Genomic DNA, 51,228 nt, shown 5'->3' on the forward strand with positions numbered 1-51,228 from the left:
CTCGGCCCGTGAAGATCCAGGGTAGAATAGGTCTTCAGCAACCCATGTTTTCCCGTAAAAGGTGACTATGCTTGTCATTAGAGGTGACTAACGGGATCGGGTGGTCAGGCTCGCTGACTTGGTTGATGCAATTGCATGGATCGATGCTCGTGATCAATCACTGGATTGTCTGGTCCAGACACGAATATTAACAGACCGTCGTCATATACCTGGAATATTGCTGAGTGCGCCATTAAACAAACAAAAAAACTAATAGGTCTCCACCACTCTTGTTGTAAGAAGGAAGTACATTGTATCAAGCACTGGTTTGTCCACATGGTCCAGCCCAGGCTTGAATCCAGCATCTGTCAACTGGTGTAAAACACAAACATGTACTTCTGTCTGTCCATCTGAATCATGATGTAGTTGGTTGGTTTGTTGTTCAACGCCGTACTCAGCAATATTCCAGCTATATGACGGTGGTCTGTAAGTAATCAAGTCTGGACCAGACAATCCAGTGATTGATATCATGAGCATCGATCCACGCAATTGGGATCGATGACATGCATCAACCAAATCAGCGAGTCTGACCACCCGATCCCGTTAGTCGCCTCCTACGACAAGCATAGTCGGCTTTTACAGCAAGCATGGGTTGCTAAAGACCTATTCTACCCCGGATCTTCATGAGTTGCATCATGATGTAAACTAGGTGACAGCATGAAGCTGAGATGAGCAAATTGTGGCTCAGGCATTATTATTATTATTATTATTATCCAATTCTTTAGCCTAATACTAACAGTCAATGTAGGATGTTGAAAAATGTTTTTGGAATAATTTTCAACTTACAGATCAGTACTGCTACTAGTGAATGAAAAACAAACTCATAGGTCACAATCACAGAAGTAAGATTGCAAAGCAATACTGAAATATATTGATTTTTATATACGTTATTCATCATTCCTTACGAACAGCAGTGATAAAATCTAGTGTTATTTCATTTGATTGTAAGACAGTTGTCTCCTAAACATATTGTGCAAAGTTATACATTTTTTGTCGTCAGTCTCCTTACCCAACTACAATATGATATATTGCCTAATGTCACAACTTCATCGACATGCTACATGTCTGTATAACTGCTTGGTCATAGGTTGTGTGGGGAGTTCAGTATATAAGCCTACAATTTGATCACTGAATATGGTGTATAATGATACAATATGTAGTCTGATGCTATATCATTGTCGGCCTTTGTATATACATGTTATGTACGATTCAGTTATGTGAACTTGAAGAAGTGTGAAACTTTCTAACCTATTAATGAAATTGCACAGGTTCAAGTATTTATGACATACTCTCTAACCAGCTGATCGGAATGGCCCTTCAAAATGTCGGCACCATTTGTATCAGAATTAAAGGGACACACCGTTAAGTCATCATGAATTGGGCAGAGTTAATCAGAATTTATGAAGTATACTACTCAAAAGAAGTTAAGGATCACCCCATTCTTTCATAATGGTAAAGTTAATCTGTCATGGCATGAGAGATTAACTATTGTATTATGAAAGAATCAGGTGATCCTTAACTTCTTTTGAGTAGTATATTTATTATTAATTGATAAAGATATGAAGATGAATGAATCTACACCAATAACATATATCTTTAAATGCACTAACCACCCACCATGACTTTTCAGTTAATATACAGTAATGTGGACAATTATGGGAATATCTGCGCTTTAAGATGACACATAATATGATGTCAGCAGTCCTGTTGTGTAGATACTGTATTGATGGAGTGTGGACCACCCTCCCTGTCATCTCCGCATGAGGAGTCTCAAAGAGCTGTAGCTTTAGTAACTGACTGGTTTGTGAACACCTGCTGCAATAACATTTACATCCAAGTGATTCTGTGATGCTCATATTTTGCTTATACTTCTTTTGTTACTGGAGAATGATGATAAACAAATAAATATTTATGAATGAATTGTTTATTTTTGTTTTTTTCAGCTGTTAGGATAAGGGACTGAGCATTTATTATTAGTATAAGGGGTGACTGGGCCGGTGGAATTGGCCATAGGACTGTATCATATTTACTGACCCCTTCCCGTTTAATGTAACATATCTTTTTTATGCACACCTGCGCCCTCCCCTCCCCCCCCCAAAAAAAAAAAATTACCAGTCTCAAAATAATGTTCAAATATATAAGTTTTATATCTCAAAACATAGGACTGTAAACCAAAACTTGTAAGAGGCCACTAATGGGATCGGGTTCTCAGGCTTGGTTGATGCATGTCATCATGTCCAAATTGCGTAGACTAATGCTTTTGATGTCAATCACTGGATTGTCTGGTCCAGACACGATTATTAACTGACCGTCTGAGTCTGAATATTGCTGAGTGCGGCGTTAACAACAAAAAACCAAGTCAAACCACAGGTTTGCCCTGTCCACACTTATTTGTTGAAAGATCACCATGATACAGCTACAACTCTTATGTCTAAAATACACATCAACTACATCCAAGCATTACCTGGTTATGTCTGCAAGCGTAATCCTGTAGTTGGAAATGTTTTATTTTTATTTTGTTTTTTTTAACCTGGATATGTATTGTACTACACGCAGCAGATCTTGTAGGCAGGTTGCAATACAGGACATGATGTACCACCGACACTGGTGATAAGTAATTCTTATGTCCCATGGAATCCTGTGGGATAAAACAATCCAGCGAGTCTGTCATGCTGCAGATGTATGATAACATACTTGTGGGCGTGTCAGGGGGACCCAGGTCTGATTTCCCATGTGGGTATGATGTGTGAAATCAGTTCGTGGGGAGCCTGCCCTGGGTATTGTGGTATCATGTGCATCAAAGGTCACGAAAATAAAGTTCTAATTTGCAGACAAAATAAGTTAGGGATAATGAATATTTTGGGGATATATATTTTTTGTAGTGAAGACTGAGCACACAATTTCATAAACATATTCCCCAAACTATTCATGATCCCAAATTTATTTTGTTCAGTGTATGAAACTTGATGTTTCACAATCTCAATAAAATCAGCTCGTAGTGCTCACTAATGTTACACATAGATCTGCGGGCAACCCAACTGAAGGTCACTTCAGAATGTTTTTTAATCATGCAACCTCAAAAAGATTGACACAAGTTATTCCAAACGACAATTACGTGCAGCACAACTAATTCCGTAAAAATCCTTGTCTATCTCTCGCTTCAATGGGATAAACATTTGAAACGGTAGGGACTTTCCATAGCCCATGGGAAGTACTGCCATACAATCTCCATTAGACATTCCAGAATTTTTGTTTGTTCAGTTTTCAAATTTTGCATTAAGAACTTTGTCAAAATATATTTCAAAAGGTAGTCTGGAATGGGAGTCGCCTCAATGAAACTAGTGCCGTAATGCTCGAGAAAGCTGCTTTCTAATTGACCGTTGACTTCCTGTCAGTCATTTCATTGGTTGGTCAGTTATCGAAAGATCGTTCTGGCGTGACCTGTAATGGCATGTCCTCAGATATTTGTGTAGCAGTAGCGAGCAAAATTATTTAACATTACAGACCCATACTTAGTACTCCAACTTCTAAATGCCGAACAAAGAACATAATGATGTACACAAACAAATAAATCCTTCTGTGTAACTTACTCCCGCATCTTCAGAACAAACCCCCACAAAAGTGTGATGTTCCTTGTATAGCAAAAGAACATTTTTTATTCAACCAAAGCAACTATTGATTTCATCTTGTCAATCAACATGTACACTCTTGAAACCCCAGGTACATGTACATTGAAATATAACTGGAAATGTAGCATTGTCTTAAATGGATCACATCCTTGCTTTGACAAGTTCTTTGGTTGTGTCAACTGTTAAGTGCTGGAACACACAGTGTTCAAACATACCTGAACATAACACACTAACAAGCATGTTGGGGTTATCACTGGGATACAAGGAGTTGAGATTGAGCCATTGTGACCATGTTAGCGAATGAATTGAGACCATTGTGCAAGTAGATGCATCAACTGACTGGAGTGACCGATTGGCTTCTTGATGTTGTCATTGGACTACTGAACCTTGAGGTGGACACATCAGTTTGAAGCAGCTCAGGTCATGAACCATCTTCCCGAGGCAAGGGAGTTAACTGACTGTAAAAGTCCAGTTTCCACACTTGCCGAACTAGGACGGAATTTCTGGGTTTGATCGTAGCGCCAACAGAGGCTATTATGAGTTAAGTCCCTTCTATGTCTCTCCTCTGATTGACCAATCAGATACCCCCTCTGACATAACTTGCTGTTGCTTTAAAAAAATGGCATTGCCCAGTGAAGACAATACCATTGATAATTAAAATCTATATTGTAATAAGACAGATCTTACTTTGCGAAATCACATCAAATCACCTGAGCATCTTAATTAAAAACATGAAAAGATTTGGACAATATCTGTTGACACTAAGTTGATGGTACACATCCTTTGCAAATCTCGCAATTGACCGAAATCTGCACAGCAGTTTACAAACCGGATGTGGATTTCATTTGTGATTTTGATTGGACTACCCTTGGACTTGTTAGTCCAGCCAAAATACAACTCCATAACTCCAGCCTAGTTCGACAAGGGTCTGGACTTTTATAGTCAGTTAACGCCCTTGTTTCAGGAAGATGCTCTTGAACTGGAAGGACGTCCATTTGACACATCAAGGCTTCAGCAGGCTCACAGTCACCTCACGACTTGACCGCTGCCCATTGAAGGACCTGAAACAGAAACATGTAGTGACTATTGACACTAACTATGATTGAGTCTCCTTACATCCACTCCTGTCATGGTGTTTACAGTAAGTATTTAACTTCCAGCCAGGGAGCGTGTCTGTCCTATCAATCTCTCACCTTGTAATCAGGGTGACAGCCGTGGAGTCGGAGGGCACATCAACTGGCTGTGAGTAGCGGTGCCAGGTGCTACGGCCGTCCCAGCTGTAGTATATGGGTAGGCCAGGGTAGGCACAGTTGGCTGTCATCACTCGACCAGCTTCCAACAGCCTGCAACACATCAAACACATCAGCACTTACAGCTGCACCCGAGGTTATCCAAGTTCTGTTACTGAACTAGCAAGAGTGAGTGAGTGAGTATGGTTTTACGCCGCTTTTAGCAATATTCCAGCAATATCACGGCTGGGGACACCAGAAATAGGCTTCACACATTGTACCCATGTCTGGAATCGAACCTGGGTCTTCTGCGTGACGAGCGAATGCTTTAACCACCAGGCTACCCAACCGCCCCTAACTAGCAAGAACATCATGACCTTGTATATGCTGAGGGACGCAGTCCCAGGGACAATCCAATTTCTGATCATGATTGTTTGTTTTTGTTTGTTGGCTGTTTAATGCTGCACTCAGAAATATTCCAGTGGTCTGTAAATAATCCATTGATTGACATCATGAGCATTGATCTACGCAAATTGGATACGATGACGTGCATGAACCAAGTCAGCGAGCCTGACCACCCGATCCAGTTAGTAGCCTCTTACTACAAGCATAGTCACCTCTTATTGCAAACGTGGGTTGCTGAAAAATATTCTTTACCCGGATCTTAACGTGTCTTCTGTTCATGAAACAGAATTGTAAATATTCATCTGTTGAAATCCTTAGCTGCCATTGTAGCCATTCCCTAACTCATCTGCCAAACAGATACTGGCATATTGAAAATTTTCTTATGCAACAATTTTGTAGCAAGCATTTTTATTTTCAATGAACAATAAGTCAAAGCAGCCATCAAGCCACTGGTGTAAACATCAACCTCATGCCAAAACGTTTACCACAAACATGGAACCAAAATCATTAGACAATCGTGAAATGAAAAATGAAACCAGACTGATAAGAAGTTCATCTTTTGCAGACAACTACAGTCACAGTAGAACAAGTTTCATTTGATTATGTCCATACCAAGAATAAAAGCCGCAATTTAACATGTTCAAATTATTAAATACAACCCAATAATGACAAATCAGCTTCCTTGAATTCCAGTTGTATTGTGCTTGTCATTAAATACTGTTCATGGGCGGATACAGCTTTTTTTAAAAGGGGGGGGGGGGGGGGGGGGTGCACAATTAAGATCTATTTATTGTCTTTGGTGGTAATTTATACAGAAATAAAGATTTTTTTCGAAATAAAAAGGGGGGGTACACAACCCCGCACCCCCCTCTGTCTCCGCCCATGCTGTTGATGTAGCAGCCCTGTGTTACAGGATATTTCCCTCACTTTACTGTACATACATGTTAGATCCGTAAGGATTTGGGGTAGAATAGGTCTTCAACAACTCATGCTTGTCGTAAGAGGCGACTAACGGGATCGGGTGGTCAGGGTCGCCGACTTGGTTGATGCATGTCATCCATTCCAATTGCGTGGATCGATGCTCATATTATTCACTGGATTGTCCCGGTCCAGGCTCGATTATTTACAGACCACCCTCATATAGCTGGAATATTGAGTGTGGTGTTAAACAACAAACCAACCAACCAAATCCTATCTTCAATTTAAACAGTTGAGGGAACCTACCTAACTCCTGGTGGTGGCAGATAGTAAGTGATGTTCATGTCCTCAAGTGTATGCAGCTCCTTGCTACCTAGGGTGCTGGCAAAATCTGCCCAGTCCTTCTGTCTTAGAACTTCCAGTTGGGATCGGTCTGTGACGTCCTCCCAGGATGCCTTGTGCCATGCCCGCTCTGCCAGTGCTATGATGCGAGGTGTGATCATCTCCTGCAGTTGGCCTGGTGTCCGCACCAGCTCACTCCATAGCTGGCCCTGTAGCCCTGCAGGAGGGAGGGAGTGTTATAGAAACAGCATGGGGTACTGTGGCCCAGCACGAGGGAGGGAGTGTTATAGAAACAGCAGGGGTTACTGTGGCCCTGCCTGAGGGAGGGAGTGTTATAGAAACAGCAGGGGGTACTGTGGACTTCTACAAGGGAGGGAGTGTTATAGAAACAGCAGGGGTTACTGTGGCCCTGCCTGAGGGAGGGAGTGTTATAGAAACAGCAGGGGGTACTGTGGACTTCTACAAGGGAGGGAGTGTTATAGAAACAGCAGGGGTTACTGTGGACCTGCACGAGGGAGGGAGTGTTATAGAAACAGCATGGGGTACTGTGGACCTGCCTGAGGGAGGGAGTGTTATAGAAACAGCAGGGGTTACTGTGGACTTCTACAAGGGAGGGAGCGTTATAGAAACAGCAGGGGGTACTGTGGACTTCTACAAGGGAGGGAGCGTTATAGAAACAGCATGGGGTACTGTGGCCCTGCACGAGGGAGGGAGTGTTATAGAAACAGCAGGGGGTACTGTGGACTTCTACAAGGGAGGGAGCGTTATAGAAACAGCATGGGGTACTGTGGACTTCTACAAGGGAGGGAGCGTTATAGAAACAGCAGGGGGTACTGTGGACTTCTACAAGGGAGGGAGCGTTATAGAAACAGCAGGGGGTACTGTGGACTTCTACAAGGGAGGGAGCGTTATAGAAACAGCAGGGGGTACTGTGGACTTCTACAAGGGAGGGAGCGTTATAGAAACAGCAGGGGGTACTGTGGACTTCTACAAGGGAGGGAGTGTTATAGAAACAGCAGGGGTTACTGTGGACCTGCACGAGGGAGGGAGTGTTATAGAAACAGCATGGGGTACTGTGGACCTGCACGAGGGAGGGAGTGTTATAGAAACAGCATGGGGTACTGTGGACTTCTACAAGGGAGGGAGCGTTATAGAAACAGCAGGGGGTACTGTGGACTTCTACAAGGGAGGGAGCGTTATAGAAACAGCAGGGGGTACTGTGGACTTCTACAAGGGAGGGAGCGTTATAGAAACAGCAGGGGGTACTGTGGACTTCTACAAGGGAGGGAGCGTTATAGAAACAGCAGGGGGTACTGTGGACTTCTACAAGGGAGGGAGCGTTATAGAAACAGCAGGGGGTACTGTGGACTTCTACAAGGGAGGGAGTGTTATAGAAACAGCAGGGGTTACTGTGGACCTGCACGAGGGAGGGAGTGTTATAGAAACAGCATGGGGTACTGTGGACTTCTACAAGGGAGGGAGCGTTATAGAAACAGCAGGGGGTACTGTGGACTTCTACAAGGGAGGGAGTGTTATAGAAACAGCAGGGGTACTGTGGACTTCTACAAGGGAGGGAGCGTTATAGAAACAGCATGGGGTACTGTGGACTTCTACAAGGGAGGGAGTGTTATAGAAACAGCAGGGGGTACTGTGGACTTCTACAAGGGAGGGAGCGTTATAGAAACAGCATGGGGTACTGTGGACTTCTACAAGGGAGGGAGCGTTATAGAAACAGCAGGGGTTACTGTGGCCCTGCCTGAGGGAGGGAGTGTTATAGAAACAGCAGGGGGTACTGTGGCCCTGCCTGAGGGAGGGAGTGTTATAGAAACAGCAGGGGTTACTGTGGCCCAGCACGAGGGAGGGAGCGTTATAGAAACAGCAGGGGTTACTGTGGCCCTGCCTGAGGGAGGGAGTGTTATAGAAACAGCAGGGGGTACTGTGGACTTCTACAAGGGAGGGAGCGTTATAGAAACAGCATGGGGTACTGTGGACCTGCCTGAGGGAGGGAGTGTTATAGAAACAGCAGGGGGTACTGTGGACTTCTACAAGGGAGGGAGCGTTATAGAAACAGCAGGGGTTACTGTGGACTTCTACAAGGGAGGGAGCGTTATAGAAACAGCAGGGGGTACTGTGGACTTCTACAAGGGAGGGAGTGTTATAGAAACAGCATGGGGTACTGTGGACTTCTACAAGGGAGGGAGTGTTATAGAAACAGCAGGGGGTACTGTGGACTTCTACAAGGGAGGGAGTGTTATAGAAACAGCAGGGGGTACTGTGGACTTCTACAAGGGAGGGAGTGTTATAGAAACAGCAGGGGTTACTGTGGACCTGCACGAGGGAGGGAGTGTTATAGAAACAGCAGGGGTTACTGTGGACCTGCACGAGGGAGGGAGTGTTATAGAAACAGCAGGGGTTACTGTGGACCTGCACGAGGGAGGGAGTGTTATAGAAACAGCAGGGGGTACTGTGGCCCTGCCTGAGGGAGGGAGTGTTATAGAAACAGCAGGGGTTACTGTGGACCTGCACGAGGGAGGGAGTGTTATAGAAACAGCATGGGGTACTGTGGACTTCTACAAGGGAGGGAGGGTTATAGAAACAGCAGGGGGTACTGTGGACTTCTACAAGGGAGGGAGTGTTATAGAAACAGCATGGGGTACTGTGGACTTCTACAAGGGAGGGAGTGTTATAGAAACAGCAGGGGGTACTGTGGACTTCTACAAGGGAGGGAGTGTTATAGAAACAGCATGGGGTACTGTGGACTTCTACAAGGGAGGGAGTGTTATAGAAACAGCAGGGGGTACTGTGGACTTCTACAAGGGAGGGAGTGTTATAGAAACAGCAGGGGGTACTGTGGACTTCTACAAGGGAGGGAGTGTTATAGAAACAGCATGGGGTACTGTGGACTTCTACAAGGGAGGGAGTGTTATAGAAACAGCAGGGGGTACTGTGGACTTCTACAAGGGAGGGAGTGTTATAGAAATGGCATGGGGTACTGTGGACTTAAGTGGAAACGTGCTTGAACAAAGTTTCCAGCTTCTCAAAACATTTTGCCAGAACACATCCTTGCATCATCATGGGCACCACCCCAACAAATGGGTCACCCACTGTAATCCTGTGGGTTGTGACCTTACACTACCTCTGCTATACCATTATCTCTCTTAGAGCTGACAGGCTAGAGGGGCTGTGATGTGGTTATGGTCAGGTGTGTGAGATAGGACATGTATAAAAACATACAATTTAACGTAAAATTTACAAATGTCTAAATTTATCCTATCTCACACTATGCATTTATCCCACGGCTAGATGGCCTTGCTGCAACTTTGATGTTAAAGACCAGAGTCTCTACAGATGAGGTAGCTCACCCTCCACTGGGTACCCAGTCTGGGAACCCGAATAATACTGACAACAAACATGAAATACTCATCATATCCCCACCATTACGACATGTCCAGGTGTGTTCAAGGCAAGAAATATAGTACGGTTTTCAAGATCTGCTCCAGAAACGAGCACTATCGCCATTTTCAATTTAGTCAGGTGATCGATTCGTGTAAGGTCATATCAGGATTGCAGTGCATGACTCATTTGTGGGGGTTGTGACCATGGTGATGTTGGGATGTGTTACAGCATAATGTTTTTTTAGAAGTTGGAAACTTTGTCAAGCATTAGGATTAAAAGAAGGAAGAAATGCATAATGTGAGATTGGAACACTTTAAAAATGATCCTTTCAATAGGTTAGGTCAAGTTTTTAAAAAGATAATCTTAAAAGTCATTTCTATTTTTTTCCCTTCTACCGACCACATTTTTTAACACAAAATGTGCAAATCAAGTTGAAATCATCCAGCCAACACACTTCTTACCAATGATATTCTCAGGTCTTGTAAGCATACACTCATTCTCAAGGGAGAGTTTCTTCAGCTCCGCCTCCGTGAAAGGCTCCCCGGTCATCTTGCGGTCAGCGTTGGCATACAGTGTGTCGGGCATGAAGCTGAACACCTTGTGCGTGTCCAGATAGCGCCCTGACCAGTACAGACCCCTCTCCTCGGGGTGGGGCTCATAGGGGTGGTCAAAATACAGATGCGTAGCTTGAGACATCACCACCTGGGACAGATACACGACAACATCAGGAAAGGTTATTGTAAAACAAAGCGTAGTGTGTGCTGTAATCTGATTGTTTTTTTAAATGGGATCTGATCCTGAAAATATTTCACACTTTTCACTGCATATGAACACTTTTCTTGATTGGTGTCTTTTCTTTCTCAATTCCAAATTTGAAATAAGTGGTTAGGAGAAATGGATGCCATATATATTATATCAATATTCACCAGAATAACTTTAATTTATTGTTTTTTACCACATTCTGCTAATCAGGTGGGTTTAAGCATGATGGAAGCTAGCATTGTATCGTGATGTCATAGCATGATTTCATAGCATTGTATCGTGATGTCATAGCATTGTATCATGATGTCATAGCATGAATTCATAGAATTGTATTTTGATGTCATAGGTTTACAGCATGATTTCATAGCATTGTATCGTGATGTCATAGCATTGTATCGTGATGTCATAGCATGATTTCATAGTATTGTATTGTGATGTCATAGCATTGTATTGTGATGTCATAGCATGATTTCATAGCATTGTGTCATGATGTCATAGCATTATTTCATAGCATTGTATTGTAATGTCATAGCTTTACAGCATGATTTCATAGCATTTTATCGTGTTGTCAAAGCATTGTATCGTGATGTCATAGCATTCCAGTGTGACTTCATGTCTGTTTCACAACTGTGAGTGTTCACCAAGTGAGGGAGTGCTATTGACAATTACTATTTAACTTTTGTTACCTCCCTTGCAGATACAGGCCAGCGAACATGTGGCCAATTCATTGGCTTGTTCTTCAGCACAACTAGGAAATACAGCTTACTTGCATTATTTCGAGATGGGACTTTTAAAAGAAAATTTGAGGGTCTCAGTGAACTTCAAAAAGTGCTAGGGGTGGAAAAGGGGGGCAATGGCATGTGGAATACAATATTTGACTACCATTTGACTAGGAATATTAAAGGATTTGGGTGGGTTTTTAAAAAAAAATGGAAATAAAAACAAAACGTGCAGTAAACTTTGATGATGCAGGCGATGCCTGAGAACCAGGACTTATTTTTTTAGCCTTAGCTTTACCCTGCTATGAGTACAGGACATTGTTGGGATCATCATGCAAAGTATCAGCTGGTGGTTAAAAGTATAGTGGCAGACACTGGGCAAAAAGGACATTACCTACAAATATACATAACAAACCTTTACCACTGAATAACTGACTTTATAGATATTTATAACCACAAGTAAATGTAACAGACAAAGCATGACAGTTGTTATGACATCAGCAGTACCAACCAGTGGAGACCGATGAGGACACCCTGCTCACCTACCTGGTAGCCTGCATTGGCCAGCTTCACCGTGTCCGAGGCCATGCCTGTCTCCCAAACATTCTTCCAAGCATAAACCACAACACTGTCATTGTCAAAATCTGATCGATCAAACAGCTCCGTCTTCTTCATCACAATCCCATCCTGCCACGCAGCAACATCTAGGCCATGAGACTTCACGATCTGAGCCACTCTCTTCACGAAGTATCCCATGAGCTCTGTGACCGAGGACACTTCCCCCGCTGTGATTCTTGCCTGACAGGCTGGGGATTCCAGCCACGCTTTATACGGAACCTCGTCTCCTCCAAGGTGAAACATCTTCAAAGGGGAAACACCCTCATGCATCGCCTTCACTTCCTTCACGATCTTGTCAATGAATGTGTATGTTGATTCACGCCCGGGGTCAAGGACATTGTCTGAGAACATCTGTACCGATTGAACCTTGAATGGGTTCTCAATATCAGACAGCAAATACTGACAAACTTCTTCCTCAGATCTACCTTCCTTCCTCAGACGGCGACATCGGGCTGCCATGGCAACAATTGCAGCATGACTATGTCCAGGCACATCAATCTCAGGAATGACCTCGATGTGTCGGTGTGCCGCTTCCTTCAAGATCTCTCTGTAATACCACATTTCAAAACACTGTCAGATACCTCATCCCACCACTGTAGACATTTCTAACATCATCACAAGTGAGTGAGTTGGGTTTAACGCCGCTTTTAACATTATTCCAGTCATATCACGGCGTGTCAGCTTAATGTGGGAGGAAAGCCCGAAGTGATGCAGGTCTCAGACGTTTACCACTTCGGTGAAACCCACGAGCACTGGTATAGTGCTGACAAACCTAGAAACATAACTGGGGCGAACTGGTATTTGAACCCACAATCATAGGTTTCTGGCGTCCCCAAGGGACGCAACTCTGCACAGCAAATCGCGGCGCCTAAGACGACTGGGCCACCCGTGCCCCTCATGGATAAATAAGCCAGATGATGCACATATGAAATCAGATCTGACCAACATAGCTCAACCCTACCTGTTAGGGCTAGGGACGGGTAACTTGGGTCAGGTGGGCCCTGAGTAGGACCCGGGTACCCACTGTACTACCCGGACCCATGGTTAGTCACGTGATATACAATCTCATTAAAATCAGATCTTAGTTCTCGCTACCACTTGTTTAGCAGTAGCAAGTACTAAGATCTGATTTTACTGAGATTGCTTGTAATATTGTTTAATGACCAAATCTCACAAGTCGCTAATGTTCTCAATTCTTTCTGACGATGCACACATTCCTTTGACTTTGTTTGAGTTAAGGTAAAGCTTCAGTCAACTTCAGTGTATGCATTATCTGATTGTTTGATACATGTATCTAAATAGTATTTGCCACGGCTGCAGTATGACAGTTCCCAATCAGACATTTTAATCCCAACTCTTGAGACCTACAGCGGGTACCCGGGCAGGGTCGGGTAATAGGGGGTCGTGTGCCCGGCTAGTAACATTGGACTTGTCCCAGCCTTCCTACCTGTAGTCCTGTACTGTGTAGAACCCCGAGCCAGGGTACAGGTCAGGAGCAGGACCGGAGCCCAGGACTGGAAGCAGGAACTGTTTTTCCTCCAGGTCATGACCTCGGCGACCTCCGACCTGCGAAGCAAAACTGCTTGTTATGATTTTTCTCCAAACCATCACCCAACATGAGTGTTTAGAAATCAACTTCCCAACCGTGCTTTCTGTATATTTTTATTTGTGAATACATGCATATGTGCGAAAGTATTGAATATGATAATATATTACAGGCTCGCCAGTTCCTGTGTCATTGACCAATAAAACAAATGCCCCTCAATTCCTCAATTACTTCTCATACCTCGGACATGATTTCCGCAGTAATTGGCAGGTTGGTTGCTCTGATGCTCATGTGGATCGGACAATGCACTTTGAATGTAAACATGTATATTACCCTATCAACATGATAACATATGTGAATACCAGGTACTTAAGGGCCATGGAATCCATTACTTGTGAACATGACTAGTCTTAGTCTGCACATATCACAACACTAGAAGTCCACTAGTCTTAGTCTGCACATATAACAACACTAGAAGTCCACAAGTCTTAGTCTGCACATATCACAACACTAGAAGTCCACTAGTCTTAGTCTGCACATATCACAACACTAGATGTCCACTAGTCTTAGTCTGCACATATCACAACACTAGAAGTCCACTAGTCTTAGTCTGCACATATCACAACACTAGAAGTCCACTAGTCTTAGTCTGCACATATCACAACACTTGAAGTCCACTAGTCTTAGTCTGACTACATCACAACACCAGAAGTCCACTAGTCTTAATCTGACTACATCACAACACTAGAAGTCCACTAGTCTTAGTCTGCACATATCACAACACTAGAAGTCCACTAGTCTTAGTCTGCACATATCACAACACTAGAAGTCCACTAGTCTTAGTCTGCATATATCACAACACTAGAAGTCCACTAGTCTTAGTCTGACTACATCACAACACTAGAAGTCCACTAGTCTTAGTCTGCACATATCACAACACTAGAAGTCCACTAGTCTTAGTCTGCACATATCACAACACTAGAAGTCCACTAGTCTTAGTCTGCATATATCACAACACTAGAAGTTCACTAGTCTTAGTCTGACTACATCACAACACTAGAAGTCCACTAGTCTTAGTCTGACTACATCACAAGACAAGAACTCCTCTAATCCTAGTCTGATTACATCACAAGACAAGAACTCCTCTAATCTGAGCCTCAGAGAGCTGAGGCACCTGAGTGAGCTCCTCCAGTCCGGGAATCTGCAGTCTCCATCCCTCATCATCTGTCAGGTGGAGATGCAGGCGGTTCAGCTTGTAGCAGCCCATGACCTCCAGCAGGGCCACCACCTCGTCCTTGGTGTGGAAGTTGCGGGACACGTCAACATGCATCCCCCTGAACATGAAACACATCCCATGATTCAGGTTCTAATGAACATACTGTTATACATTTAGAAAATGCATTGAAGAAAATCCCCGGAAATATAACGTAAAAATAATCTTGCCTCATGATAAAATGTCAGAAAGATTTACCAAAGTCAAATACAAATAGACATATGACAATTTTAAAGTTCCTTTAATAATTTGAATGTACAAATATATATAGCAAACAGGTGATTATTAATTATTAGCCATACAGAGCTCCAAAATATTCCCTTGCTGAATGTGGGATAGACCCAAGTGGGAGATCTTCAGCTTGACAAGCATTTTACCAACTTTACCCAAGCCCCCAATGTACATGATGTGAAATACACAGCCTTCCAGCATCAGGGGAGTCACTGCTGGCTGAGGCTAATACTCTATGACCTACCTGTACTGGAACCTTGGAAAGTCCACCACAGAAACAAGTGGAAGAGTTCCATCAGAGCTCCGCAGACTCAGGAGAGACCGTCCTGCATAGAAGATCCCTGCTGATGTTGGAGCCAGGAGTCTCACGCACTTGGAGCCGATGTCCAGGCTATAGGCCTCCTGGTTGTCAGCACACTTGGGATCCGGAGGAGCCACGGAGCCCAGCATCACTAACACAGTTCTGTCACGCCCAGCTACCTCCGCCTCACTACACTCCACCAAGTTCAGGCCAAGTGACTCTGTAACAGTCCATGAGTGAGTGAGCTGGGTTTAACTCTGCCTTGAAATTTTTCAGTTATCATAGTTATATCACATGTCATTTTAATTACAAAATCGGACTGTGATACAAAATCTGAAATCAAAGTCATTGATATACCGTATTTTCTTGAGTATAGTGCGCACCCAAGTATACATGGTATAATGCACATTCCCCTCAGTATTCAGTAATTCAGAAAAAAAGATTTTACGAGTATTATGCACAGAAAAAAATTACTCCATACACCTTCAGGTAAACGAACGGGCGATAAGAAACTTGGTTAGTAAAAATTTGAATTTTGAGATAAAAAATCACCAGAGATGTTGATTTACCATTTAAATTGTATTTTCTGTTCTTCTAGGCATTGTTTTACATTCAGGGATTGATATTACGTATGTACTTCCTCGTAAACTAAGCTGGAGTCTTTGTGTTGATGGGGGGGGGGGGAGTAAAACCCATCAAAACTCATTATGGCGTGTACAATGCGCACCCCCGTCAACACTGCCGATGAAATGGAGACACTTATTGGAAGTCTACTACTTTTCAGTCAGTTTTTGGAGTTTTCCCAAAAACATTAAGTTCAGTAGGAAAAAACAATGTTTTTTAATACTGACAAATTTTCTTTTTCTTTTCTTTTCCTGGCACTTTGGTCTGAAAAGGAAACGATTTGCATCTGAATGTACAAACTTGAGTCCTCCGCCATTGTCCCTGAGATTTACTACCTCTTACCGTCAACACTGCATAGTGAATTTTGATGGCAAAGTCATTGCATTATTGAATTGCAAGATTCTGAAAATATATTTTCCTATTCTTTACAAAAGTTTTTTGGTTAGCAGTGGCTTTAAACAAACCAATAATATCTCACTAAAACTGCAATGAAAAATCTACAATGTCCTGCCTTTTGGAGTTTGGGTGAACATCACTGTCACGTACAATGGATGAGTCGACCTGGGATGAAGACTTGATATCTCAACTAATATGTCGTACCTGACAGGTATCGTGCTTCATCTCTCACTTGGTCATGTGACCAGACGATCCATCCCGGCTCCAGCAGGTTGACGGGGTCACCTGGCCTGACCTCCAGCTGGTACGGTGTCGGGACAATCAACTTCACGTCTGTTAAAAGATAAAACACAAACTCACATTAAACATCGGTTTCAGTTAAATAATCATCATCTGTATATATCCTAGAGGAGTGCTACATTTTTAAATGTGTGTAATGATAACAATTACATACATGATCATGTAGGAAACAACCACAGGTGGAAAGTTGGTTGGTTTGTTGTTTAACACCGCAATATTCCAGCAATATGACGGCAGTCTGTAAATAATCAAGTCTGGACCAGACAATCCAGTGATTGACATCATGATCATCGATCCACACAATTGAGATATAATGACATGCATCAACCAAGTCAGCGAGCCTGACCACCTGATCCCGTTAGTCGCCTCTTACAACAAGCATGGTCGCCTTTTACAGCAAGCATGGACTGCTGAAGACCTATTCTACCCCGGATCTTTCAGGTGAAAAGGGATTAATGGCGTGTTCAAGAATATTTCACCCGTACAGCAACATGCATGCAAGTGCCCATTTCAGAGTGCTAGGTATCTCTAAGATACCATGCCCAAGTTTCAATATGGATACTGACTATAAGCCGACAACTCCATGTTTTATCCCCATAATGCAAAGCACAGGTAACAACAAATTCCATCTTTTAACATCCTTTGGTCTGACATGGCAGGAGGATCTACCAACGAGCGTCCACTCTCCAAATGACCAAAGACTTTAGTCAATAATAGAGTTGAGAAAGTACAAATCCACAACGATACCATGTCGATCAGATCAGCATATTCTAGTGTAACGTGTGGGCAACTAGTGTTAACATTAAACACACCTGGTTCTCCGCCTCCTGTATTGGCCTCATTGTTCTTGAAACGAAATTCCGCACTCCAAGGATCATACAGGTCCGTCCTTCTCTGACCATTGCTCAGCTCATAATCAAACCTCTTCCACTTGCTTGGGGTGTCAAAGCTAGAGACAAACTCCAGACTCTCGCCCACTGTTGACTTGATCAAGCGAGGCTCCAAACCCTCAGATGTGAGGTACCAATTGGGGAATACATCCGTCTTGGCAACCGAATAGTACTGGGCCTTAAATTGGATTTCAATGGTTTGTCCAGTTTTCAGTGTGGCAAATCCTTTCACAGGTTCAAGTATGAACAAGCAGCCATTGATGTGTTTCACTTGCATTTTAACATCTTCGTACACATGTGAGTCTGAGACGGGCATAAAATCAGGCTCCATCATCCGTAAGTGACAGAAGTATATTCCCCATTTACCGTATCCCAGTTGACTGGAGGAGGTGTTGGTGATGTGGATACTGCCACGATAAGCACCTCGGCCATCACTCAGATTGTCTAGTACAGAGTAGCGAATGTCTAATGTGTCTGCAAATGTATTTAACAGCGACTGGTCCATTTTGTTGATAAAAGTGAAGAAACCCTGAAATATACAAGTACTGAGTAAGACAAGACATGAAAACAAGAAATAAATTCAAAGAGGAAAACCAGTCAAAGAAAAAAACAGATTTCAGCTTCGGGGCAATATTTACTTGTTTTACTTCCTCAAATGCAGGGTGACACCAAACTGAGAGACACAAGTAATATAAAACATATTTGAGTGGTATTCAGAGGCCAGACTTGTAACTAATAGATGGTATAGATGATCACATCATTTTGTACAATTGTAGCTACAACTGTATTTATATGTGTAACAATAAAGTTGATCATTCATATATCGTCATCAGTTAATTAAAAAATGGATATGATGACACTAGACAGTTGTTTTGAGGATTATCTCAGTCAGTGACTAGTCTTAAGAAAACATTGATTGATATTTTTCACTAAAATATTTAGAAGCATGACTTGTTAGCACCTCCTCTTCTTAATTTTTGTATCTGTCTGGAAGACACTATATATGATTTTGAAAAAAGAGCAGTGGTAGAAACTAACATTTTTGTCCACTAGTCCTTATAATCATAGCATATAGCAAAACTCATAACAATGGGAAAATTCTACTAGACCTTCTGATAGGCCTACCTATAAGGGTCAAGGATCGACTAACCACAGGACCATGTAACTGATAATAATAACAATTAAGAATAATTTTTTAAAAATCGTAGACGAGCAAGTTTTTTTGTTGTTACTATTATTAGTTAGATCTACCACGGACCTATAAAACCGGTTATAAAAGTCTGTGGATCTACATGGTCCTGTGGACTAACATTTAAAGGGGCACTGATCTAACGCAATTCCCCGGACTGGTTGTTGCCTTTGTTATTGTTTTTTTCCCGGTGAGTACCCGGATGATACGCAACACAACTGAGCGTGACCAGAGACTGGGCTACCGTCTGCAAGGACATCTAAATAAACTTGGAGGCTGGAGGCAATATTTGTTTTACGCATTTTTGAACACTGATTAGTTTAACCGTGATCTATAAAGATTTCAACAAAAAGCGCATGTTAATTAATTTCTTCAGCCTAAACAAACAGACAAAAAGAACGGCGGAGCCAATCGTATGTCGTCATTTGGAAATACCCCAGATGGCATTTTCGGATTTTTGGATTACATCGATAATACGATTACTACTCACTTGTTGTCATCCGCGTTTTCTGGTATAACCCTACACTTGTGTATTTGTCGTCATTCACTTCATGCTCAGTTAATGAATTTATTACAGGTACAATTAGTGGTAGCACCACTTAGATTACCTGACAAAGGTTCCCATTTGGCATTTATTGTGTCTGGGGTAATTATTCAATCTAAATCCAGGTTTGAAGTGAGGTGAAATGTGTGTTATGTAATATGCACGTGTCAGCCAAGCAAGAGGTGAATGATCAGTTGATTTACTTTTTTTGTTCCTAGTCATCAAAGGATTAACAGAAATTACGTTGATTGCTTAATCACTGTTATCTTGCACAGTGGATATGTCAAAAGGGAGTGTTTACACGTCTAGGTTTACTAAAACAAAGGGAATACACTCATATCATAGCGTGAAGTGTCGATGTAAAAACAACATATTTTGTTCAAAGGGTTAGCGAATAATACGTTGATTGATTGCTCATTAATTGTTATCTATCACTCAATGGGTTTTTTAGGAACCATGGACGTTATGTAAATAGTTTTCACGTGGGCTTTCTCTGCCGACCCTTGAGACTTGACACCTATGTGAAACACCTGAAACAATCTAAGTGATCAGTTGAGAAAGGAACACGGGTTATAATATCCCGAAGCGATATATATCTTTAAAAAATATTTGATTGTTACAGAGACACGTGACATCGAATAAGTTTCTTTGTACAGCTGTAGACGAGTGGGATATTGTTCCTTTGTGTGGATATTCACGGATACATTCCTCGAACAAGGAAGCTGCCCAAAATTTATACACATAAATTTGGTAGGTTGTAATTGTGCTATTTGCATTTTGTTTTCCTTCATTCGCTGTAGCACGGACTTGTATAGGCCCGTGGCTGTAGCATTGAACCGATTCGTTCTTGTTCCTCTACGTCTTGGTTGGGAAATTCTTCAGATTGACTAAAATTGATTAAGACGATCAAAAGGGCCTAACAACATCACAACAGATTATTATGTTGGATTAGAAGCCAAACAACATAGACATGTACTTTTCAACGTAACATTTTCAGTCTCTTGGTGATGACATTAAACATCAAAAATCGTTATCATAATAATACAGACGGAAATGTTTTTCAGTCACTTTGTAAAATAACTGAATATTTAGGTGTTTAGTAAATTTGAAAATGTAACACATTTTGACAGTAAAAAAATATAAACACTATAAAAAAAAGCAATGCTCAGGTGAAATATTTGTTGCAAGTCAAAATAGTGTAAACGAAAATCGCAAAATTACCAAGCAAGTGACTTATCAAAATTTTGTCACCATTACCGATGCTACCCGCAAAGATACCTACATTTCTTTATTATCTCGAAAACTGTATCTCATTTTGTTGATCAATGTGACCATACGCCCTTATTACTACCCATAAAAGTGACTAATGCGCTTACAAATGGCGCAGCAGAGATCGCGAACTAGTCTAGATTTCTGCTATACATCCGGGTACTCACTGGGAAAAAACAATAACAAAGGCAACAACCAGTCCCGGGGAATTGCGTTAGATCAGTGCCCCTTTAAGACTAGTGCCAATTTCTATAGCTGAAAAGAGGTATCTGAATTAATCATACTTGTTAATTATACTTCATGTTGAATTGTAATTATAAATACCTTTTTATTTTGAAGGACACTGCGTGTGTTTTTACCAGCTGGCTCACTTCCACATCAGCCTGTTAGAAGCCTATGAGACATTATCTGTCTAAATCTAGTAAATGGTAACAAAGCGCCTGACTGACAACACGTATATCGTAATGATCTTTCTACTCCGATAAATGACACTGCAAAATGTTGATTTGCTTAGCAGCAGCCTTGCTTCAGCTTCACAAAATTGATGTGAGATCTTACCAATCAAGAAAATGCCGCTACTTCTGAACGGCAGCGTTTCATGTGCGACACATCAGTTCAGCCACCATTTTGTCCCATACTTGGTCATGTGACCCAGGACTCAATTCGAACACAACAAGGGATCTTTTCGGGCGCAGGTGTGGGCCCTAAATGCTACATGTAATACATCTGGCTACCCAGTATATTATTCTAAGGTAAAAATTCGACATAATTATGACGAGGATAAACTAGTATAATCTGAGGAAGAGAATATATGGATGTCATTTTTTTTATTATGAGGAACACAACATTTCGGAGTATATGCTTACTCCTCCATGAGGTGGATAATCTGGCTATATATTTTTTAAACAATAGAGCAAAATTACTGCTTTCGCAAAGTAAAATCACATAAACTCAAACATACAGAGAAGGATACACTGATAGTGATTTTGACGCTCGCAATCCCCATGGGTGATTTGGGTTAAAACGTACATATTGAACCACGGCAATACGTGATCATACGTACGTATAACTTCTTTCAGTGGCATTTAGAAGTTGGTGTGATGAAGTAAGACGAGTTCTATGGATGAACAACTTCTTTATTACAATTAGTGCGACGTTTCGGTGTAGATCCTAACACCTTTATCAAGCAAGTGATGGATAGTGCTAAATAACATAGGTATATATACTTATTAACTGGCTTCCATCATCTCTATCAGTCTGCTTGTTGACTCTGTGTTCATTAGTCATCCACTGGCTTCCAGTTATCTTAATCAGCTCTCTGTGTCCACCAATCATTTACTGTATAAACATTGATGTTAATAAGTATATATACCTATGTAGTTTAGCACTATCCATCACTTGCTTGATAAAGGTGTTAGGATCTACACCGAAACGTCGCACTAATTGTAATAAAGAAGTTGTTCATCCATAGAATTCGTCTTACTGCATACGTACGTAGCTGTACACAAGTAAACACAGACGTATTGCCTTCGGCCTCGTAGGATATAAATGCGTCAATAAAAATATGTTGGTTTTTTGTGTGTGTACAGCTATGTATTCCTGTGAACACATTAGCACAAACATCTGCCGCTCTCAAAGAATGTTAATATCAGAGACCATACACCGGTATGTGTTCTCTCTTAATATCAAAGCGACTCCGGCTATTATAATTGTAAGTGTGATTATTACGTTAAGTATATTTTTATTTTGATCAAATAATATTTTGAAAGCATGGAACATTCACTAATCTACTACTACAACAGGTAACCCAATAATCATTAGTGCATGAATAAAGAATATTCTGCAAAAAAAAGGAAACGCAAAAATAGTAAAATAGTAAAATCTGACAGAGTGTTGCCGACATCCATACAAAATTAATACCAAAAATGAATTAGTCATTTCTGCATGGATCAGGATTGATATGTATGGAAAGAATGAGGTAGGTACTGCAGTCGACCGGTCGACCACGTATCACTACTAGAGCACAGGGCAGATTCATACCTCTACGTCACGTACGTGAAGGAACCACCACGACCACCTCTACAACTACGGCAATATCAGGATTGCGTGGGATGTCAGTCCAGACAGTGAGGAACCGTTTACGCGCTGAAGATATGATAAGAAATGACTTCCATATCCAAGTCAGCAAGTTGACCACCCGTTCCAGTTAGTCGCCTTTTGCGACAAGGGTGCTGAAAACCAATTCTTACCCAGATCTTTATGGGCCTTAGTGCTGAATTCGTCGGCTGCGACGTCAATAGAGACAAGCCGGAGACATGCGATGGAGAGACGTCGTGATCACAAACGTCGCAGGAAATGTTATGCACAAAACTGCTTACAGGAAGTGAACAAATTCGGTGGTGCATGGTAGTGTGATGACGGTGGCAGCCATCTCCTACACCAGTAGAACAGTACGTCTTGGTGCAAGTTCTGAGGAATTTAACGGCACAACGTTACACGGGTGAGATTCTTGGGCCACACGTCCTTCCCACTTGCGACTAGCGAACATCATTTTCCAACAAGACATTTACGGGATGCACTTGATCAACGACCGCGAGCAAGTCAACAACAACCACAGAACCTCCGACAGAAAGCACAAGCACTACAAACAGAGTGGGTGAGCATTCCCCAAGGCACAATTCGGGATCTGATTGCTTCCATGGGACGACGATGCCAGTCGGTTTTGGGCTCTATTGGTGGCTATACAAGATCAGAATAGATGAACAGATGACATGATGAGAACAGATCTTGAAAATCTACTGTTGCATGTGTGTCATCTCAGTCTGGAACCTTGTTCAATGACAATATGATGTGTGCCAATTTTGAACAATCGATTACCATCTGTTGATAATTTATATCATATATAAAACATACATCTAAAATCACTTTGCTTGTTGTTTTTTTGCATAGTATATGTGATTGTGTTCTAATTTAAGCACGATGTAGTATTTATGGCAACAACATTTAATTAATTTGCCCTATGCAGTATATAAATCAATGTGAGGTCTTATCATGCAAAAGCATTACTAGTTTTAGAATGAGGACGTATTCAACTGGTTAAATAGGATGACAAAATGAGTAAAAACAAACAAAGTGGATATGGGTATAAGTGGTTTCGAACGTAATACATTCACTTTGTATGCTGCACTTTGGACAAATTGAAAATTACTTCCCCTTGACGGCCCTGACCTCAAGCTCCTTCCCAGCGCGTGACACCTTCGTTACACTCTCGGTAACATCGCTGCCACCAGTGTGGGCACGGCCATTTCAAGAATCTTGAAATTTGCCCTCCAACCCCATATGTAGTAATGTTTATACTTTTGTTTATGTCTTTGGGAATGCCATCATATTTCAATTTGAAAAGGTTTACGACTGACCATGTTTTCCAGGATGAATTTACTTTGTTGTTTTGATAATCAGATTGGTTCGCGATTTCAGACTAACGGAAAATCAACCAACTTCTCCCTTACATTCTTACTATATCAATAACACGATAGTTTTAATGAAACAGAAATTCAAATCGACAATAGAAGAAATTTATTTAGCAGCGATAAGTGTATTCGGCGTCACGACAGTTGTCACATGTTTGTAAACATAACGGTCATTCGGTTGCGAGTTCAACTCCAAGCATGGTTGTGGCCACCTATTCACAGTGGGGAGTTTTGACTGGTGGCAGCGATAGTATAGAGAGCTCCGGGAACGTAATATCGCTGTGAGGAGCATGCCCTGACCTGATATTTCACTACTTATTCGGTTACGAGTGTGGATTTAAATACAAAACCAAATTAACAGGAAACATTTCACTGAGAACATTAATTTATATATTCTGAAATATTTTTAAAATTTAATATTAATTTGTTTTGCTTTGATCTGAAGCCTTGGTGCTCAAAAAGTAAACATATTCTACATGGTTTGTAGGTATTCGTTTGGAAAATAGTAGTAACCTAAATTTGACCCTAGCGAACGAGTTTCCAGAGTTTCCACCACTACCACCGCAGACTGACAGCAATGTTATCCAGGGCATGTTTGCAGGGTGTACGGAGGGGTGTAAGCATATTTATTCGGTTATATTTTAATAGTTATACAACACGTGTAATATTTATCGCTGTTAGTGACAACAAATCGGACCAGGAGCAAAGCTCAAACAGTGCCTTTGATCATCTCTCCTTTTTTATGTGTTATGAAACAGAACCTTTGCCGTTTATTTTCATGCTTGCATATATCTTGATTCAACAGTAGTTTTCGGTTTGGTATAGCTCACTGTATTACGTATACTTTGTGTAGTGTGGTAAAAGAATATTTTAACGACATAGACTTTTCAAAACGTAGATAATTTATGGTGTTTCAGGATGTCTTCGAACCTCGGACTTTGCCCTCCAGATGAAATACGCATTTGTGTTTTTTTTCTAGTTACCTAACAGATCAAAACATAAATCATTTAATATACATTCTATTCAGACAAAGCATTGTTATTGTATTTTTAATTTTCCTTCTGAAATGATACTTCCTTATTTTAAAATAAAAAGATAGCAAAAGATCAGAACACCTTTAGAATACAGCAAGACAAGTCCTCATGAAGATTATCTCAAATGTCACTAAGACAGGCAACAAGTTTTTGTGAGAATCTGTCGGACACAAGCTCGCAGTCTTAGAATTGTTTGCCCGACAGCTAACCAACTGAGGGAGGGAACATTGTAAGGATAATGTGGATCATAGTAAAGATACATTGAAGGTATTAGCATGGCTAGTGACGCCACAAGGTTAGGTCGACTTTTGAATCATTACTGAAGAAATGTAGCTGATGAAAATGGCTTGTGTGGATATTCCAGGACAGTTTTCAGTAGCCAAAATATTTGACACTAAACCAGTCATCCTGATTTCTCAACGTTTTTTGTCTATAGAATCTAGTAATAGCCACTAAGTGGGTACCTAACCCTCATGATCTTAAAGGGGTGTTTGATTGTAAAGGGAATACTAAGCATAATGATAGAGTTCGGGATAACCTACCCCAACACAATTAACTAACGGGTACCTAACCCTACTGACTGTAAACATGGTAAAGGGGTGACTGAATGTAAAGGGGATCCAAGGGTTAAGGATGGATACACATTATGTCCCATGGTAGATAGTGTTCGGAGCGGCAACATTTGGATGAATAGTGTTCGACATGACAAACGCCCAGTAATTTGAATGCGGCACTGAAATTTACGCACACCTTGAAATGGGGTGTTGCGTCCGGACCTGGCTTAGGTAACTGTGGTATTAATCAGGTGAATATTGATGTAACGTTTTTGGACAGCGTTAATACTGCTGATAGTGGCAAAAAAAAAGAGTTTTGATAGGTTTTACTGTCTTACATAGTCATACAACTACTAAATAGTGTTATTATAAGTGATATATTGGTTTACCTTGAAAAACTGCTAAGTGTAAGATAAGAATTTTCTGCCTTGAAGTGGCCTCTTTCTTGGGCTCACTTGGGATGTTACACTGTATTGTAATAGTTAACTTTGAGACAGAGCTCATTCCAAGCTGTTCAGCAGTTTGAAAAAGCATGACTTGTGTGAAAGAAACAGAAGCAGAATAAAGAAGAAACATTGCTGTGTTCAGTATTTTTCTGATGAAATAGGATTTCAAAACCAATTCATTGTGATTTTTACCAAGTAAAAACTATTACTATTTAATGACTGAAGGCAAAGAACCTAAGTCTTGCTGTCTGTAACCACAGACGTATATAACGCTGAGAGATGCATCTGTAAATTATGAACATCATTTCCAGGTGCATGTCTTCAAGAGATTCAACAGTACGCTTGTTGTTGTGGAACACAACAATGAAAAACTGACGCCAATTACTCTCCATGCCATCACAGCTGCCACCAAACTGGGTGGTGAGGTCTCCTGTCTTGTAGCCGGATCTCAGTGCGCTAAGGTAACCCTTGAAAATTGAAACCTAATACATGTTTTAATGTTAGTGATAAAATGGCCATCATCAGTTATGTTTACATACACTATCAGCATAATCATGACAGTGTACTTTCAGTTTTGTATACAGAATTCCAACTTTAAAAATCCCATTAGTTCAGTCAGTAAGACCTTCACAAACTGTTATATGTGAGTACAGGTTTAACGTTTCACAGCTGAACATGTATCCATGGAAGGAGATATGTCCACACTGCTTGTTGTTTCATTTGTTGGTGTACATTTTGTGGTCATACACACCTAGAACCCTTCAGTGGTTATCACTGGGAATGGGAGCTTGAAAACTCAACAGTTGAAGACAAATTGTGTACGAGATGGTACCAAAGCCTGTTTTCTACAATAACAATAGTTTCATTATCAAGACTTAACATCAATAAACTTGAAGAAAATATCTCCATTTGACTGTTAATTCAAATAATGATCCCGAAATCAAGTGAAAAATCCCTTGTCTGACAGGTCACGATATGATACATGTCTCGATACCCCGGAAAAACAATACAAAGGCCAATGTGGAGGAAGAGGCTTAAATGCTCAGTTTAACATCATTGCATTGAATGCGATGTTGATGTTCAATGTTAGAATACCTCTGAATTTCAGAAAATAAGAAGTTAAGAAAATGTCAATTTTATACAAAATTACAATTTTTCCTAATTTGCCTTCCACTTCTAAAATTCTACATATAATACTGCCTTAATTATTCCAGACATTCGGTGAGTGTCCTCACAGAGAGGGTACAATCCAGATTAGCAGGGTTTCACTATACTAAGTGTATACAGTCAAGTCTCGTTAATCCGACAATTGGCTTTATCCGACACAAATGATGAGAACCGATTAAATCAGTGCTATTTAGACCTGTTAATGCGACAGTCTCGCACTCCAACTCCGACACACCAATTTGTATATAAGGTCAAAGACATACATTTGTTGATCTTTAAAGATACAGTGTAAATGTTGATCATTTAAAGATACAATGTGTTGAGTATTTTTCCTTTTCTGCCTGAGAATGCTGCTGAGTGGTGCCTGTTTGTTCACAGGTTGCAGAGGAAGTTAGCAAGGTAGCTGGGGTGAAGAAGGTCCTCTTGGCAGACAGTGATGCTTTCAAGGGGTTTCTTCCAGGTCAGTTTGTAGAGTAACTGTACTATTCTATACTCTGCTATGACATGTGTTGTGGTCATTGCATCATGAGAATAACATCCATACCTAAACATGCTGAAGTTTCATCTGACATTAATCACGTTAATAGGTCACAATGGAAATTCTGTTTTGGGTAGTCATGACAGGAATTGCAAAGAGATGTTTAGTTGACAAATGTAAGTAAATCATTCATCTATAAAACTGGAGGTTATTGCATGTATGTGGTTTGTGTTTATGTCCAGATACCAGCAGCATGATGTTTGTCATTGGACACATCTTAGTGTTCATTCATGCTACACAGACATAGACATTGATTGGCTTCTTATTTATTGTAAACTTCATAATTATGTATTTATGCAAGTGAATTAGTCAGGGTACCAAAATAGAGCAATTTCTTATCCACTAGAATAGAACCTACACCGAAATGTCGCTCTTAATTGTAATAAAGAAGTTGTTCATTCATAAATTCTTATCCTTACTTAGTACTCCAACTTCTAAATGCCTATCAAATGAGTTACTTATACACTGGCGGGTTGTTTAATTAGTCATGCATATGCAGGTAGATATCAACACTATAAACATAGCAGTGAAAATGAGCTTACCAGTTTTTAGTAACTTGTCTGTTGAACAAAGACGCAGAGAAAACCGTTGGCAATGTGTAGGACACTTATTAAGTTTTTAGAGTTTTGTTGTGGTTAAAGCATTTGCTCGTCACTCCAATACCCCGGCTTTGTTCCCCACATCAGTCCAATGTGTGAAGCCCATTTCCAGTGTCACCTGCCATGATATTGCTGGAATAATGCTAGAAATGGTGTAAAACCCATCTCACTCACTCACTTGTGAGAAGGAAAAATAAAAAAGAATGTTTATTCTTGAAATTCAGGTGATTCCTTGTTATCAATGTAGTTGATATTGTTTTTATTTCAGAGGCCTTAACTCCCCTTGTGCTTGCAACACAGAGCCAGTTTAAGTTCACACACATCTTGGCAGGGGCAACAGCACTTGGAAAGGTAATGTTTCACATTGGCAGTATTCATGCATTAAGCTGTTCATATCATGAAACCCATTTAAGGGAATGCTGAATAATGGAACATGAATAATACAGGATATTAAGACCTTAGTCAAGAGCGATTGGACTCACTCACTCTCCCACTCACTCAAAAGTCTGTGCAATTAAACTGTCCTGGTTGATCTGGCGATGATGTTTACCTATATACTGTGTGGACATTGTACTTCTTGGTTGTTATCTTTTCTGTTTGTGTAGATAAGAGTTTTTTCTTTACAGAGCTTAGCACCAAGGGTCGCAGCTAAACTTGATGTGTCTGCAATCTCAGATATTATTGGTATCCAGTCACCTGACACGTTTGTGCGCACAATATATGCAGGTATGTTGACCTGCAACATTAGGGTAGGGGAGGTTCATTGTATAAACATGCACAACAATTCAGTTTTAACAATTCAACATATTTTAACTTATCCTGACTCATACTAATTGCTTACCTCATCTTATTTCTGAAAGGTAGTGGAAATTTCCTGAATCTATCCCCAGAGAACAGAAATAATAGCTCAACCCGACGCACCCTTAGCTCAGCATGTGCACCCGAACCACGTGACCTAGCCAGAAGACTCATCACTCTCCCATCTGTGTAGTTGGAATAATAATTCTGAGCTCTGTAATCCGAACCATCCTATCAACCTCGACTGCTTTAGCTGCTCTGGTTGAATATCCTCTTCTAGTGATGCTGGGGGGCACAGGTGGCCCAGTTGTCTAAGGCGCCGCGATTTGCATGCCAGAAACGGACGATCGTGGGTTCGAATCCCGGTTCGCCCTGATTATGTTTATTGGTTTGTCAGCACCATACCCGTGCTCGTGGGTTTCATTGAAGTGGTAAACTTGCATCCCTACAGGCTTTCCTCCCACATTAAGCTGACACGCCGCGATATAACTGGAATACTGTTAAAAAGTGCCGTTAAACCCAACTCACTCACTCTAATGATTTCTTATTAGAGGCAACAATTGACACAGTTATGTAGATAATTGGAAAGTCTTTTCAACTTAGAGACGATCACTCACTCACTCCAGTGAGGCTGATTGTAATATGTTCCATGCGTGAAGCTTGGAGAGATCTGGTCTTGGATGAACTTGCTTTGTGTGAGGATGAAGGTGGTTTGACCAGTTTGGGAGTGTTTAGGATTGGTTTCCATGCTGTTGCGGTGAGGTCTGGAAAGCAAGTTCTTGTCGGCTATTAAGGCGCGATCAAAAGCAGTAGAAGGTACTTCATGCTCATGATCTTCCGCTCTATCAGAGGTATCACTGCTGATGACAATATATTGAAGAGTTAACTACCTGCTCCGTCCTAACCGTGTGCATCAGAATCAACTTACCAAAGTTCCTGAATTGATAGCATGAAGATGATGACTTGAAGATCAACAGAAGAAATTCAGAGCCCCAGCAGGGCGCCTGAATATACTGCTACAACACCTTACCAGTGTTGGCTACAAAACTTTAGAACAAGCTGACTTCGAACATCTGATGCAGAGAACCTTGTTTCTCCTGTCAGATGGTTCCAATGCATCTGCACTGCTATGGTACTTTCGGGTGTGCAGTTCTTTGGGATCACAGTTCAGGAAGTTTCCACTACCTTTCTGATATGAGATGAGATAAGCTATTAGTAGGAGTGAGGATAAGTAGTAATGATATTTTTACGCTAAAAAATAAATGATCTACCTTCAGGTTGATCACTGTTATGGTACTGTAGTACCTCAATACCTGTAAATATCCTACATGGGTTTTTGTTAGATACTTGGTGCAGTGTATAATACATGGTGTACAGGGCTCCTGTTAAGAAACATTTAACTTGAACCAGGTGCATGTGGACATGAAAATCAAGTTGCACCAAACAAAACCAGGTTGCACCAAACAAAACCAGGTTGCACCAAACAAAACCAGGTTGCATCAAACAAAACCGGGTTGCACCAAATAAAACCAGGTTGCACCCCAGTCCCATTAATTCATCAAAGTTGAAACATAGGCTGGTCTGCAGCCAGTGTCACATAAATTAATGATGCAATGCTGTAAAACATAACAGGGACATGTGCACATTATAATCTTGACGTATCCACAGTTTGATAACATCACACCCAGGAAAGCATGACAAATTACCCATAACACAGAGATTAGTGATGCAGTATGGTAAATAACCTTTAGCAGTATTGAGTGGGTTTTAATATCAATTTTGTGTGGACAAGTAAGCGTTAATCAGAAATTTTTACATGCATGTAGACAAAATACTGTAGATCTTGAAATTAACGCAAGCGTGAATTAAATGCGAAAGATGTGAGTGGTCTTTGCTCATATTAATTAACTTCGCACTTTTGTCTCCAAATGACTATCAACAATAAGACAGCCTCACTGCACACTTTGGATAGCGGAAATACCAACTTGAATATAAACACAAACACAGTCTATTTAGCAGCAGTTGTAACAAGTATATAACAATGTCAGTCAAAGAATAGGAATTAGGCATCCAGTGAGTTATCACTGCTGTAGTCAAGAGTTCTACCCACTCGTGTCAAGCTTGTTGACACCTTCTCCACATACCAATCACTGAACTGTTGGTTCAATTATTTTATTGCCTTTGAACTTTCTTAATACCAGTCAACAGAGTAAACATATGAACTGTGTGTTGTTTTTCTGAAAACATTGTTTTTTGTTATTACGGAAGTGCTTTACTCAGTGCTAATATAAAGGCTTCCGCATTTGAGGTGCTGTGTGCTGGTTGTGTTTGTAGGCAATGCAATCCAGACCCTCAAGTCGAATGACAGTGTGAAGGTGATCACGGTGCGAGGGACGGCCTTCGATGCAGCCGATGCAGACTCGGGCTCGGCAGCACAAGAGGAGGGTATTAACATCAACACAGTGTTGTCGTTTCGTAACATATTGTGTTTTAGGTTTTGATCAGTGCATTGAAAAACATGTTTCATACTGCTGAGTAATTTATAACAAATAACATTTAGCAATCATTAAACCTAAAAATATTAAAGTTTACCTTTCAACCATAAAGATCAAGAAATTACTTCAAAGTCTAGTCTAGCATACTTTCATAGGACTACTGTCTGCTATTGATTTCAGTGAATGAGAGGTACCTGATTCTGCCTTCCTTCCTTAAGCAATGTATAAGAGCACTCTGTCTTTCACTTTGCAAGATTTTTGTATGCATTTCTTTTTCAATAACACACCAAAGAAACGTGAGAAGTAAGTTGTTTGATATTGATGATCATCGGCTTCCTATTTGCTTTGTCAACCAGCTCCTGCCGCCACGCCTTCAGCAACATCAGAATTTGTGTCCCAGGAGCTCAGCAAGAGTGACAGACCTGACCTCACCAGTGCCAAGTCGGTCATCTCAGGAGGTAGGAATCAGCTGTCTTGGAAATGATATATATCTCACTTGCTTCTGGACCCCAGCTAGAAAATAATTCCCAATATGTTTTTCTTTGGATGCCTAAAATATAGTCATACCTAATCCATTGTAATTGAAATGAAACTACAGTAAACTACGGTTATAACGAACACGCTTATAACAAACTGACGGATATAACAAACTTACTTTTTGGTCCCGACTATTTGCTGTAGTTATGCTGTATATATGCTTATAACGAACTACGGTTATAACGAACTAAAATTAGTAGTCCCTTTGAGTTTTTTATAATGGTACTTTACTGTATTTTGTTTAAAATTTTGTCCCTTTATTAGGTTGTGAATGGAATTTCCAATGTTTGTCTTTCTGTTCCTCAGTATCAGCATACTTAGATTCTGTGTACGTTGTGTGGGACTTCAGTGGGGATATTAGGGCTTAGACGGGTTTGGTGGGTACTGAGGAGGACCCGGGTACCCACAGGACTACCCGGACCTGTGGTTAGTCACGTGATATATTGTTTACTGACAAAAAGTATCTAAAACTCTATGTTTAAACTTCAACTCACTACAAGTTACTCATGTTCGCAGTTCTTCCTGACAACTACACCCATTCCTTCTGACTTTTATATGTTTGAATAAAAATAAAACTTCAGTCAACTTCAGTGTATATACCCGATTGTTTCATACATGTATCTTAACACATTTTACCAGAGCTACGGTCAAACTTTTCTCAATCGGACAGTTTGTACCTACCTCTTGAGACCTACAGCGGGTACCCGGGTAGGGTCGGGTAATAGGGGGATGGGTACCCGGGCCGTAAATTTGGACTTGTCCCAGCCCTAAATGATATAATGCATGTTGTGATACCTGAGTTACCTCCCTTGCTTCAGGGCGTGGTATGAAGAATGGTGAAAACTTCAAGATGCTGTACGATCTTGCTGACAAGATGGGGGCAGCCGTCGGAGCATCTCGCGCGGCCGTTGATGCAGGCTTCGTCCCTAATGACATGCAAGTTGGACAGACAGGAAAGATTGTTGCACCAGTGAGTGGAATAATTGAGAAATAAAGAGCTGAAATTTCTGATAAGAATTTGAAAACTGTGGAATCACAATTCATTGTTGGAAATATGTTTTTGAATCTGATATTGTAGCTATCAAGTTGGTGAAGACTATGATCAATTCTCTATGAATTGTGTTTTCCAAAAATTTGCAAGTAAGTTGCAATTTGAAATGCATGTCTACTGGTGTTGATGACTGACCACTCTCGCCAGGACCTGTACATTGCTGTGGGAATCTCCGGGGCTATCCAGCACTTGGCAGGGATGAAAGATAGCAAGATCATTGTGGCCATTAACAAGGACCCAGAAGCTCCCATATTTCAAGTGGCAGACTATGGCCTTGTTGCCGACCTGTTCAAGGTGAGACAGACAGAGATACTATCGGACAGTGCAACCCATCCTGTCTGTACCGATCAGTGTTCCTTTATCGCCCGTGAATACACTGGGTTGATAAGCAGTTTAGTGGTGACACAATGTATTTTTAGTCAAGTAGTGAAATATGGCTGTGTATAAATAAAAAATCCAAGCCCAGCTTCATGCATGAATTGTGTGCGTACCAAACTGCTGCCTGACATAGTAGCTATGAGGAGAGTAGATGGCCGCAGTGTCATAGCACATGTGATGTAATATGAGTGCTCATTGGTCTGACCTGGTTTCCAACTGGCTTGAACCACGTCGTGCCTGGATTTGTTGGTTAAATGTAGATAGGACATGGCAAAGAGGCTGTATCCCCAGGTGATGAAGGAACATAGTGTATACTAATCTTATTGACATCCTTTGTACCATTCAACTAAAATAATTGTTTGATAAATGCAAGATTGATGATGACCATAGCCTAGTGGTGGTATCTTTGAAATTAAAGTCTTCTCTAGATGTGATGTACTGGATGTCCTTGTAATTCCAGTCCTTCCAATTAGTCGATTCACCTTGATATTGCTATGTTTAAAATATATCTGAAATTATGTTCTAGTTTAAACACTAAATGCATTGGCGCAGGTGTGATATCAGTGCACTGAGTTAGAGGTGACACACCAGTTATGTGATTGTAATTTTGTACTGTAGTGTATTCAGTAAAACAAATTCCTTACCGTATACAGGAACAGAAGGGGCATTGATAACATTTGGCAAGTCATGAAGGCTTCTACTATCACCAGTACTGTTACATGTGATATCAGACCCATTTACCTCATTCTTGGGACCCGTAAAGATTGAGGTTAGAATAGGTCTCCAGCAACCCATGCTTGCAGTAAAAGGTAGTATGCTTGTCTTAAGAGGCGACTAACAGGATCAGGTGGTCAGACTTGCTGACTTGGTTGATGCATCATCATATCCAAATTGCATGGATCATGCTCATGATGTCAATCACTGGATTGTCTGGTCCAGACTCAACTATTTACAGACCGCCATCATATAGCTGGAATACTGCCGAGTGCGGCGTTAAACAACAAACAAGCAAACAAAACCCCATTCTTGTCATCCATGTCATAACAGCTGACCAAAGCGGGGATAAGGTGGTCATAATGTAGGACCAGGCTGATCCTGTCATTGTCTCTGATAGCTTGGATCGTTGTTGGTTGGCCTGGCACATAAGTTGTGAACAAGTTTCCTCTGTATGGCTGGAATATTGCCGACTGACATGAAGCAAATTCACTCATTCACTAGATGTCATAGATGAAATCGAAAATAGCTTCTGAGATAAGTCAAGTTTATTCTTGACAGTACTTCATGGTTTGTGTTGTCTCTCACAATGAAACATCTCTCCTGCAGGTTGTTCCTGAGATGTCAGCGCTAGTTGACAAGAAGTGAGCGATGCTGCGGTGGTGTGGAAATAGTGGGGTTGTCACTGCCAGGCTGTGATACAGTTTATGCTAAACATGTTTGTGTGGGAATCATAATACTCTGATATGTGTCACCGATTTAGTCAGAACGTGTACAAGTCACTATGTGAATGTTGAGTGAATGAAATAAATTGTAATAATCCTAGAACATGCTGGTTTGTTTTGTGTATGGCATCCTTCTGATTGAAACACTCTTTGGTACTGCCATTACTTGGTGAGCTGTGCCTTCATCCATCCGCCGGCATGATGCTATGTGGCGCTGACAGGTATTGTTTCATCCCTGTCGGAGGCAGTCAGTAGCCTAGTGGTTAAAACGTTGGCTCGTCACACCGAAGACCCGGGTTCAATTCCTGACATGGGTACAATGTGTGAAGCCCATTTCTGGTGTCCCCCGCCAATTGTTTATTTTTCATTGGCTGGGGATGGTGTGCGGTTGGTCAGCTGCCTCTAGTTTGTGATACATGTATCATGTAAAAGTATCTCTTCAAATACAGGGCGGTCGAGTAGCCTAGTGGTTAAAGCGTTGGCTCGTCACGCCGAAGACCCGGGTTCGATTCCCGACATGGGTACAATGTGTGAAGCCCATTTCTGGTGTCCTGGATGTTGCTGGAGTATTGCTAAAAGCGGGGTAAAACCATACTCACTCACTCACTCATCCCAGTGGGTATTCTGGGATAGAATTGGTTCCAGAAACCTGTGATGGTCCTAAATGGATACTTTATGAATTGGGAGGTCGTGCCCTGTGACCTGGGTGATGCTATCATGATACCCCGATGGTGTGAATCATTGCTTATAATATCAGTCACTGGATTGTCTGGTCCAGCCCTGATTACTTCCTGGCATACATGGTTTAGCTGGAATATTGCTGAGAGTGGGGTTAAACAAGAAACTTGAGTATTGAATAAAGGTCAGCATGAATAAAATTGATGCATAACTGACATTGCTCATTGACAGAAATCGTAACTGGAAGCCACTGGATACACAACCAACCATCTTATATGCAGTCCTCTGGACAGGTGTACAATAATGTGTTGACATTTTGACGTTGTTGAGTTGGAGATCCTGTGACAATTATAATTATTAATGAGAGTATTTTGTTATCTGTTACTCATCCATACCTCGGGTACAAGCAATATGTTTTGTGATAGTTGAAAATTATTACTATTCCCCGATGACAGCATACATTTGCAGGAAACACATTAATCAATAACCCGTGAAGATTCCGGGATAGAATAGGTCTTCAGCAACCCATGCTTGTCGTAAAAGGCGACTAACGGGATCGGGTGGTCAGGCTCCTGACTTGGTTGATGGATGTCATCGATCCCAATTGCGTGGATCGATGCTCATGATATTAATCACTGGATTGTCTGGTCCAGACGCGATTATATACAGACCGCTGTCATATAGCTGGAATATTGCTGAGTGCGGCGTTAAACAACAAACCAACCAACCAACCATTAATCAATATCATATCACTGTGTTAAAGACCCTTCTAATGGCAGCCAAGGCTTCTATTTTCCGGACAGAGCCTCTATTACAGACCCGCGTGTATCAGAGATACCGCGTCTCCTCAAGGAAATACCGTAGATGTGCATTACATTTGTTTGTTTTGTTTGTTTGTTGTTTAACGCCGCACTCAGCAATATCCCAGCTATATGACGGCGGTCTGTAAATAATCGAGTCTGGACCAGACAATCCATTGATTGACAGCATGAACATCGATCCACGCAATTGGGATACGATGACATGCATCAACCAAGTCAGCGAGCCTGAGCACCCGATCCCGTTCTTCGCCTTTTACGACAAGCATAGTCACCTTTTACGGCAAGTATGGGTCGCTGAAGACCTTTTCTACCCCGGAATCTTCACGGGTCTGATGATGTGCATTACAAACATTTCCGATTTCAGTAGATAATCAAGACTGATCATTCTCTGTTTTCAGTTAAATTTGCCAGTGACTTTGTCACAATTAACAAACTCGTTTGGGTTGAAATAAGCAATTATCATTCGATGCCATCGTTGTCAGTTTCCCATGCATGATCTTCCGGTTGCCTTCAGAAATAATGGCTGTGCTCTGGAATGACAATAGAGTTTGAGTCATTTCTTCAGTCAAAGATCCATGTGAATAAATGTGACAAAACCCTTTCCATATATTTATAAGAAATCTCTGCTATAAGCAGAAACAATTAGATGATTACGACTCTATGAATCACAAATAGTGATGATACCAGGTGCCCCACTATCCCGACACACCAGTGGCACCAATCCCAAACACATGCAAAGGAAAGTCAATGGTTAACCTGAAAAATACACGGGAACATACGGTACAGGTTAAAACAGGGAATTGCATATGACATCATTTACGTTACTGAAGCGTCATATTTGGAAATGCTCTCAACATGTCTAGAAAAACATTTTGTGAAAGCTTCAGTGGGGCCCGGAATGTTGTAACCTTGATCAAATAACTTTTTAGCATGAGTCGTAGAAAGAACATGCTCGATTAAAAGTTGTGAAATGAAGACACCAAAGGCTGGAACATCTAACGTAACAAGAGTGTCATCTAGCCTATATCCAAGCCTAGTTTCCACCTTGCCATTTCAAGCCTACTTTTCTTGGTTCGAACGTGGCTTCACCCCGTGTAGAACACGAGTTGTGTCCCTTATGATGAAAACGCTAAGATAGATCGCTGGGTTTTTTTCGATTGGATTCACAAAAATGACTACCATAGCAGACGACCTGGCCGATCAGGTAACGGGATTTAAACCCTGACAGACAAACAAAATTGACAGATTACCACAGTAATGGTAGTAATTTCGACCGCATTTCGCTCTCACAATAATACAGGGATACGAACTTCACAATATCAATTAAGTAACACTGCACATAACGGTAAACATGAAACGCTCAGCAGGTGTCGTCTAAAATAGCTCTGCATCTTTGTCACTGCGTTAAGTATTCAGTTGTTTGATTAAAAGGCAATGTAATTTGCACTCAAATTTACCAGAAAACATCTTTAAGGGAAACCCCCAATTTATTCGGAAATGAGACGGGGGCTGGTCAAAAAGTTCTGAGCCTAACAATAAAAACCAACAATTGATTGTTTTTTATTATATTTTCCCAAATACCCTCCCGGCTTTTCTACACACTACTCATATCGACCGTGAAGCTTTTCTGTTCCAGTCCGAAAGACGTTTTCTGAAGCCAAACCGAGAAAACCCTTCACTGCAGCTTTGAGGCCACCACTGTCGTCATAGCGCTTTTCTCAAAGGTGTTTTTTTTCTGTTGAGGAAACAGGCGGAAATAGCTTGAAACTAGGTCTGGCGAGTATGGAGGGTGACGAAGCTTGTCGAACCCACATTGTCGCACAGCAGCCTTTGCAAGTTGTTAGGTGTAAGAAGAGGCATTGTCATGAAAAAGTAGAACTCCAGCTGTCAGCATTCATTGCCGCTTTTCTTTGATAGAATCTCTCAGGCGATGAAGCAAATCAGCATAGTAGGCACCGGTATTCAAAAAGGATCAGACCCTTTGCATCCCAGAATACAGTGTCCATGACTTTCTTCACTGATCTTGAAGAATTGAATTTCTTTGGTGCCGGAGAAGTGGAATGGTGCCATTGACGTTTTGTCTCGGGATCATAGTGGTAGACCCATGTTTTATCACCCGTTACTAATCTCTTTTTTAATTTTACGAAATCCTCCCCAATTAGCTCCAAATGTTCTCTGGCAATGTCAGGTCTTTTTCCCTTACGATCAGAATTAGAAACGTTGGCACCCAACGAGCAGATATCTCAATCATCTGTAAATGTTCATGAATAATAGTGTCAATGGATCCCTGACTTAGACCTGTGATTCCTCAAGCTCAGCAATGGTAATAAGTCTATCTGACAAGTTTTTCTATCTCCTTGATTGAATCTTCATTGATGGAAGTTGAGGGAAGTCCAGACCTAGGGTCATCATCAAGGCTTGTTCTCCAAGCCTTAAATATAGCTGCCCAACGATTAACAGTGGAATAGGTAGGGCATTTATCCCCATTCACTTGTGACAAAAAAAATTAAAAAACTTGAAGAATGCTAGGTACTCGTTCTTTTCCATTTCTGTGTCCATTTGGGCCCGTATCGAGTCCAACTGGCTGTCACTAATATACAAACGGCCTCAACAGATCAAATGTACTTGCATTAACTAGTCAAATAATTTACTACATTGACTAGTTCACTTTGTTTTGGCCCATAGATGAAAGTTAGTCAGGCTTAGAACCTCTTGACCAGCCCTAGTATGTAAAGAAATTGCGTTGTGGAAATCCGTCTTCGTAGTAAAGTGTCTGACAACTGCATGCTGTGATTGGCCAGCTTTAATCATGCGAGCACATTTGCATTTTCTGTCGTGCACATATTTGCAGGATTCAATGACGCATGTGGATGTCACATTGGCACATGACATTAACCAGTATGTGTCATTGTGAACGGCATGTTTTATTGTGCAATATGCAAAGTGTGAGCGAGTTTGCTATCCGCCTTCAGTGACCGTGTCTCCAGAATAACATCTTGTCTCTGAAATGAACATATTTTACAGCACAAGAAATGACTCAGAATGTCATGGTAAATGCTCGCAAATCCAGCAGCATGTGACTGGGCAAAGATGAATTGATGCCAACAATTGCCTACTCTCTCCTCGTTTGTTAATTAGAGATATGCCATATAATAAGAAGACGCCCAGAGATTCTCTTCATTTTTAGGTGTGTCTGGCCAGAGTGGCAGGGGCAAGAGCGGGAACAGGAGGTCTTGGCTCGTTGTGTGGTGTTGGGGAGTGGTGGGGGAGGCTTGCCATGGGCTAATACGAAACACTAATGACAGCTAGAGATTTACTGATAATTACAAGCTCTGTCCTCGCTGGTGATTGCAGCAGATTGAACAGACCCTGATACTGCAGTCATATACACTTGCCAAATATTATAGACTTGCTTGGGCTGCATTGGATATATTTGTTTCAGGGTATGTATGACAGACTAATAGTGTCTCGTTCAACAAAGATTGCCATTTAATTCCTATAGCTGAAATGATATGGGTTTCCTTAAATATTTTCCCTTTTAAATATATACTCGGGCGAGTTTGAACCACTTCGAAAATGTTTGTCTTCGCTTGGTTTTTGGAACTATTTCAGTGCAATTTCGACAGGCGATGGTTGTGGCCATAGCAACAACATTTTGGGAACCCGGATGTTGATTTTGTAAAACGTTCTCTGATTGGACTGTCGATCTGTGCGACAGTCTTCTCATATTTTAGTACAGAAAAGTCGGCTTGAAATAGCAAGGGTGAAAACTAGACTTTGATGTAGGCTAGTGGACACTCGTGGACAATCTTGCCTGGAGGGTGGAGCTGCTGAAATACTGCTACACATAAAAGGGAAAGTTGGTGTCATCCTTCTTGTCATACAATCTTGTGGAAAACTTTATGTCACTCAGAATCTTTATGCATAGATGTAAATATGAAACCGATAAGGCGGTTTTCATTGTTCTAGTTGAGATGAGGAAATTCACTGGCTAGTTAACCGTTGTTGAACGATTTCAGATCATCGATACACCTGAAGCTTAAGTTAAAGAACTCTGCCATATTGTTTGGGGTTTTCATTTTAGCCAACCCGAGCAGAAATTATGATTCATATGCATAAAGAAACAGATCGGCAAGAAGGAGATCAAAATTGGAGCCCATGAGTATACCTCCATCTTGCCTTATTTATTTTCAATTCTTACATAGATGGTATGAGTGAGGCAGTCGAGTTGTCTCAGTATGTAGGGGGTTGGGGTTGGGTGAATCGCTCTTTGTACGGGTTATAGTGGAGCTTTGAATCCAGAACAAAAGTGAGTGAGTGAGTTTAGTTTTACGCCGCTTTTAGCAATATTCCAGCAATATCACGGCGGGGGACACCAGAAATGGGCTTCACACATTGTACGCATGTTGGGATTCGAACCCGGGTCTTCGGCGGGACGAGCGAACGCTTTAACCACTAGGCTACCCGACCGCCCCCGGAACAAAAGAGATATAGACATGTGTTCAGATTTATAAGTCAAAAGTTGATAGCACTGATGCATGATTAGAGCAGATGTCTTTCTCCGTTAACAAAACGGAGTTGTATGTGACATTTTTTAAGTCATGTATGCCAAGTTCTTTGATGGCTATGTTATTTGAGGCCTTGCTTCGACAGCATCGATAATGAATTTAAAGTTGTCATCCTAACTGGTTGTTGGTTCATATTTGATAACTGACGAAGGTTGTCAACAATAGAGAAGCCAGGTTGTTGATGGTGTGAGTTTTGGTAGCCACAAGTAGTGGAGGGGTCCATGCAGGTAGCAAAAGTACTGTAAATCCCTTCTACCTTCCCTTCTACTGATCTACCTTCAGTTGGTGGCCATCTAATAATAATAATAATAATTTGCACTTATAATGCGCTAGCCTCCATCTATAGATCTATAGCCTGTTTTTATATTGTGTTGTAAAATGCTTATACATTCTTTACATGCTCTCCAACTAGTTTTGCGTAAAACTGTGATATTCTAGTTATTATACTTTCCTTCGTCGATAGCATTTTATACAGTTTTAATATATATTATTAATGTCTTCCTCAGTTTACATACATACTGGACTTGTATGTGGCATTTGTTTTTTAAGTCATGTATGCCAAGTTGTTTGATCAAATAATTATTGTGGTGTTGCGTACACTTACTAGCTATGTTATTTGGGGCATTGCTTCGACAGCATCGATACTTATTTTAAACTTGTCACCCTAATTGGTTGTTGGTTCATATTTGAATAACTGACGAAGTTTGTTATTGTCAACAATAAAGAAGCCAATATGTTTATATGACCAACAGGTTGATGATAGTGTGAGTCTTGGCAGCCACAAATAGTTGAGGGTCTATGCAGGTAGCAAAAGTACTGTAAGTCCCCATGGTCCCCAGTGTGGTGATCTACCTTCAGTTGGTGGCGATGTATAGCCTGTTTTTATATTATGTGGTAAAATGCTAATATTTGTTTCACATGCTCTCTAACTAGTTTTACGTAAATCTGTGATATTCTAGTTATTACACTGTCCTTCGTCGACAGCATTTTATACAGTTTTAATATATATTGTTAATGTCAAATTTTGTCTCGTCACGATATGGCTGAAATTGCCGATGACTTTAAACTTAACTCACTCACTCACTCACTCACTCACTCACTCACTCACTCACCCACTCACTCACCCACCCAACCACCCACTCACTCACTCACTCACTCACTCACCCACCCACCCACCCACTCACTCACCCACCCAACCACCCACTCACTCACTCACTCACTCACTCACTCACAAGTAGTGGAATGTACACCATGAACCATGGGCACGGCAACCGTTGTAGAATCCTGACGAGTTATACACGATTCATCAGCAACGTCTGGCAGTGGGGTGCTCCCCTGTAAGGACGCTATCTGGTCCCGACCTCTCGCGTCATGATGTGCCGTCGGACTGGACATGGCAATCTCGATACCGTCATACACCATAGTGTGTTGATGCCGGGGTTCTTTATAGCTGGATCATCAATCATATCCGGGTGTATAAAATCTCCATTCCATTATGATATAGACCCTAGACCCATTCCCCACTGTAGCCTCGTTGCGAAGGTAGCGGTCATCATTTTGGCAATGATGAGGGAGTGTATCAGGGTGGTTTTATGCTGATTTTATCGAACAAACTAAAATTGTCCCCGAAATATTCTTGAAAAAATAAATACGCCTCAGACTGTTAATTTAACAGAAATTGGACGCCACAAAAAATACTTTATTGCAAGTTGGTTTTCTAATAAACCCCATTAAGGCTCATAGTTTTAAATTATTAAACCGTCTCGTTTTGTAGCTGTACCTGAATAAATATCTAATCTCCATACAAAAGTATACACACCAGTAAGGTGCCGAAAGTGCCTTTTGCCATTCAAGAATTTGTTTCATTTGTATTTACGTTTTCGTTTCCATGGCAGCAAGCACAGCCGCACTCAAGTCGACATGAAGGTTGGGTGAATTTTCCTGTTGTTTGAGTTTCCAAGGTAAAAGTTCAAATGAGTGTAGGGTTAATTTCCGGCGCTACTATAATTGTGATCTCAGCATAAAAGTCAGACAGATGCTGAACTGTTGCCTTTGGCTGTCCATGGTAGTGTTGAGATTTTCTAAGACATTATATTGGACTTCGTTCGGAGTAGGTAGAGTCCTTTCCGGAACATAACTCATGAACGGTTCAATGCTTTTTCTTAAAACCTTGCTTTTTTGCATCATAACATCGAACTTGCGAGGGGGATGGGTGGCCCAGTCGTCTAAGGCGCCGCGATTCGCTGTGCAGAGTTGCGTCACTTAGGCACGCCAGGAACCTATGATTGTGGGTTCGAATCCCGGTTCGCCCTGATTATGTTTCTAGGTTTGTCAGCACCATACCCGTGCTCGTGGGTTTCACCGAGGTGGTAAACGTCTGAGACCTGCATCACTTCGGGCTTTCCTCCCACATTAAGCTGACATGACTGAAATACTGTTAAAAGCGGCGTTAACCCCAACTCACTCACTCACTCACTCGAACTTGCGACTTCATACGAGGGAGCCCACAATACAGTAAAGTACGGTTATAACGAACACGCTTATAACGAACTGACGGATATAACGAACTTACTTTTTTGTCCCTAACATTTGCTGTAGTTATGTTGTATATATGCTTATAACGAACTACGGTTATAACGAACTAAAATTAGTGGTCCCTTTGAGTTCGTTATAACCGTAGTTTACTGTATATTGAATCAAATAAGAATGAGTGTTTATAGCTGGAACAGAGTATCACGTGAGAGGGATACACATACACCGTGCCGATATAAAATATATGTACAATGTTCTGGAAAGTGAAAAAAGTGTGTATCTCATATACATGTGCAAATATTATACATTTTAGTGTTTATATATAGATTTAACAATAATAATGATCATCAATTTGGAAACAATACTATGCTAGCTAATGAATCTGTTAGTCGTTTCTATATATTTGTGTACAGACAAGAAGATATTTGTATACAATAAAACATTTTGGTTTGGGTCACCAAATAACATACTAATGCCGTTGCGTTGAGAAAGCTCTAAACTAAAATCGGCACGGAATAGTAATAGACTATACAGTCAATGATACCAGCATTTATATAAAAATCGGACTTGTACACAGAAATTAAAACCTTCAGGGAAATTTGAATGATCCTACATTAACATAAAGTAAATGATAAGGTAATATATAACAGAAAAGGCTGGTGGTGCAGGTGGTGTGTATGTGCGTGTGCGTGTGCGTGTGCGTGTGCGTGTGCGTGTGTGGGTTTAACGGGTGCGCATCCTTCCCTTTTTGTCAACCCCCCCCCCCCCCCCCCTCTCAATCCAAACCACTACACACCTTCCAAAATAACTAGATCCATCCCTGAACAGGATTTAATTATAAACAACCTGAAGTAACTATTTTTCTAAATAAGACAGTTATGACATTTTAAGTAACACTTATACCTTTTTTATTAATTATATTGGGGGATGCCGGGATGTTGACTAAGCTAATTGCGCGTACCAACAACAGAAGCAGTCAAGAGTGATTGCCCTGTCGTAAACAACAATGCATGTGTAAACCCTCGTCTGTTAAAAAGACGAGAGTAAACAAGCGAAACAAACACCTCTGTAATATTTGATTTCCAAATTATGAAATAAAAACTAAAATTTGGCAGAACATTCGAGTTTTTATGGTTCCTATCACCTAAAACATGTTTACGAAGTGGGAAGTGAAACGCGATGTCGATCTTTCGAGCTTTTCGTCTTTCCAAAACGGCGTACGGAGGTAATAAGTAGGAAGCGTTGTAGAGCTTACAAGCTTTCCATCTTTGAAAACTTAAATTTGAAAGATGAATAGTCAAACGTCAACCCTGACCAGAGAGAAATGTTCTGTTTGTATCAGGCAGTGAAATCGTCCCTTGTTTCAATCACGAAAGAACAGTTCAGTTTGATCGGACAGCCAATTGTAGCATAATGTCATTCGAACATGACCGAAACGAAGTTATTGTGTCAATGGACCAAGGGTACCTATAATATATTGGAGATACAATCACACAAACTACAGGTAATCGGAGGTTGCAGCTCGTTTATGAATCACCATGTAGCACTAAGACGATCGTAACTACCATACTTAACATAGACTTACGACTGTCGTAGCGCTACGGTCGCTTTGTGAAACAGGCCGCAGGTGTTCGCGAAATAGTTATCTATGGCATCCGTCTCAAATACATGCAAAGGCTAGTCAATTGTTCGCCTGAAAAACACGTCAAAAGTCAAAATAGGGAATTGCATTTGATATTATTTGTGTCACTGATGCGTCAAATTTGGAAATGTCCTCCCGGCGTCTATGAAGTAGTCGGAATCGTACAATCGACTCTGCTTTGGGCAGAGATTTCTTGTGAATAGTGAGATGGCTTTGTGCTTTTATTTCCATAAAACCTTTTGAAAGTTTTACTGATGCCTTGAATGTTGAAACCCAGATCAAACAACTATTTAGCAATGGTTGTATGACGCTCTTAACAATTTTGCTCGATTGTACCTCAAAAATTGTGAAATGCTTACAGCAATGGCTGGAGCTGTTGGAATATCGCTCGCCATGAAGGGACAGTTGTCTATTGCTAAGGTGAAGTCATCTATCTTGTCATATTGTCTTTTGGAAACTCACGCCCACGAGCTAAACGCTGAATGTAGAGCTGAATGCTATATCATGGGGCTCCACGTGACGCGCGATCAGCTGAGAGAACCCAGACCCTCTAAGAACATACTTGCACGTGCACCTGACCAGCCCCCTGTACGCATGACTGCGGAAATTGATGGCCTGCTAACAGGAAGTCGGGCGAAACAATCTCCAGTCTGCTTTTGGAGTATTTCAGGACATGGTTGTATTAAAGAACCAACATGTAATTTTCACGTTTATAATGAAAAATAATGAACAAGCCATTTTGTGTCTTTAGTTACACTGTCATGTTGCCATCTTATGTCGTGCGCATTGTCATTTTATATCATCGCCATGTGGCTGAAATAATGCCGATGCAGCCTTTAGTTTTTAAGTCACTTATAAATATCATTGATAACATCATATTTCTTTCATGAATATTGTCTCGTTGTTGCCATCTAATAGTATGTTGTTGCAGTGTGAAAAACGTCTACTAACTTAATTAGTAACAGCGGCCAGAAGGTTAGTAAACAACTACTTTACTATCCTGCCTGGTAGATGGCAGGAGGCAGCGGTGGAGAGAAGGGGTATCCTATTTCAATTTCGGCGCCAAGACCATGAAACACTTCTCACTTCGGCCTTGGTAAGTGTCAAGTTCGCCATTTTGGACCGGACAATCCAGTGATTGTCATCATGAGCATCAATCCACGCACTGGAGATACAATGACATGCATGAACCAAGTCAGCGAGCCTGACCACCCGATCCCGTTAGTCGCCTTTTACGACAAGCATGGGATGCAATGGACATCAGATGTCAGTCAATGTCAGTCAACAGATTGGGAGGTACCAAACATAAGGCCCCAAAAACAATGGGGAGTCGGACAACTTGGTACCTGGGATGCAAGCGGGACATTTCGAAAGCGAGGTCTGCATGTTTGCCATGTTATCCTGAATCCTGTCAATCACATTAGTGTAAAAAGAGACAGAAAGTTCAATAATATAAATGATTTCAATGGATTTACAAAAAAGGACCAGATGATGATGATGATGATGATGATGATGAATTATTTATTATTATTATTATTATTATTATTATTATTATTATTCCCTCGTCAATAATCCCACTCGCACAAAGTGATTGTAGATCAACGACTATTTGTTAAAGATGAAAACAAGGCCTTTAGAGCGAAGATCGTTCTGGTCACCAGTAAAGGCAACTGCTGTAAACTTTAGAAATAAACAAGGTCAGTCTAAAGAAAATACTATTATGTTGATAAATAACCTCCGAGAAATGTTTTCACGGAGGATCCAGTGGCCTGGAATATATACGATTTCCATGGTTACCAGATATTTTTGCAGAGTTAATGCTTGATATCTCTTTACATCCGGTTATCGCCAAAGCGGACATCCGGCCCAAGAAGGTCGCGAGACACTGACGTATTGCTGATGTTGAGAAATGGGAAAGTAAGGGCATGCTCTCTGTAATACATCTTGTTATGAAAATAGCGACACTGGTTGTCAGAACCAGTGGGGAAATAGGCGTTTACTAATTAAGGTGTAAAGTAATTACTTGACTAATGTGATGACAGTTAAATGGTAATGCATCTGCTCTGAAGAACACGTTTCGTATTTGTAACTGAGACCAGGATTTATCATTCAAAACTGGCTTCCACTGTACATTTCGCTTCGCTTTTCAACATAGTATCTTGAATTTAACAGATATGCTGCAATGAAATTGATTCACAATGCTTGGAAGATCATTGAGACGTCATCGGTTCCCTAGACGTCATAATCAGCTGGTATCACTACTCTCACTGCCATTGAAGCTGGTGAGATGTATTTTCACAAGATTGACCCTGCCTTATTACTGATTACGACCCGTGAAAATCCGGGGTTGAATAGGTCTTCAGCAACCCATGCTTGTCGTAAGAGGCGACAGACGGGATCGAGTGGTCAGGCTCGCTGACTTGGTTGATGCATGTCATCGTATCCCAATTACGTGGATCGATGCTCATGATGTCAATCAGTGGATTGTCTGGTCAATACCCGATTATTTACAGACCGCCGTCATATAGCTGTAATATTGCTGAGTGCAGCGTTAAATAACAAATAAACAAACAAACATTACAAACTGAAAAAGTTTTAAATGATTTGGGATATATAATCTCACTCTCGTGCCTTTTAATAGTAAATATATCGGCAAGCCTCGGAGTTTTAAAATTTTACCGAATCTTGCTGATGTACGTGATTACATACCTTGTCAAAAGTGTCGCACCACCAAATTTGAAGTGTAACTGCGAGTTCATTTTCAAGGTAGAGATTTTCAAATGGTACACCGTATGTTGCCCGTGGAATGACAGTCATCTTTAACTGTCAAACCTTGTGGCTGTGCTATGCGAGCCGTATTCACATCTAAGGGATCTCTTTTAACCAGGTGTATGCATAAAGTGCTATGATTGTTGGAGCTCGTTTGCCTCAACACGGATTTACCATGGTCATCGCTTTGGTCGTCAGGTCATCATCCCACCCGACAGTATGGATGCATGCATGACAGCTGAGGTGACACCATATGCGACTGATTGAGCTTTAAACCAACGGTAACAGCTGCCTATAGTTGCATATTCGTCGCGCTAGTGCGTGAATTAGTATGGTTCACGCCGCATTTAACAATATCCCAGTAATATCAACAATATCCGGGTAATATCAAGGCGGGGGGACACCAGAAATGGTCTTCATGAGGGTAATCGAACCGGGGCCTTCGGCGTGACCAGCGAACGTTTTTACCACTAGGCTACCACAACGCCCCATATCAACATTGTAAGAAGCATGATAGTGGCTGAGAGGGTAGTGATCGTGAATGCAAATGAGATGCGTCGTCCACCATTTTGGTACTTCAACGTGCACTCCGTAATAATTAAATTTTCGTTGTGTTCATGGAAATTCCTCCATTCTGATTAGCTGAATTGGTCACGTGTTATTGCATTCATTTCCCAATGAATGTAAAAAATTAAGCCACGCCCACCGCGGCACACTACTTTTATTACTGCGGAATGTCGGGGAATCCCAATATTACAGTCGATTGAATTCCCTTTCTGCTCACGTGTATCGTCATGTACAAGACATTTAGCGACTTTCATGCATATTCATTGTCCAAACTACCCTTTCAAACCGAAGGCAATCTCATTAAAATCAGATCTAGCAGTAGCGAGAACTAAGATCTGATTTTAATGAGATTGAACCGAAGGCCGAGAATGAATGAAACAGCAAACGTGCAGGCTCGCTCGCCAGTTTTTTTTCCCGCTCGCCTCGGTTCAACTTTCATGTCTTCGCGTTTCATTTCTAACTAGCATTTCTCCAACTGTGTTTTACCGTAATCAGGGAAGGAATGTTTGAATCACGCAGTAAATGACCATGTTATTTGAAACAGCCGCCTTCTCTCGGACATATTTCTTCCGGTTCGTTACAGTCTGACTGTTGCAAGTCTTTTCGCCTCTTGCCTTAATTGACAGGTCCAATGAACATTGTTTTAATCCCACTCTCCGTTGATTAGCTACTGACTGTGTAGGCGTGTCAAGTTATGTGCATAAATTAAACGATCACCTGATTCATGTCACGCTACTGTATGTATTCCTACACCTGGAATGTTTATCAATGTCGTCATTTTTGTCTGTTTTGATATATGCAACTGTTTTGGGTTAAACTATTGTAGATAAAACATGTTTCACGTTGTCGAATTTAATTATAAGCATTGACTGTGTATTTTTTTCGGTTCATTGAGGTATGAATCGAAAAACCGATGTGCAAACTGTATGAATCCGCTACGCGGATTCTTACAAAAGTTTGGACATCGGTTTTTCGATTCATACCTCAATGAACCGAAAAAAATACACAGTCAATCCTTAAATAATTAAATTTTCGTTGTGTTCATGGAAATTCCTGCATTCTGATTAGCTGAATTGGTCACGTGTTATTGCATTCATTTCCCAATGAATGTAAAAAATTAAGCCACGCCCACCGCGGCACACTACTTTTATTACTGCGGAATGTCGGGGAATCCCAATATTACAGTCGAGGGAATTCCCTTTCTGCTCACGTGTATCGTCATGCACAGGACATTTAGCGACTTTCATGCATATTCATTGTCCAATCTACCCTTTGAAACCGAAGGCCGAGAGTGAATGAAACAGCAAACGTGCAGGCTCGCTCGCCAGTTTTTTTTCCCGCTCGCCTCGGTTCAACTTTCATGTCTTCGCGTTTCATTTCTAACTAGCATTTCTCCAACTGTGTTTTACCGTAATCAGAGAAGTAATGTTTGAATCACGTAGTAAATGACCTTGTTATTTGAAACAGCCGCCTTCTCTCAGACATATTTCTTCCGGTTCGTTACAGTCTGACTGTTGCAAGTCTTTTCGCCTCTTGCCTTAATTGACAGGTCAAATGAACATTGTTTTAATCCCACTCTCCATGGATTGGCTACTGACTGTGTAGGCGTGTCAAGTTATGTGCATAAATTAAACGATCACCTGATTCATGTCACGCCACTGTATGTATTCCTACACCTGGAATGTTCATCAATGCCGTCATTTTTGTCTGTTTTGATATATACAACTGTTTGGGGTTAAACTATTGTAGAGAAAACATGTTTAACGTTGTCGAATTTAATTATAAGCATTGACTGTGTATTTTTTTCGGTTCATTGAGGTATGAATCGAAAAACCGATGTGCAAACTTTTGTAAGAATCCGCTACGCGGATTCATACAGTTTGCACATCGGTTTTTCGATACATACCTCAATGAACCGAAAAAAATACACAGTCAATCCTTAATTACAGTTTGTCTGTTTGTTGTTTAACGTCGCACTCAGCAATAGTCCAGCTATTTGACGCCGGTATGTAAATAATCGTGTCAGGGTCAGATAATACAGTGATTGACATCATGAGCATCGACACTCGAAATTGGGATACGATGACAGGCAATCAACCAAGTCACCGAGTCTGACTACCCGATCTACAAAATCGCCTCTTACAGCAAGCAAAGGTTGATGGGAATCATAACGGATGCTCCGTTTTGAAGATTAATCCACAATACATCTTTACATGGAATAGTATCAGACCTATCGCATTCAATTTGGTAATTTTAGAAAGTAACTTTACTTAATATGTTAAGAATGTTTTAAGCTCAGTAAAATTAAAATAAACATTTAGAATTTGTTTTGGTAGTTATGGGAGGTGACCTTATGAGGAAGAACCGACATTGAATTCTTTCCATGTGGCCAAAACTATGTTTTTTCACAGTCAACGATTTGCCCATTGTCAGATTTCCCGTCTCATAACTTGATGTTGTAAACCCAAAACTACGGTTTGTAAATTTAAAAATCAGTCATTTGAAAAATTCCGAACAATTTCTTA

The 51,228-nt window shown here is 41.0% G+C and overlaps 2 protein-coding genes across 2 annotated transcripts; one reads left to right on the forward strand and one right to left on the reverse strand.

The window, feature by feature from the left end:
* Nucleotides 1-4,614: 4,614 nt before the first annotated feature.
* Nucleotides 4,615-21,244, reverse strand: LOC139473841 (beta-hexosaminidase-like). The gene is made up of 11 exons (XM_071256614.1): nt 21,179-21,244; nt 17,541-18,147; nt 16,633-16,761; nt 15,352-15,628; nt 14,778-14,937; nt 13,505-13,623; nt 11,986-12,604; nt 10,420-10,660; nt 6,527-6,779; nt 4,862-5,011; nt 4,615-4,729 (listed from the first exon to the last, which is right to left on the reverse strand). The coding sequence occupies exons 2-11, from the start codon at nt 18,121-18,123 to the stop codon at nt 4,672-4,674; spliced, it is 2,589 nt and encodes an 862-aa protein (XP_071112715.1). The 5' UTR covers nt 18,124-18,147; nt 21,179-21,244; the 3' UTR covers nt 4,615-4,671.
* Nucleotides 21,245-24,609: 3,365 nt separating this feature from the next.
* On the forward strand, nt 24,610-35,229 carry LOC139473860 (electron transfer flavoprotein subunit alpha, mitochondrial-like). Its single transcript, XM_071256637.1, has 10 exons — nt 24,610-24,706; nt 26,436-26,585; nt 27,670-27,751; nt 28,697-28,779; nt 29,055-29,154; nt 31,561-31,671; nt 32,078-32,179; nt 33,077-33,228; nt 33,457-33,603; nt 35,011-35,229. Exons 1-10 carry the CDS (start codon nt 24,668-24,670, stop codon nt 35,047-35,049), a joined length of 1,005 nt encoding a protein of 334 aa, XP_071112738.1. The 5' UTR covers nt 24,610-24,667; the 3' UTR covers nt 35,050-35,229.
* The last annotated feature ends 15,999 nt before the right edge of the window (nt 35,230-51,228 follow it).

This window comes from Haliotis cracherodii, unplaced genomic scaffold, assembly GCF_022045235.1.
Source record: "Haliotis cracherodii isolate W230 unplaced genomic scaffold, xgHalCrac1.p SCAF_1, whole genome shotgun sequence".
NCBI classification, from domain to species: domain Eukaryota; kingdom Metazoa; phylum Mollusca; class Gastropoda; order Lepetellida; family Haliotidae; genus Haliotis; species Haliotis cracherodii.

Excerpts from the sequence above, each read along its gene's own strand:
- LOC139473841 (XM_071256614.1), bottom strand. The coding sequence starts at position 18,123 with ATGGACCAGTCGCTGTTAAATACATTTGCAGACACATTAGACATTCGC. Across the intron at positions 13,624-14,777 it reads GACTGGAGGAGCTCACTCAG|GTCGGAGGTCGCCGAGGTCA; the intron begins GTGCCTCAGCTC and ends TTTGCTTCGCAG. Across the intron at positions 6,780-10,419 it reads AAGACCTGAGAATATCATTG|GGCTACAGGGCCAGCTATGG; the intron begins GTAAGAAGTGTG and ends TCCCTCCTGCAG.
- LOC139473860 (XM_071256637.1), top strand. The coding sequence starts at position 24,668 with ATGTTATCCAGGGCATGTTTGCAGGGTGTACGGAGGGGT. Across the intron at positions 24,707-26,435 it reads TGCAGGGTGTACGGAGGGGT|GTGCATGTCTTCAAGAGATT; the intron begins GTAAGCATATTT and ends CATCATTTCCAG. Across the intron at positions 26,586-27,669 it reads CCGGATCTCAGTGCGCTAAG|GTTGCAGAGGAAGTTAGCAA; the intron begins GTAACCCTTGAA and ends GTTTGTTCACAG.